This window comes from Jaculus jaculus, chromosome 8 (assembly GCF_020740685.1).
Source record: "Jaculus jaculus isolate mJacJac1 chromosome 8, mJacJac1.mat.Y.cur, whole genome shotgun sequence".
NCBI lineage: Eukaryota > Metazoa > Chordata > Mammalia > Rodentia > Dipodidae > Jaculus > Jaculus jaculus.
This window is the reverse complement of record NC_059109.1, coordinates 98,217,166-98,288,900: the sequence shown is the minus strand read 5'-3', so window position 1 is coordinate 98,288,900 and position 71,735 is coordinate 98,217,166. Positions and strand designations below refer to the sequence as shown.

General features: G+C 42.7%; 2 protein-coding genes across 4 annotated transcripts; both read right to left on the bottom strand.

Annotated features, from left to right (window-relative positions):
* Positions 1-42,769: 42,769 nt before the first annotated feature.
* Otor (otoraplin) lies at positions 42,770-46,789 on the bottom strand. Its single transcript, XM_004661534.2, has 4 exons — positions 46,653-46,789; positions 46,149-46,288; positions 45,143-45,250; positions 42,770-43,117 (listed from the first exon to the last, which is right to left on the bottom strand). Exons 1-4 carry the CDS (start codon positions 46,765-46,767, stop codon positions 43,094-43,096), a joined length of 387 nt encoding a protein of 128 aa, XP_004661591.2. The 5' UTR covers positions 46,768-46,789; the 3' UTR covers positions 42,770-43,093.
* An 8,450-nt stretch (positions 46,790-55,239) lies between these two features.
* Positions 55,240-68,480, bottom strand: Snrpb2 (small nuclear ribonucleoprotein polypeptide B2). 3 transcript variants are annotated; one of them, XM_004661533.2, is made up of 7 exons: positions 68,374-68,480; positions 65,435-65,523; positions 63,307-63,479; positions 59,553-59,693; positions 57,959-58,009; positions 56,045-56,133; positions 55,240-55,610 (listed from the first exon to the last, which is right to left on the bottom strand). In XM_004661533.2, the coding sequence occupies exons 2-7, from the start codon at positions 65,496-65,498 to the stop codon at positions 55,451-55,453; spliced, it is 678 nt and encodes a 225-aa protein (XP_004661590.1). In that variant the 5' UTR covers positions 65,499-65,523; positions 68,374-68,480; the 3' UTR covers positions 55,240-55,450. The 3 variants fall into 3 exon arrangements, with proteins under 3 accessions (XP_004661590.1, XP_045012791.1, XP_045012790.1); XM_045156856.1 differs by lacking the exon at positions 68,374-68,480 and adding an exon at positions 68,183-68,239; XM_045156855.1 differs by lacking the exon at positions 68,374-68,480 and adding an exon at positions 68,005-68,155.
* Between the last annotated feature and the right edge of the window lie 3,255 nt (positions 68,481-71,735).

The following is a 71,735-nucleotide window of genomic DNA, read 5'->3' as shown; positions in this document are numbered from 1 at the left end:
CAATCCTCTTGAAAATCAGCACCAAAAGGCCAAAGCCACACAGTGAGGTGTCTATCAGTAAGCCCACTCCTAGTACCAACTTTATTGTTGCAGCCAGGTTCGCATTGCTGTCAGAACTCACCCAACCAAGAGCAGCTCTTGGGGGAGAAGAAGGTTTATTTTGGCTTATAGGCTTGAAGGGAAGATTCATGATGATAGATTATAGCCAACATAAGGTGGACAATAGCAACAAGAGAGTGTGCCAAATACTGGCAAGGGGAAATTGGCTATAATACCCATAAGCCTGTCCCCAACAATACACTGTCTCCAAGGGGCATTAGTTCACAAATCTCTACCAGCTGAAACTCAATGAGGCAAGGCTGTACTGGCACTTAGTAAATACTCTGCAATTGGTAGTTATTATCAAGCAGTACTGGCACTTAGTATTATCAAAGTAGTACTGGCAGTTAGTAAGTACTCTGTTATTCATAGTTACTATCAAAAACATTAAAAAATAAATCCATGTTGGTTTTATCAACCTTAGTGGTGATTTTTCCCGATCCTTTTGAAAAGGAACTGTTCTGTGATGTACATTTCTCAGTGGATCAAACTAGGAATATGGAATGAATATCAGTTTTTGCTACAAAGTCTTGACTAGTCTCCTATATAGCCTTGTCTGCAACACTTATAAAACGTCTAAATTTTAAACATTTTTTCCCTTTCCAATCCTATTTCTGTGATGTCTTGTGACCATTTCATGTTTAAAAGATCCTAAGATGAGATTCTGGATGAATTTTACACATAAGGTAAGTTTCTTTGATGTCTTGCCAACTAGATGTGTCTACTTGTGGACAGGCACGATGGAAAACATATTTCTTTTCTGGGAGGTTGGGGTCATCTCTGCTCACTGTTGCAAGCTATACAGATGTGCACAGCAAACAGAGCCAAGTGAGAGGCTACTAGTTACATGACTGATTCAGCAATTGATGATGGCCCCATCAGCCTATCTTTCCTCTTCTTAACTTTGAGCATCTTTCTGTGTCCACTTCTCCAGAAACTTTATGACACTAACGTCTTCAGAAGTAACTGCACCAGCAGTGTACTATCCATTTGTTTCACCAACTTCATCACTATAACTGTCATTAAGGAGTATGATTGCATTCCAAGCCAGACATCTTCCTCTTGATCATCAAAATATCCACATTTTGCTGCATTCAGGGGCAGGAATGGGAATCAGTCATTCACTATTCACCACTGACGGGTCAGATACTTTGTTAAGAATATATGTAACTGGGCTGGGGACATGTCTTAGAGGTTAAGGCAAAGCCAAAGGACCCAGGTTCAATTCCCCGGGACCCACGTAAGCCAGGTGCACAAGGCAACACATGCATTTGGAGTTCATTTTCAGTAGGAGGAGGTCCATCTTCACCCATTCTCCCTCTCTTTCTCTCTCTCTCTGTATATTTATATATATATATATATATATATATATATATATATATATATATATATATATATTTATAAATATATATATTTATATTACAAAAGCATGTACCCATGTTCTATTCTCCAGATCCCTCATTAGCCAGACGCACAAAGGTGAGGCAAGGGCAAGGTTACACATGCCCACTAGGTGGTGCAAGCATCTGGAATTGATTGCAGTGGCTGAGGTCCTGACACACTAATTCTCTCTCTCTCTCTCCTTCTCTCCCTCTCTCTAAAATAATTTTTTGAAAAATTACAGAAGAATACATGTAACTGCATTTTTGTAATTTAACATTGTCCACCAGGTACTTTTCTAACAATTTACATGTATTTCCTCATTTTATACCCACAATAAGACTTTTATCACCACCACCACTACCATCATCATCATCAGATTTTTCTTACAGATAAGGAAACAGAGGTATGGAAAGGTTACTTAACCCAAGATTATATAGTTGATAAGTGGGGAGACCAGGATTTCAACTCTGGGGTCTGACTCTAGGATTCAAGAGTTCATTATCTTAATTGCTGTGCTATGAAATTTCTGACAACAGGCCAAACTCTAGCACTGTTGATTAAGGAAAACAAAAGGGAAATCATAATCTATGGAAAAGGCACAGGGAGGGCTGAGAAGTTTATGGCCACACCTGGATATGGGAAAGCTGGGAAATATAAATTGTGTTATTATGTGTTTATTCAAAAGTAGACCCTTATGTAAGAATTGGGCATAAGTACTTTGGGAAGCAATCTTAACATATAAATGTAGATGAGTAGGAACGGTGAACCAGCCACAGTGTTACTGAGCTATGTGTTGTTTTGCAAAATGTGTTCGAATTCCCAGGCAATCTCTGATGGATCTGATAGAACACAGCTCAGTTTTACTCCATCTAAGGGAGGGGAAGTTGTGGCATTCATCTGCCAACATCCTTCTCACATTGGTGGAGTGCTATCACCAAGGCAGTTACCCGTGCATGTCTAGATTGTTTTCCTACAACTTCAAAGAGAACAGAAGAGAGCAACTCTGTGCACTTGCACACGAACCTGCCCTTCTCGGTGGTAGAGAGCTTGGATGGACTGCAGGGCAGTTACATGAAGCAGTGCAAAGATTTGCAGCTGTAGTCTTTACTCTGAGTGGCCAATGAACTGCTAAAATAAAGAAATTTTCTACCAAAGTGAAATGAAGAAAACAGGTGTGGAATCCATTGTACCAAATACTTCTTCCTTTATCTCCAATTTATCTCAGTAAAGTTGCCAAAAGGGAGTCAAAAGACAACGTCATTTAAAGGCCGGGACCAGAGGTAGATTCACTATTTCTGCTAATTCCATAATTCTGTCTGCATATAAAAGACATACCAGATAGAAGCTTTCTAAGTCAGCTTTGCCTTCACGTGGCCACGTGGAGCACTGATGGACTTTGTAGTCCAAATGTCCCTTCCAGTACCTTCTCTGTAATGAATAATATTTGAGAAAATCTTGAAAACATTGCTCAGAGGTCGGGGAGGGAAGTTATTGCTGTGAGGACTATGAATCTTTGTTCCATGAAGCACCCATGGGAACAAGGACTGAGAACAGAAATCTTTTGGCACCTCCCTTGCTCACAGAGCTGCTGCTAAAGATATTAATGATGCTGAGCAAAGGTTACAGTAGACCAAGACTTTAGTGAGTTCTGAGGACAGAAAAAAATTAGTCATTCTGTGTCTAGGGGAAGAATTCCAAGGTCCGTGATCTCAAGGGAACTGGTGAAAATTGTGTCACCCTTTTTGATTTATCTCTGGAAGTCACATATCCATCATAGCTAAAGGTCTACACAGATACAAAGGAAGGAAGGAGACCCTAGCCTCTTAATGGAGGAGAGTCTATGGACTAGGTGTGCACCTCAGATTGTATAGTTGGTAGAGTGTTTGCTTAGCATGCATGAAACTCTGCATTCAATACTTAGCACTGCATAAAACAGAGCATAGTAGTGTATGCTTGTAATTCTACTGCACGGTAGGTAGAGGCAAGAGAACAGAAGTTTATGATGATCCATGTAGATTTTGAGGCCAGACTGGGCTATATGAGACCCTGTATCTAAAGAAAAATTAAAGATCATGTAGTTTGATGGGACTATGAAGAAAGATAGCCTTCATAGAAAACATGAAATTTAGATAGGTTATTCTCTCTGTGTGTCTCTCGTTTTTTTCTCTTTTTCTCTCATTTCACATTTTGCCTACTCAAATCCATGTCTGACCTTGGAAAAGACCCCTTACCTCTTCATATGCCAGGCTATGAGATACCCTGGGAAGTGTCAGGATTTACTTAGTACTTTTTAATGATGCCAGGGAAGAGAGGCAGTTGGCAGGAAGGTGAAGCAGAGAAGGAACACTTGAGATGGAGGTTTCAGGACAGTGACTATTTTAATAAATAAAAACAGTATTTTCAAAGTTTTACAGCTGGTACCAATGAAATCTTGTGGAAGTTTACCATCTACCATAAATTTCATAACAGAACAACTTCCATCAAATTCATCTGTCATGGTGTTATTTCAGTGCCAGGTAACAAGTTTCGGACAAATTTCTGAGAGAGTTTAATTAAATCAGGTGGGAATGAATAAAGATGCTGGAATTTAAAGGACATTGCCAAAGCCTTGGGGAAAACCCAATAGCACCCTCACTTCATTATTTGTTTCATCTTAGAACAAGGAAGTATTGTCTACACCTACTTTAGGCTTGAATAATACAGAGAGGCTTCTCAAACCTGGGTACTCCCAAATTTCCCCACTAGGTTCTACAATTCCTTCCTTTGGCTGGAAGGCACTGTGCAACTTACCCCTGTGAAATGAAGTTGCTAAGCCTAGAATAGGTTCAAGAGTCACTGATCTATTCCCCATCCACCTGTCTTCTTGGGCAATCAGATCCCAACAGAATGCATGAATAAAATACTTAATCTGGGAGGCTGGAGAGATAGCTCAGCAGTTAAGGCACTTGACTGCAAAGCCTAAGGACTCTCCCAGTACCCATTTAAAGCCATATGCACTAAGTGGTGCATGTGTCTGGAGTTCCTTTGCAGAGGCTAGAGACCCATGTGTACCCATCCCACACCCACCCATCCTCTATCAAATAAATGAAATTTTTTTTTTTAAGGAATTCAACCTGAAACATGGAGCTGCTTAGAGAAAGCTAGTGCCGCAAAGAAGCAGGACACTTGGTTGAGTTTGGCTAAGGAGGGAGTTCTGTCACCACTAAATACTACATAACTATTGACATCAGGAAGTAGTCTGCTTTAAGTTACTCATAACAGTAGCTTTAAGTTACATGGTGGAGCTTTTAACTCCATTTTGAGGGTGGAGGACAATTTTGCACCTGGGTAGACACATGAATGCCACGGTGCCACCATGTCAAACAATCCCTGCATGTGGAAGCTGAGACTACTCCTCTCACTTGCTCACTTACTGCTCCTTTCACCACATGTTCAATGAGTCCAGAAACACTCATGATACATTGAGTGATAAATGACTTCCTGAGAGCAGAAAGTGTCCACCATATAATTTATGGGGATGGATTGGGACTATAAGAGCATAAGAATTATTAAAGTCCTACCAGGAGACTTCCAGGTAAGATGGCAGCATATGAGTCATGCCAAATCAGCCTAGGGAAGTATTTAAGCAAGACCACAGCAAAATACACACTTCTGAAAAGTGAAGGTATATAGCCTATTATCAGCCACATCAGAGAAGCAGGAGAGATCAAGGTCTACCAGAAAGGAGGAAACCAGCCAGAATCCCACTGAGGCACTTGAAGCCCCTTCCATGAGGATTCTCCTGCCTGCTTGGCCCAGTTCCAAGATGCAAGAGCAGAGACCAAACAAGGTGATTTTCCAACCTCATCAGCTTCCTTGCAAAGTCAAGAAACGTGAATGGGAAGATAGCATGGGCTACCTGGGGAGCTGCTGAGGGAGATCCAGGCAGGACCATATGAGCAGTTCCAGTACAACTCCAGGCTTCCTGAACTCTCCCACCCCCCAACCATAAGAACAGTAAACCTCTGGAGAATGCATTCAACCCACAGTGGCAGGGCATCCAGCACAGCTGATCAAAACACCAGATCTACAGCACCACATGGAGGGATCGAAGTGGGCACCCAGAATTAGTAAGATTGGAAGCCACCATAAAAAGCAACGAGTCCAACTGACAAAAAAGCAGGTACATAGAGACTTAGGGCCAAGATGGCGACCACCTAGCTTCACTGCAGATCCCAGGGAAAGAAAGGCAAGACATTAAGGGGTAACTGGGTCTTTTAGGGGAGAGCAATCTCCAATAGATTGCCAGTGGGAGGGTACAGAGGGGGTAAAACAGGGAAAAGCTGATTCCCTTGAGGGTGGGTAGCCCACCCCTCCCCCCAAGTAGCCCGTATCCACAGCACCACTGCGTGCTGATCAATCCCTTCTTGTGGAAGCTTAGACTGCTCCACCCACTTGCCCACTTACTGCTCTGGCAGCCACAGGTTCAGTGAGTACAGACAAAAACAGGGAATCGCTGATTCCCTCACAGCCAGGTAGCTCACCCCAGCCCCCAAGTAGCCACTGTATCCACGGTGCCACCATGCCAACCAATCCCTGCATGTGGAAGCTGAGACTACTCCTCTCACTTGCTCACTTACTGTTCTTGCCACCACACGTTGAATGAGTCCAGACCCACAGCAACTGCCACGCAAGCTCAGACTCTGTCTGTCTCTTGTGCCAGCTCAGGTGACATGCCCTACCTGTATGTGGTGCCAGCCATCTACCATTGTCCTGTGGCAGAGGAGCGCAGAGTGCTAGTGGGTCCCAGTGTTCCCATGCCAGAGTCTGGCTGCTTTAGTGCTTGGTGCCTCAGTGTCCCTCTTAGCTTAAATGCAGTCAGCTTTGGCACATTAACCACTTGAGAGCTCAGGCAACTTTGGTGTCCTGGCCAGGCAGTAGATCAGGCAGCTTTGGCAAGTGAGAGCCAAAGCCCAGGACACTTCGAAACTGCCTCAGACTGCCTCAGATTCCCATTGTGCTGGAGCCCAGGCTGATCCACCCACCTACGTGCCCATACACTGTGATGGGCAGACCACAGCACAAAAGAAATAACATGAAAAATCAAATACAAGAAAATCCAGTTAGATCACCCAGTCCTACAGTCAATATCTCTAATCAAAACATAAAAGAGTCATTAGGATCAGAACACCAAAATGAAGCTATGAGCAATGCAACCCTGACCAGAAAACCAACAAAGGACCGATAATCATGTGGATACTGCCATCACTAAACTAGACCTAGTCGACAAGAAAATGGAAGGAGTTAAAGACAGTTAAGAGATTTGAGGGAGAGTAAACAAAAAAAAAAGAAGAAGAAGAAGAAGACCTAAAAATTAGCTGGCCAGGCTAAATGAAGACATAAAGAAATGCAAGGATGAATTCCAAGAATCATCAAGAAAATCAGAAAATTATGTGAAAAGGGAGCTTGACAGAGGGATAGAAATTATACATAGAAAAGTAGGAGAAAATGCAAACCTAATTGAACAAGTCCAAAACTCTCTAGAAGCTCTCAAGAATAGAGTCAGCCATGTGGAGGATAGAAACTATGATCTGGAAAACAAGATGGAAGAAACAGTTCATGAGTCCAAAAATTTCAGTAAGTTCAAAAGATCCTGTAAACAGAACATGAGGGAACTGTGGGATACATTTAAACATCCTAATATCGGTATCATTGGAATACCAGAAGGAGAAGAAATTCAGACCAAAGGCATGGAGAACTTATTTAACAAAAATAATTGAAGAAAACTTCCCCAGTCTCTTAAAATAAAGGCCCATCAAGATAAAAGAAGCCAACAAACTCCAAACAGACTGGACCAAAGGAAAAACTCTCCAAGACATATTATCATTAAGACTCTAAACATTGACATCAAAGAGAAAATCCTAAAAGCAGCTAGGGAAAAACAACACACCACTTTCAATGGTAACCCCATCAGAATTACTCCAGACTTCTCAATGGAAACCCTGAAAGCTAGAAGGGCCTGGAATGAAACTCTCCAAACTCTAAGAAACTATGGCTTCCAACCCAAACTACTCTACCCAGCAAAAGTATCCCTCATAATAGATGGTGAAAGAAAAACTTTCCATGACAAAACTCAGCATTACAATTATATGAACACAAAACCAAATCTACAGAGAGTATTTCAGGAAATTCTCCACAGAGAACTAACAAATAATCAAACTCAAATGCCTACAAGAAGCAGATCACAATAACCAAACTCAGAGTTGGCACAAAAAACTTCAAAGTCCTTGAAAACACCAACCCACATATACCATCACAATATGGCAGGGATCAAATCAAATCTCACAGTCATTACCCTAAATATCAATGACCTTAATTCACCCATCAAGAGACACAAGCTAACAAGATGGATCAAACAATTAGAACCCCAATCTGTTATCTTCAAGAAACCCACCTCACCACTAAAGACAGACACTTCCTCAGGGTGAAAGGGTGGAAAACAATATTCCAAGCAAGCAGGAATAAGAAACAAGCAGGCGTAGCTATATTAATATTGGATAAAATAGACTTAAAACCAAAAATAATCAAAAAAGACAAAGAAAGCCACTTCCTACTTATCAAGGGAATGATCCATCAAGAGGATATTACAATCATAAATCTGTATGCACCAAACACAGGGGCACCACAGTTCATTAAACAAAACCTACTTGACAATGAAACAGAAATAACCACCAACACCATCATAGCTGGGGATGTCAATATACTATTATCAGTAATAGGCAGATCATCCAAACAGAAACTCAACAGGGAAGTAAGAGAGTTCAACAAAACCATAGATCACTTAGACCTAACAGACATCAATAAAACTTTCCATCCCAAATCCACAGACTACACATTCTTCTCAGCAGCCCATGGAACATTCTCTAAAATAGACTATACATTATTCTTTAAAATAGACCATATACTGGGTCACAAAGACTGCCTCCATGTATTTAGGAAGATTGACACAATTCCCTGCATGATATCAGATCACAATGCTATATTATTAGAAATTAACAACAAAAGACCCAGCAAGAATCCTAATGGCACCTGGAAACTGAACAGCATACTTTTAAACAATAAGTGGGTAGTGGATGAAATAAAAAATGAAATTGCAAAATTTCTAGAATTGAATGACAATGAGAACACATCATACCAAAACTTATGGGACACAATGAAGGCAGTCCTCAGGGGAAAATTCATAGCACTCAATGCCTTCATAAAAAAAGACAGAAAGATCCCAAATCAATAACCTAACCATCTACCTAAAGGCACTGGAAAAACAAGAAAAATCCAACCCAAAGAGTTCCAGAAGGAAAGAAATAATTAAAATCAGAGCAGAACTTAATGAATTGGAAACCAAGGAAACAAATCAAACATTTGACAAAACAAAGAGCTGGTTCTTTGAAAAAATATACAAGATTGACAAACCCCTGGCCAATTTGATCAAGCAAAAAAAAAAAAAAAAAGAGAGAAGCTTCAAAGTAGCAAACTTCAAAATGAAAAAGGAGAGATCACAACAGATATAATTGAAATTGGCAGATTCATCAGGACTTATCAAAAACCTCTACTCCACAAAACTGGATAATGTGGAAGAGATGGATAAATTCCTGTATGCATACCATATATCAAAGCTAAACTCAGAGCAGATTAATCTCCTCAATGAACACATCACTCTCATGGATATTATTGAAAAAGTAATTTTTTAAAAAAAAAAAACCTCTCCAAAAAGAAGAGTCCAGGACCAGATGGCTTTTCAGCTGAATTCTATCAAACCTTCATGGAAGAACTCAAATCAATCTTCCTCAAACTGTGCCACACAATTGGAGAACAGGGAAAGTTACTCAACTCCTTTTATGAAGCTGGTATCACCCTAATTCCAAAACCAGGCAGAGATGCCACAAGAAAAGAAAACTACCGGCCTATTTCCCTGATGAACTTAGATGGAAAGATCCTGAACAAAATCCTCACAAACCGAATCCAACAATACATCAAAAGCATTATCCACCTTGACCAAGTGGGATTCATCCCAGGAACACAGGGATGGTTCAACATATGTAAATCTGTCAATGTAATACACGCCATAAACAAGGTCAAACATAAAAACCATGTTATCATTTCGATAGATGCAGAAAAGGCCTTTGACAAGATATAACATCACTTCATGATCAAAACATTGGAGAGAATTGGCATGGTTGGTTCATATCTTAACATAATAAAGGCAATATACAAAACTCCTAAGGCCCAAATAATACTTAATGGAGAAAGACTGGAGGAATTCCCATTAAGATGAGGAATAAGTCAGGGTTGTCCACTCTCACCTCTGCTTTTCAGTATAGTACTGGAAGTCCTAGCTTAAGCAATAAGACAGGAGAAGGAAATAAAAGGGATACAATTTGGAAAGGAAGAAGTTAAGTTAGCTCTATTCACTGATGACATGATAGTATATGTAAGAGACCCGAGAGACTCCATCCCAAAACTCCTGAAGGTGATTAACTTCTATAGCAAAGTAGCAGGGTAAAAAATCAATGCACAAAAATCAGTAGCCTTTCTATATACAAATGACAAAGATACAGAGAAAGAAATAAGGGATATGGTCCCATTTTCAGTAGCAGCAAAAAAAAAATAATATACCTTGGAATAACATTAACCAAGGAAGTGGAAGATCTATACAACGAAAACATAAAAACACTCAGAAAAGAAATTGAGGAGGACGTGAGAACATTGAAAGACCTTGCATGCTCCTAGATAGGCAGAATTAATATTGTGAAGATGGCAATCCTAGCAAAGGCAATATACAGATTTAATGCAATTCCAATTAAAATCCCTACAGTGTTCTTCACAGAGATAGAAAAAATGATCTCAAATTTCATATGGAAAGGCAGAAGGCCTCGCATATCCAAACATATCCTCAGCAAAAGAAATACGTCTGGAGGCATCACCATAACTGATCTAAAGCTATATTACAAAGCCATAGTAATAAAAACAGCATGGTACTGGCATAAAAACAGGAGTATAGACCAATGGAATAGACTTGAGGACCTGGACTTTGGGTCAAGCAACTATAGCTACTTGATATTCGACAAAGGCCCTAACAGTTTAGGCTGGAATAAAGGCAGCATCTTCAACAAATGGTGCTGGACAAACTGGATAACCATATGCAGGAAACTGAAACTTGATCCACACATTTTGCCGTGCACTACACTCAGGTCCAAATGGATCAAACACCTCAATATAAGACCAGAAACTCGACTAGTACTGGAAGAAAATTTAGAAAGTACCTTCCATGATATAGGAATGGGAAAAGTCTTCCTGAACAAAACCCCAGTAACTCACAATCTTAAACTGTCACTCAACCATTGGGATCTCATGAAGCTGAAGAGTTTCTTTACAGACAAGCATACAATAAGCAAAGCCAATAGATTACCTTCAGAATGGGAGAAAATATTTGTGGGTTATCCAACTGACAGAGGCCTAATCTCTAGAATCTACAAAGAACTCAAAAATCTAAACCATAAAAACTCAAGCACCCCACTCACAAAATGGGGCAAAGAGCTGAACAGGCAGTTCACAGAGGAAGAAATACAAATGGCAAACACACCTGTAAGAAAATGTTCATCATCCCTAATCATCAGGGAAAGGCACATTAAAACAACTATGAGATTCCACCTTACACCAAAAAGGATAGCAAACATCAAAAACTCAAGTGAAAATAAATGCTGGCAAGGATGTGGAGAAGTAGGAAAATTCATCCACTGTTGGTGGGAATGTACGATGGTTCAACCACTTTGGAAAGCAATATGGAGACTCCTGAAAAAGCTGACTATAGAGTTACCAACAGACCCAGTTATTCCCTTACTGGGCATCTACCCTAAAACCTTCAAACCACAGGCCAGAACAATATAGGCTGGAAAAAGACAGCATCCTCAACAAATGGTGCTGGAAAAACTGGATAACCACATACAGGAAACTGAAACTTGATCCACACATTTCACCATGCACTACACTCAAATCCAAATGGGTCAAAGACCTCAATATAAGACCAGAAACTCCAATACTACTGGAAGAAAATTTAGGAAGTACTTTCCATGATATAGGAATGGAAAAAGACTTCCTGAACAAAACCCCAGTAGCTCAAGATCTTAAACAGTCACTCAACCAATGGGATCACATGAAGCTGAAGAGTTTCTTTACAGACAAGCATACAATAAGCAAAGCCAATAGATTACCCACAGAATGGGAGAAAATATTTATGGGTTATTCAACTGATAGAGGCCTAATCTCTAGAATCTACAAAGAACTCAAAAATCTAAACAATAAGAAGTCAAACACCCCACTCACAAAATGGGGCAAAGAGCTGAACAGGAGATCACAGAGGAAGAAACACAAATGGCAAACACACACTTAAGAAAATGTTCATCATCCCTAATACCCAGAGAAATGCAAATTAAAACAACTATGAGATTCTACCTTACCCCAATAAGGATAGCAAACATCAAAAAAATCAAACGAAAATAAATGCTGGCGAGGATGTGGAGGAGTAGGAACACTCATCCACTGTTGGTGGGAATGCAGGATGGTACAACCACTTTGGAAAGCAATATGGAGACTCCTGAAAAAGCTGACTATAGAGTTACCAACAGACCCAGTTATTCCCTTACTGGGCATCTACCCTAAAACCTTCAAACCACAGGCCAGAGAGATTTGCTCAACCATGTTTTTAGCGGCTCAATTTGTAATAGCTAAGAGCTGGAATCAGCCCAGATGTCCATCAGTAGAAGAATGTATATCTAAGATGTGGTATATCTACACAATGGAATTCTATACAGCAGTAAGAAAAAATGACACAATGATATTTGAGGAAAAATGGTTGAACTTGGAACAGATCATTCTCAGTGAACTTACCCAATCACAGAAAAATAAAAAAAAAAATCACCACATAGTCTCACTTATCTACAGCACCTAATCTGAATCTACCCAAGATGCCTTACACACACAGCAAGCATCTCATGGACTAGACAATAGTATGGGTGGGGAGGGAAACAGAGGGGAAGGAAAATGTTCATCATCCCTAATACCCAGAGAAATGCAAATTAAAACAACTATGAGATTCTACCTTACCCCAATAAGGATAGCAAACATCAAAAAAAATCAAACGAAAATAAATGCTGGCGAGGATGTGGAGGAGTAGGAACACTCATCCACTGTTGGTGGGAATGCAGGATGGTACAACCACTTTGGAAAGCAATATGGAGACTCCTGAAAAAGCTGACTATAGAGTTACCAACAGACCCAGTTATTCCCTTACTGGGCATCTACCCTAAAACCTTCAAACCACAGGCCAGAGAGATTTGCTCAACCATGTTTTTAGCGGCTCAATTTGTAATAGCTAAGAGCTGGAATCAGCCCAGATGTCCATCAGTAGAAGAATGTATATCTAAGATGTGGTATATCTACACAATGGAATTCTATACAGCAGTAAGAAAAAATGACACAATGATATTTGAGGAAAAATGGTTGAACTTGGAACAGATCATTCTCAGTGAACTTACCCAATCACAGAAAAATAAAAAAAAAAATCACCACATAGTCTCACTTATCTACAGCACCTAATCTGAATCTACCCAAGATGCCTTACACACACAGCAAGCATCTCATGGACTAGACAATAGTATGGGTGGGGAGGGAAACAGAGGGGAAGGAAACACAAATCTAGACCCAAACGGCAATGGTATCAGAAAATTCTACTCCCTAAAAGGCAGACCAAATGGCTGAACCTTCACCTGGCCCTTATAGGAAACACCTGAACCACAAGACACTGGAGAGGGTAGGATCAAGTCTAACCTAAATCTTCTACATCTTTCCTCCCTCTCTCTACCCCCTCCCCTTTCTTTCTCTCTCTCTTCTCTGTAACTCTTGTATATTAGTTATCTTTTTCTTCCTTTTCTTAGTGGGCACTGACCTGTAACTCTTAGTACCAACATGTGGCTATCATCCACAATGAGCTTTTGATCAGAGAGACCTACAAGGTTTCCTAAAACAAGCACAGATTTCTGTCTGAGTATTTGATGAGCCACCAAACGTTAGTGGTAAGACCCTACTGTTGAAGACACTGTATGAGGTCGACATGTAAAATGGAATGGCATGGCTGGGAGCTGGAAGAGAGTCAGTCCCCAGACAGTCAGCACATCTAGTGCCAGAAGGTGCTACATGGGCAACTGGGGGAAAATGACCAATATCTGTTCAAGCATCTAACCTACTTAGCAGCAAATAATCTGTTGTGATGCCCACACAAGTGCAATGGTGGCACACAGTCATGATGGGGAACCATCTGCTCTTGATTTGGCTAACTGATCCCCTCAGTGGTATGAGACACATAGCTGGAGCTGGGAAACAAGTCATAACCATATCCAAACATAAGCCCATTCTCCATTATCAAGCTACAAGAGGGCCTACACGTATTAAATTCTCTATAAAAAAAAAATAAGGGTTATCTCATTTGTCCTGGTGCTAACTTACTCTCCGTTGGAGAATCTTCTTCTCTTTTTCAGATAGATGTAGATCCTAAGGGAGAGATACCCCATCATACCTCAAAAGGGCCTCAGCTCAAACTAAGAACAATTGGCAAAACAAGCAAGGGTGCTGTTTTCCTGGTGAACCAGATACCAGAACAAGGGTCAAGGAGATCAACACAGAGAAAAATCAACTCCTCCTAAATCAGAGATCCAGAGCCTCAGAGGCCCCCAACACCTCATCACTGAAGCAGACCAAAAATGAACCCAACATGGCTCAGGGAAATTTTGTGGAAAAGGGGCTGGAAAGAATGTCAGAGCCACATGTTGGGTCATGATATGCAGAGACATTTATCCTACCCATAACTGAGGGCTAACTCCACAATGCATGACCCATATACCTCAACAAGGAGGGGCCAAGGGGAGGGGGTAAGTCACGGATGAGCCTAATAATGGTACTGCACTGACTTTATTTGCTGAATACAAACTAATTAAAAATAAATAAATAAGTAAAAATCATTCATTACAATAGTACCTTCCATGTGTGAAAATAGAGTGGGGTAGTTTAATTTTACAAACACAAATTACATCAAAGCCAAATGCATTTTGATTTATTTTATTAAGCTCATTAACATAATTATTTTCATTATCAAATTATATTTATTATTCCTTCATTCATTCAGCATTGGAAATTGAACCTACAGGATTGAACCTCACGAGTGTTAGGTAAACCTAAAACTCAGTTACCTGCTTGACTCTGTTTTAATTTTTATCTATCTATTTATTTATTTGAGAGTGAAAGACACAGAGAGAAAGGCAGAGAGAGAGGGAGAGAGAGAGAGAGAGAATGGATGTGCCAGGGCCTCTAGTGCAAACAAACTCCAGACGTGCGCGCCCCCTTGTGCATCTGGCTAACATGGATCCTGGGGAATCGAGCCTCGAACTGGGATCTTTAGGTTTCACAGGCAAGTGCTTAACTGCTAAGCCATCTCTCCATCCCGACTCTGTTTTAATTTTTATTTTGAGACAAGATGTGGCTAAAGTTGCAAGCAAATCTTGAACTTATGCTGCATCCTGGCAGGCATTGAGGTAATCCTTTTGTCTCAGCCTCCCAAATAGCTAGGATTACAGGCCTGTTCCACTAGCTTGGCTATATGATTCTTTTAAATATTAAGCTTCCTGGAAAAAATAAATTTAAAAATATTAAAAACAGGGCTCTAGGAATGGCTTAGCGGTTATGGCACTTGATTCCAAAGACAAGGACCCAGGTTCAATTCCCTAGTACCCACATAAGCCAGATGCACAAAGTGGCACACACATCTGGAGTTTGTTTGCAATGGCTGGAGGCCCTAGCACACCCATTTTTCTCTCTCTCTCAAATAAGTAAATGAATAAAAATATTTTTAAAATATTAAATATTAAGTTTACTGGACACATAGTGATATAGTACACTAAAGTTCAACATGCATATGTCTTAAAGATATTGAAAAATGAAAATCTACAGAAAGTTCTATTAAAAATTTTGAAAAAGAAAAATCAGAAATATTTCAAAGAAAAAAAAAGCAGATACATAGGCCTATACTGGAAGTGCTAATCTCTCTTTCCATGTCAGGGAAGGTCATGAGTTACATATTCTTGGTTGGCTTTACCATTCTCAATTAAGCTATATTTGGGGGTTGACTATTTGTTGCTTTTGATGCTTTCAGATTCATAAGGCCTTTGTCTTTTTCTTCTGTCATTATTGGGGTCAAGATCTGTTTTAGACCCAGCTTACCTGGAACCTACTTCAAAACAGAAATCACAACCTTCCAGCATTAAGGGTGTAGCGCAACACATATCCTTAGGGATTTTGGCTTTATAAGGTTGTCTATTTGTTTTAAGCCCCACATTTACATATTCTGTGCTGGTTTTTATTGAATGTGTATACTGCTCAGTTGAATCTTAAAATTTTCCAGTAAATAGCTCTACTCAACCCACTAGAATACTTGAATATCAGGTAAACTCAACACCTAGGATTACTTCTATGGTTGGATTGGAAAGGATTATACTAAATTAACTAACCCAGGCCTAGAAAGCCAAACATTGCATGTTTTCTCTCATATGCAGATCATAGTTACAAATGTTCAGACTTGTGTGTGACTTGGAGTAAAAATTGGTAGCAGTGGGCAGTAAGCTAGAAAAGGGCTATAAGGGAGGGAGGAGAGGGCTGGATTTAAGGGGATGGTATTGTATATATGTAAGTACATACACATATTACTGTGGGTGGAATTGCCAAAGTAACATCAGGGGAAGAGACTGAGTAAAAGGAGAATGTGGGAGGAGAAATCAAAATTTATGATATTGTAAATAAGCCACATGATAACCTACTTTTCTTGGATAAGGGCACACACAGAAGCCATAGACTGTTACTAGAAAAATTTCAGTGCCAGAGATGGGATACCTTTCAGTGAGTTGTTGGCAAGGGAAGTCCATGGTGCCCCCAAAACATTACAGGATATTGCCAAGGCTTGGTTTCCCACCAGGAATAGATGATAAGACCTTATTGCTTAAGACTCCACATGCCTGGGCTGCAAGATTACCAAGAAATCAAACTTGGGCTGAGTTGAAAACTCCCTCCCAGTAGACCAGCTGACAGAAAGCTGGAAAAAACTGCACTGCATTCAATCTTATGGGAGACAGAAGCCATCAGTGGTGAAAGCAGTGGGCACTGCAAGCCTCAAGTTTTGCCAGCCAGGCCAAATGAGCCAACGGGTGTAATACTGGCATGTCTGTTATGGAGGAAACCAACTGCTCTCTAATTGGACTGGAGACCCACTCTATGTGATGGAATACATACCTAGTACTGAAAATCTAATCAAAAACCTATAGTGAAGGAGGTCATGAGCATTAGGAGTGTAATGCCTGCTCTTGTCTGGCTAAATGCATATATTATGCTTACCAAACTGCCCTGTAAGCACTTTACTTTATGTTCATACCCATATATTAATACTACTCTCACTGTTGGTTAGAGAAGCTTCCTTTTCAGATGATAGTGACCAACTGGGATGACCCAAAAAGCAACATAGTGCTGAGAAGATGTGATGGAGGAGTGTTCAGCACTGAAACATCCCTGTCACAGGTTCAAGGTCCACTGTGGAAGAGGTGGCAGAAAGAGTGTAAAAGCCAAGGGAAGGGCATGGCTGCTTACAGTGCAATCAACCAGACAGAAATTGGCCTTGCTATCCATGACCTCGCAGTGCCTAGCATTATCTTCACAAGACCCTCATAACAGGAGGAAAAGATGATGACATCAAAATAAAAGAGAGACTAATGGAAAGAGGATGGGAATATGATGGAGTGTAGACTTGGGAAGGAGAAAGTGGGGGAGGGGAGGGAATTATGGTTTACTGTCCATAAGTATGGATGCTGTCACTAAAAAGGGGAAAAAAAATTTAAGTCCTATCAGGAAAGCCAAGACCAAGAATTTACTGAAAACACACACACACACACACACACACACACACACACACACACACCAGACTAAAGAATGGATATCACTCCCTCACCTGGACCCCATAAAGAAGTGGACAACTTGCAATGGGTTGGTATGATCCCCACCAACCTGTCATCTGACCACTCACAACTGTCCCAGGGGCTCCAGTTTGGCTCTGTCCCAGCTGTTAAGACTGCCTGCCATCTCCCTGCTCACTCATCTGGGTGTGTCATCAATCATCCATCCATTCGTGTGAACCTGGCCCTGCCTTCCCTTTGCCTGGCTCTGACCCTGCAACCTGATTATGGCCAGCAGCAGAAGTCCTTCCAGCTCCTCAGGCCACAGGTTATCTTACTACTACAGACATTTTTGCATTTCTTTTTATTTAATTTATGTTTGCACACATAGACCCTCTCTCCCCCACCCCAATTCTGCTTAGGGTCTTCTTCAGTGGAGTTACTGGTATTTATTGTGGGGACCAAGAGACTACAGTCAGTCTCTGCTGGGATGGGTGAAACACTATTTTCAAGGACACATCAGCCGACAGTCTAACATGATATGGGTCACCTCCACCTCTTCTGCTATGGCCCAAAAGTCATTACAGGGGAATCAGTGACATCAATACTGACATCGATAGCTTGAAGACCAGTTCCAGGGAAATGGCAACCAACACTGTGGTCACTCAGAACTCATCAAAACGGTGATCCAAAGGCTGCAGAGAAAGCCACATGAAGTCAGATCTCTATCATGCCAGCCAAGGCTCAGGGGACATCTCGGAGGACTCTGGCATCTCTATCAGTTTCCCAGCTCTGGCCCTTCAGGCCATTTTGAAACTTCCACTTTTAACCCTTTGTAGTCATTCTGTAGCCTACAACATGCATATATAGGAATATAGTTACTGTGTGATGTGTAATGTGTGACTTCAGAGTTAACATTGGGATAAAAGAACCTGCATTTGTCTTAGCCCAGGGATATCAAGGAATGAGGGACTATCTGGGAAGTTGCTTCCACTAAAACCATCATACTCTATAAATTTATTGTTATTCAATAAATTTTGACAATGTGTAAAGATAGTGTGCTTGTCTATGTGTCTGATTTAGTTGCTCATGGCAATAACTTCCCATCCATTTAAATTAAAGGCTGTGGGCTGGGGAAATGGTTCAGTGAACCAAGCACTAACAACTAAAACCTGAGTAGCGAGACCCCATGTGAAAAGCTGGAAGCCAGAAACCAGGAGGTCACGGTAATCCTAGCACCACTGATTAGGACATGGGAGACAGGCACAAAGAGAATTTCCTAGAAGCTCACCACAAGCACAATAGCAGAGTGAGATCCCAAGAGGGAAACCCTGTATCACATCAAACAGAAGGGTGAGGAACAACGTGAACGCTGTCCTCTCACCAAAATACATGAGCCATGATATGCATACCCCACACTCATCCTCATAGAAACACACACACACACACGCACACACACACACACACAATTAAAGGAGGCCTCTAGGATCAATTTAATGGCCCTCCTTAAATTATACATTTTTATTTGAGAATAATTGTCTCAAAACTGATGCATGAATTTTTTTTTTTTTTTTTTTTTTGTCTTGTTTGGAAAGAAAGCCTTGCTGAATAGGGCAATTTGTCCTCAAATTTGTGATCTTCCTTCCTTGACCTTTGGAATGCTGGGTATGCAACAGCACAGCTGGCTTTTAAATGTTTAACAAAAAAGCAAATATCTTAGAACCAGTCTTCTTTTAAAAAAAATAAGTAAATAAACCCTATTTCAAGTCTGTTTTATCTTTTCCATTATATTTTAGCCTGACCTTTAAGTAAAAACCTTTTTAACCTGGCAGCCATTTTCTACAGCTTCCTGACTTGAGAAAAATGTTCTCTTTCTGTTGAGTTCTAAGGCATTAAGCAAATGTTTGCCTAACCTTTGCTTCAAGCATAATCTCACCTTTTAATAAAGTACACCCAAAAGGCTGCAGTACAAGTCTTTCAGAGCTCTGAGTCGTGTTCCTACCAGAGAGTAAAGGAATTAAAGAAGTGTCTTGTTTGAACAGTAAGCCCTATGTGATGAATCTCAAGGCGATAGAAGGCTGAGAATGGTAAAAGGCTTTGAATATGAAGCAGAAACAAATCCTGGGCTGTCTTTGTGTGGTTGTGTGGGTTTGCAAGGCTGATGTAGGCAGCTTGAAGCATTTCCACTCTGCTATGGGAATAGCCTGGGTTAAATCTGAACAGTGGGTGAATCTTTTATTTTAAGTATCTTTCTTTTACCTTTATATAGAAAGGACAGGGCAGGATATAGTGGGAACTTTAGGGGAAAATCCTCCCCTTCTGCTGCTCTGTCTTCACTATTTCTTTTCCAGCAGAGAAAGAATTGCAAATCTTACTAGTCAGAATCCAGGATATTCACTGGCAGAGTTCTACATGTGGGTGACAAATTAAAGGGTTTAGAAGACATAGTTATGCTAACATTTAGCACCTTTGGTGCTAAATCTTCTCCCATGCTCTGTTTGATTGTAGCTCCCTGCAAGGGGCTTGCCCCTTCATCTTGGTTTCCCAAAACAGTAGACCTTTAAAAAGAGGGTCAGATGGAGTCATAAGAGATGGCTCGGTTAAAGGCATTTGCTTGCAAAGCCTACTGGATTCAATTCCCTGCCCAGTACCTTATATAAAACCAGACATAAATAGTGACATCTATTTCTAAAGTTTGTTAGGAAGAAGCCCTGGTATGTACACACACACATGCACACCCCACACCACACACAACTACATGCACATGCACACATGCAAATAGATAAATAATAATTTGAAAAAGCATCTGAATTAAAAGAATTCCTTTAGGGGGTAAATCCAAAAGCATTAGTAGGGAAAGTAAGGCAGGAAAGAAGAAGCTATTGTAAAGTGAGCAAAATGTTATATTTCTCTACAGTTCTTTATACCTAGTTTAGAGAAAAATAGAAGTCATTTCCTTGTAGGAGCTTATAAAAAATGGAATGAAACACTTGTTTAAGCAGATGGGGAGGCTCTGCTAATGGCAGGTAAACAGGAGGCTCTGCTAGTCTGAATAGCATTACCTGGGGCCTGCATTGTTGAGCAAACTCCTTAAGGGAAGATAAGAGGGAGACTCCTGGTCACACAGCCACTTCCTGTAACTGACCAACAGACCTGTTTACAAGTTTCTTTTTTTCCTTCCCTATTGCACCAAATTCCCCACTATGTTTAAAAATGCTTTTCTGGCTGTAACCGTAACATGTGATTTATAGTTTAACTCCCATCCTGTTTGTTTTCTATAAACATCATGTGGTTATTTCCAATAAAAGCTGACAGTCTGAACAGTTCGGGGCTGCATCCTGAGATCCCAAACTCTGGGATGCAGACCTGATGTACCAGCTTGCTTCTTTTTCTTTCTTTTTACCCGATAAAACTTTGCCTCACATTCTGTAAGTCGATGGTCTTACTTGTGCAACACAAGACCCCATAACACCATCCCCCTGTAGCGTCCTGTGTTTAGTCTCAGTGAGGGTATCTGGGAGACAATAGCCCCTTCCAGGGGGTGTGTGTGTGTGTGTGTGTGTGTGTGTGTGTGTGTGTGTGTGTGTGTTGACATCTCCAGACTACCTTGAAAGGGTAAACTGAGTTCCTTGAAATGCTACTTGGTAAAGACATAGGTGGTGTGAGCCAGGTATCAACAGCACCATTCTCTTCTTCTCTGTTGTTTGATTGTTTCCATCTGGAGTCAAGAAGGTCAACTACTGGTCTCCATGGCTAGTGGAATGCTGTTCTACAGACCCAGTGATCTAGACTCAAGAAATGGAGACCTGATAAGCCTGCTGTAAGCTTCCCAGCCCCAGCCAAATCCTCCAGAACATTTGTTGCCACAAAAGCCCGTGGACCCAGGAAGTGGAGGTGTTTGTGTGCTTTCTACTGACCAAGGAGACACTTGACAACACACTTGATTCTTTCACCTTGTTGATGTCCCCTTGGTTTGGTCACGTCTCAGGAGAAAAGACATAGGAGTATATAGTTTAAAGAGCCCTAGCCTGACTTCCAACTTCTTAGTTTGCATTTTAACCATGATTCACTTCCTTATCTGTCACATGTCCATTCTAAAAACCACAACACAATGTTACACAGGACAAGATATTCTGCTTTATTTTATTCAACTTTGTATTCAAATAGCTGCTTTAAAAAAATCATGTAAGTTTTATTCAAGCAAAGCAAAATAACCACCTAGACTAGACAAGTCCTGAGGAGGTTTCATGAACCATTGTCATGCATGCATTGAGGAGGAGAAAAAGAACTAATTTCAAAGGATGCATTAGGTCTCTAATTATCTCTCTCTCTCTCTCTCTCTCTCTCTCTCTCTCTCTCTCTCTCTCTCTCTCTCTTCCTTCCCTTCCCTTCCCTTCCCTTCCTTTCTCTCTCACTTTGACAGGATCTTGCTTTATAGTACAAGTTGATGACCAACTTCAAGATCCTCCTGCCTTCGTCTCCCAAGTGTTAGGTTTACAGCTATATACCACCAGATATAACTTAGAAACACAATTCTCACAGGTGAGAACTGACTGATATTTATCTCCCCTTCATAGAATTGAATTGTGTGCTACAAAGTACATTGCACATTTAGTTAATACCGTTAAAGTAAATTCTCCCTCTATGAAATGAGAAGTGTTGACACTGGGCTCCATGTGCAATGTTTAAATTTTAATTGCATCCACAAATGTTCAGGGATCCTATAAATACAATTGTGTGCCCAGGAAGCTCTCCAGAGAAAGGTTAAACAGGATGGCAATAACAAAGGAGGAGAAATAAAGGAAAACAGAGATCCATGCCAGGCAGAGACAGCTGGTGCTATTGAAATCGACAGTACATACATTATGGGGGTGACGACAAGGAAGTGCTATTTTTATTTGAAAACTAAACAAGACATTGTAATCATCTTTAGGAAGAAGTTGTAAAGCGAAAAAGACATGATAGCTGTTTGAAAAGCAATTAAGCAATCTCCTAGAGGAAATGGAAAATGGGCTTTAGAAGAAGTGCAAAGAATCCATTTGGCCCCATCATGTGTCAGCCCTTTGCAAGCCAGAGCCTTCCTGGAGCTGACGCAGGTCGAGGAGGGAGGGCATTTGGAGAAATGTCAAATCATGATCAAGGCAAGAAAATTGTGTTTAAATCATATATAGAAGGGATCATGGGTGCTCTTTTGTAAGAGGCCAATTGCAGGTGACAGTTCTGTCTGTGCCGGGGACTGACTACATGATATGTGTGCTATAATGAGCAGACATGAACCTATTTTTCACATCATCTCTACCTAATGGCTCATTAGAAAACATAGACGCCCCAGACTGGATGGGAAAGGCAACCCCCCAGCCTGGTAATTGCTTCACCTTACCCAGCACTTGTCATTCTTTCAAAACTGACCTATTGATTAATATCACTTCTTAGAGTAGTTCTCAATATTCATATTGTGTTCCAGAGCATTCTTTCTTGGGGTGCCATCAGGAGTGTAGCCTCTGCCAACTCCATGGCAGAAATGCCCCCTCCAGATGGGTCACTTGGTTTTGTTTCTATGCATTTTCAAATACCACTGATGGGAACAGACAGTAGAGTCAAAAGAGCCCCTGGTTAAGAGCATTCAATGAAGTGAAACTCAGGATGGATTTTTCATTAATCATATTCCAACAGTGTCAGGGGTAGCTTATTGCTGGGTCATAAAGCTGTTTCTTTTGTCTTCAGATCCCTGTTCCCACATGTTGCAAAATAAGTGACTTCAGATACTGAGTCTTATGACTCTTAGCCTCCCCATAGTGCCCGTCCAAGGCAGAAGGAGTTGTGTGAATTGTTTTCCACACAAGCTTCCAGTCTGAGCACAAGGTGCTATTGCTGCTTTTCTAGAAATGAATGAAGTCAACTAAAACAAATTATGAACTCTGCAGGATTCCATTATCAAAAGCAAGCATGCGAAATGGGTTTGAAAGGGAAATGTCAGCTTTCTCCCAATTTGTGAATTTTTAAATCCTCTGAATTTATGTTAAGGTCATCAGTAAGGGCATGTTAATACGCTGATGTAGACTTGGTGTTAAGCAGATTTTAAGGTCATGCCCCCGGGGGAGTGGAGAATATGGTGGCCCCAACAGGGACTATTCAGAATGTTGCTAACATACACTGATTCCTTTGGAAATGTCTGTGTGCTGGTCCCCAACTAACCACTGGAGGTCACCCTATTCCCATCGAAGTTTCCCACAGCTAGCTTGCATTTCAGGAAGCTTCAGGGTCCACAGATGCAGATCATGTGGGGAATCTGAGGCTAAAGTAGCCCCGAGAGTCCCGGGACTGGTGCTAGAGAACTGCAAGGGGATGGAACCAAGTGCAATGGAATGGAAAGCACCCTGTACAGAGGCAACCAAAGTGCATAGACAGTGTGATTCTGTAATGTTCGTCGATGCTGTTTCCTGATGCCTTGGGAGTACTGTTTTGTTTTGTTTGTTTTTATGCTTTTTTTTTTTTTTTTTTTTTTAGTCTCGATTTAGCCCAGGCTGACCTGGAGCTCACAAAGTAGTCTCAGGCTAGCTTTGAACTCACAGCGATCCTCCTACTGATGCCTCCCAAGAGCTGGGATTAAAATCGTCCACTATTATGAACACAAGGTATTTTTCTTCCCAATCTCCAGCACCTAAATCCTACTGCTGACCCCTTGGACAAAATGCAGAACTTCCTGGGACTAATTCTCACCTACTACAATCCTTGGTCAATGACTGGCTTTAGTCCATTTCTGTCATCATAACAAAATGCCTGAGACTGGATAACATAAATAATATAGATTACTTAGTTCACAGTTCTGGAGACCAGAAAGTCTAAGATCCTGGTGCAGGCATCTTATGAGACCTTTCTTTCCCAGGGGTTAACATGGTAAAGGGTAGAAGGCAAGACAGAACAAATATGCCAAACAGAGCTTGCTTTACCACAAGGGCACTCCTGACACAACCCATTGACCTTTTAATGAGCACAGTGCTTGTGACTTAGTCCCTTCCCCAAGCCCCACTTCTCAAATACCCATAGCATAAGACTTTGTGGAGTAAGTTTCTAACATGTCAAATCTGGGAAGCTCTTTCTGACCATGGCAATCACTGACAGGCCAGAAGAATGCTTGGCTTTCTTGCCTTGGATCCAGCTGACTCTGAGGCATTAAAATTTACCATATCCCCAGGGTTCCCTATGGGACCAAGCTGGGGCCAGCCACCACAGGTTTGCCTAAGGCAGCTTCCCTGCCCTTCTGGTCTTCTCTCCTTTACTTATCTGCCCCAGGTGTCATTCTTTGGTAAGTCACTGTAAGTCCCCATCCCTAGATCTGCTTCTAGATCACAGACAAGAGTGTGTCACTGATGCTCACAAATGTTTACTGCTTTGCCCTGACCATCTGCCTGATTGCTACAGATAACAGTGAGATTTGGGAACACATTCCACTTAGAGTAGTCCAAAATTCCTGTGGCCTTTTCCTGAAGGACAGACCAGTATAAATGCCTTTCCCTGGACCCCAGAAGGCTCAGATGACCCATCTTAAACTTTCCCAAGATCATGAGAGAAGTTTGTTCGTATTTAGGACCTAAGCAAGGTTTGTCTGGTAATCCATTTGTGGTCACACTAAAAATGTGATTTAAAGTTCAGGGAGAATGGAATAAAGTGGGTGGAAGAAAGCTTACCTAGAATGTATGAGGCCCTGGGCTTGATACTTAGCATAATAATAATATTACCCAGAAAATAATAACACTATCCAAAAAGTATTCTGTGGTTGATTTTATATATATATATATATATATATATAAATGAGAGGCAGAGAAGAAGCAGCCAAAAGAGAATTTGGTAAACCATGAGTGACCAAAGCGAGGTGGACACTCAGGTGTTTTATCTTTGGCTGTTAGAATCTAAAAGCCAGTATTAGCATTTTTCTTCCCTAGATCTACTTAGTTCAAACAAATTAACATTCACATCTTGACTGGTTCATTGGCCAGAACAAATTCACATGCTGGCGCAAACAGGAAGGGAGGGAAGGTAGGGAAGAGGGGGTGGGAGAGGTGGTGGTTAGTGAGGGAAGGGAGGGAAGGGGGGTGGGAGGGGTGCTATGTGGTTAGTGAGGGAAGGGAGGGAAGGGGGTGGGAGGGGTGATAGGTGGTTAGTGAGGGAAGGGAGGGAAGGGGGGTGGGAGAGGTGGTAGGTGGTTAGTGAGTGAAGGGAGGGAAGGGGGTGGGAGGGGTGGTAGGTGGTTAGTGAGTGAAGGGAGGGAAGGGGGTGGGAGGGGTGATAGGTGGTTAGTGAGGGAAGGGAGGGAAGGGGGTCTGGGAGTGGTGGTAGGTGGTTAGTGAGGGAAGGGAGGGAAGGGGGGGTGGGAGGGGTGGTAGGTGGTTAGTGAGGGAAGGGAGGGAAGGGGGGAGGGATGGTAGGTGGTTAGTGAGGGAAGGGAGGGAAGGGGGGGTGGGAGAGGTGGTAGGTGGTTAGTGAGTGAAGGGAGGGAAGGGGGTGGGAGGGGTGGTAGGTGGTTAGTGAGGGAAGGGAGGGAAGGGGGGGTGGGAGAGGTGGTAGGTGGTTAGTGAGGGAAGGGAGGGAAGGGGGGGTGGGAGAGGTGGTAGGTGGTTAGTGAGGGAAGAGAGGGAAGGGGGGAGGGGTGGTAGGTGGTTAGTGAGGGAAGGGAGGGAAGGGGGGAGGGATGGTAGGTGGTTAGTGAGGGAAGGGAGGGAGGGGGAGGGGTGGTAGGTGGTTAGTGAGGGAGGGGAGGGAAGGGGGGGTGGGAGAGGTGGTAGGTGGTTAGTGAGGGAAGGGAGGGGAGGGGGTGGGAGGGGTGGTAGGTGGTTAGTGAGGGAAGGGAGGGAAGGGGGGGTGGGAGAGGTGGTAGGTGGTTAGTGAGGGAAGGGAGGGAAGGGGGGGTGGGAGAGGTGGTAGGTGGTTAGTGAGGGAAGAGAGGGAAGGGGGGAGGGGTGGTAGGTGGTTAGTGAGGGAAGAGAGGGAAGGGGGGAGGGATGGTAGGTGGTTAGTGAGGGAAGGGAGGGAGGGGGAGGGGTGGTAGGTGGTTAGTGAGGGAAGGGAGGGAGGGGGAGGGGTGGTAGGTGGTTAGTGAGGGAAGGGAGGGAAGGGGGGTGGGAGGGGTGGTAGGTGGTTAGTGAGGGAAGGGAGGGAAGGGGGGGAGAGGTGGTAGGTGGTTAGTGAGGGAGGGGAGGGAAGGGGGGGTGGGAGAGGTGGTAGGTGGTTAGTGAGGGAAGGGAGGGGAGGGGGTGGGAGGGGTGGTAGGTGGTTAGTGAGGGAAGAGAGGGAAGGGGGTGGGAGAGGTGGTAAGTGGTTAGTGAGGGAAGGGAGGGAAGGGGGGGTGGGAGGGTGGTAGGTGGTTAGTGAGGGAAGGGAGGGAAGGGGGGGTGGGAGGGTGGTAGGTGGTTAGTGAGGGAAGGGAGGGAAGGGGGGTGGGAGAGGTGGTAGGTGGTTAGTGAGGGAAGGGAGGGAAGTGGGGGAGAGGTGGTAGGTGGTTAGTGAGGGAGGGGAGGGAAGGGGGGGTGGGAGAGGTGGTAGGTGGTTAGTGAGGGAAGGGAGGGGAGGGGGGGTGGGAGGGTGGTAGGTGGTTAGTGAGGGAAGGGAGGGAAGGGGGGTGGGAGAGGTGGTAGGTGGTTAGTGAGGGAAGGGAGGGAAGGGGGGAGGGATGGTAGGTGGTTAGTGAGGGAAGGGAGGGAGGGGGAGGGGTGGTAGGTGGTTAGTGAGGGAGGGGAGGGAAGGGGGGGTGGGAGAGGTGGTAGGTGGTTAGTGAGGGAAGGGAGGGGAGGGGGTGGGAGGGGTGGTAGGTGGTTAGTGAGGGAAGGGAGGGAAGGGGGGGTGGGAGAGGTGGTAGGTGGTTAGTGAGGGAAGGGAGGGAAGGGGGGGTGGGAGAGGTGGTAGGTGGTTAGTGAGGGAAGAGAGGGAAGGGGGGAGGGGTGGTAGGTGGTTAGTGAGGGAAGAGAGGGAAGGGGGGAGGGATGGTAGGTGGTTAGTGAGGGAAGGGAGGGAGGGGGAGGGGTGGTAGGTGGTTAGTGAGGGAAGGGAGGGAGGGGGAGGGGTGGTAGGTGGTTAGTGAGGGAAGGGAGGGAAGGGGGGTGGGAGGGGTGGTAGTTGGTTAGTGAGGGAAGGGAGGGAAGGGGGGGAGAGGTGGTAGGTGGTTAGTGAGGGAGGGGAGGGAAGGGGGGGTGGGAGAGGTGGTAGGTGGTTAGTGAGGGAAGGGAGGGGAGGGGGTGGGAGGGGTGGTAGGTGGTTAGTGAGGGAAGAGAGGGAAGGGGGTGGGAGAGGTGGTAAGTGGTTAGTGAGGGAAGGGAGGGAAGGGGGGGTGGGAGGGTGGTAGGTGGTTAGTGAGGGAAGGGAGGGAAGGGGGGGTGGGAGGGTGGTAGGTGGTTAGTGAGGGAAGGGAGGGAAGGGGGGTGGGAGAGGTGGTAGGTGGTTAGTGAGGGAAGGGAGGGAAGTGGGGGAGAGGTGGTAGGTGGTTAGTGAGGGAGGGGAGGGAAGGGGGGGTGGGAGAGGTGGTAGGTGGTTAGTGAGGGAAGGGAGGGGAGGGGGGGTGGGAGGGTGGTAGGTGGTTAGTGAGGGAAGGGAGGGAAGGGGGGTGGGAGGGGTGGTAGGTGGTTAGTGAGGGAAGGGAGGGAAGGGGGAGGTGTGGTAGGTGGTTAGTGAGGGAAGGGAGGGAAGGGGGGGAGGGGTGGTAGGTGGTTAGTGAGGGAAGGGAGGGAGGGGGGAGGGGTGGTAGGTGGTTAGTGAGGGAAGGGAGGGAAGGGGGGAGGGATGGTAGGTGGTTAGTGAGGGAAGAGAGCGAGGGGGGAGGGGTGGTAGGTGGTTAGTGAGGGAAGGGAGGGAAGGGGGTGGGAGAGGTGGTAGGTGGTTAGTGAGGGAAGGGAGGGAAGGGGGGGAGGGGTGGTAGGTGGTTAGTGAGGGAAGGGAGGGAAGGGGGGAGGGGTGGTAGGTGGTTAATGAGGGAAGGGAGGGAAGGGGGTGGGAGAGGTGGTAGGTGGTTAGTGAGGGAAGGGAGGGAAGGGGGGGAGGGGTGGTAGATGGTTAGTGAGGGAAGGGAGGGTGGGGGGGTGGGAGAGGTGGTAGGTGGTTAGGGAGGGAAGGGAGGGAAGGGGGTGGGAGGGGTGGTAGGTGGTTAGTGAGGGAAGGGAGGGAAGGGGGTGGGAGGGGTGGTAGGTGGTTAGGGAGGGAAGGGGAGGTGGGAGGGGTGGTAGGTGGTTAGTGAGGGAAGGGAGGGAAGGGGGTGGGAGGGGTGGTAGGTGGTTAGGGAGGGAAGGGGAGGTGGGAGGGGTGGTAGGTGCTTAGTGAGTGAAGGGAGGGGAGGGGGTGGGAGGGGTGGTAGGTGGTTAGGGAGGGAAGGGAGGGAAGGGGGGGTGGGAGGGGTGGTAGGTGGTTAGTGAGGGAAGGGAGGGAAGTGGGGGAGAGGTGGTAGGTGGTTAGTGAGGGAAGGGAGGGAAGGGGGGTGGGAGGGGTGGTAGTTGGTTAGTGAGGGAAGGGAGGGAAGGGGGGGAGAGGTGGTAGGTGGTTAGTGAGGGAGGGGAGGGAAGGGGGGGTGGGAGAGGTGGTAGGTGGTTAGTGAGGGAAGGGAGGGGAGGGGGTGGGAGGGGTGGTAGGTGGTTAGTGAGGGAAGAGAGGGAAGGGGGTGGGAGAGGTGGTAAGTGGTTAGTGAGGGAAGGGAGGGAAGGGGGGGTGGGAGGGTGGTAGGTGGTTAGTGAGGGAAGGGAGGGAAGGGGGGGTGGGAGGGTGGTAGGTGGTTAGTGAGGGAAGGGAGGGAAGGGGGGTGGGAGAGGTGGTAGGTGGTTAGTGAGGGAAGGGAGGGAAGTGGGGGAGAGGTGGTAGGTGGTTAGTGAGGGAGGGGAGGGAAGGGGGGGTGGGAGAGGTGGTAGGTGGTTAGTGAGGGAAGGGAGGGAGGGGGGAAGGCTGGTAGGTGGTTAGTGAGGGAAGGGAGGGAAGGGGGGTGGGAGAGGTGGTAGGTGGTTAGTGAGGGAAGGGAGGGGAGGGAGTGGGAGAGGTGGTAAGTGGTTAGTGAGGGAAGGGAGGGAAGGGGGGTGGGAGGGGTGGTAGGTGGTTAGTGAGGGAAGGGAGGGAAGGGGGAGGTGTGGTAGGTGGTTAGTGAGGGAAGGGAGGGAAGGGGGGGTGGGAGGGGTGGTAGGTGGTTAGTGAGGGAAGGGAGGGAGGGGGGAGGGGTGGTAGGTGGTTAGTGAGGGAAGGGAGGGAAGGGGGGAGGGATGGTAGGTGGTTAGTGAGGGAAGAGAGCGAGGGGGGAGGGGTGGTAGGTGGTTAGTGAGGGAAGGGAGGGAAGGGGGTGGGAGAGGTGGTAGGTGGTTAGTGAGGGAAGGGAGGGAAGGGGGGGAGGGGTGGTAGGTGGTTAGTGAGGGAAGGGAGGGAAGGGGGGAGGGGTGGTAGATGGTTAGTGAGGGAAGGGAGGGTGGGGGGGTGGGAGAGGTGGTAGGTGGTTAGGGAGGGAAGGGAGGGAAGGGGGTGGGAGGGGTGGTAGGTGGTTAGTGAGGGAAGGGAGGGAAGGGGGTGGGAGGGGTGGTAGGTGGTTAGGGAGGGAAGGGGAGGTGGGAGGGGTGGTAGGTGGTTAGTGAGGGAAGGGAGGGAAGGGGGTGGGAGGGGTGGTAGGTGGTTAGGGAGGGAAGGGGAGGTGGGAGGGGTGGTAGGTGCTTAGTGAGTGAAGGGAGGGGAGGGGGTGGGAGGGGTGGTAGGTGGTTAGGGAGGGAAGGGAGGGAAGGGGGGGTGGGAGGGGTGGTAGGTGGTTAGTGAGAGAAGGGAGGGAAGGGGGGTGGGAGGGGTGGTAGGTGGTTAGTGAGGGAAGGGAGGGAAGGGGGGTGGGAGGGGTGGTAGGTGCTTAGTGAGGGAAGGGAGGGAAGGGGGGGTGGGAGGGGTTTTAGGTGGTTAGTGAGGGAAGGGAGGGAAGGGGGGTGGGAGGGGTGGTAGGTGGTTAATTAGGGAAGGGAGGGAAGGGGGTGGGAGGGGTGGTAGGTGGTTAGTGAGGGAAGGGAGGGAAGGGGGGAGGGGTGGTAGGTGGTTAGTGAGGGAAGGGAGGGAAGGGGGGTGGGAGGGGTGGTAGGTGGTTAATTAGGGAAGGGAGGGAAGGGGGTGGGAGGGGTGGTAGGTGGTTAGGGAGGGAAGGGAGGGAAGGGGGGGTGGGAGGGGTGGTAGGTGGTTAGTGAGAGAAGGGAGGGAAGGGGGGTGGGAGGGGTGGTAGGTGGTTAGTGAGGGAAGGGAGGGAAGGGGGGTGGGAGGGGTGGTAGGTGCTTAGTGAGGGAAGGGAGGGAAGGGGGGGTGGGAGGGGTTTTAGGTGGTTAGTGAGGGAAGGGAGGGAAGGGGGGGTGGGAGAGGTGGTAGGTGGTTAGTGAGTGAAGGGAGGGAAGGGGGTGGGAGGGGTGGTAGGTGGTTAGTGAGGGAAGGGAGGGAAGGGGGGGTGGGAGAGGTGGTAGGTGGTTAGTGAGGGAAGAGAGGGAAGGGGAGAGGGGTGGTAGTTGGTTAGTGAGGGAAGGGAGGGAAGGAGGTGGGAGAGGTGGTAGGTGGCTAGTGAGGGAAGGGTGGGAAGGGGGAGAGGGGTGGTAGGTGGTTAGTTAGGGAAGGGAGGGAATGGGGGGAGGGGTGGTAGGTGGTTAGTGAGGGAAGGGAGTGAAGGGGGGGATGGGTTGTAGGTGGTTAGTGGCACATCTCATCTTTCACCCCTCAGATGTGCTGACTTCAGCACGGTGTACACTTGAGAGAAAATGATTAAAACAATTGCTCACATGTGACAGAAAAGTAATTTCCATTTAGAAAAAACATTCAAATCAGGAGCTGGGAGCATTCTTTGTCTTAGTTAATAATGGGCTGGATTACATACAGGGTAGCTTATAGAAAGCCTGTGGATCAATAAACCATTTTCCTGATTAGGTTGCTGGTGTACTGTGGCATGCGGGGGGGGGGGGGGGGGGGTGGATTCCAGCTGAGAAGATGACATGAGATCTGAAACAGTGATTCAAGGGTAAATGAGGAGTAGTGTAAGCTAGGGTAAATTTTTTTATCGTATTTTTTTCCACCAATTTTTGATGGATGAAGGTGATTGTTGAAGAAATGAGCTTGCCTCTGTTTCTTCTCTCCTCTCAGGGTGGAAATGCTCCCTCCTCCAGAGCTGCTTCAATGCTGCATGGGCACACTCACTGTCTGCCTGTGTGGAGTTTGATCCATGAGGGCAAATTCGGTAAACACTAGGCACAATGATGGACCACATCTATTTAAGGTTAGGCAGGTGATGTTTACAGGTATCCTTCTTCTAAACTTGCAGAAGCTGCTGGGGTTTTCTAAACATTTTCCCCAAAAAACACTGCTGCTGGATTTTGTCACATTGTTCATTGCCAACAGTGAACTTATTCACAAAGGGTGTCTTGAAAGAAGCAGCTTTGGAGAGGGAGGTAGGGTACAGGGACTGGCAATCACCCTGATGCTCTGGTAAGAAGTGAGTTATTTTATTTTATTTGGTTGAGACAGAGACTCATACTATAGTTCAAGCTGGCCTGAAGCTTGCTATGTAGACAAGGCTAGCCTTGAACTCACAGCAATCCTTCTGCCTCTGTCTCCCTTTTAAGTGCTGGAGTTACAAATGTGAGCCACTATGCCCAGCCAACAGTTGACTTTTAAAAAATTAATTGTTAACTTTATTGTATGAACACATGAAATATTGGTCATATTCCCATCAAGTTATATACTCTTATTTCCCCTCTCCCCTGCCCCATGCCCCTGAGGGCCCTTCTCAGTAAGTTAATCAGTATTCACTGGGGAGTAATGAATGTACCATTCTTTGAGAATTTGGGGGTACAATGCCTCAGAACACACCTTCCCACCCTGTGGCTCTTATCATCTTTCTGCCTTCTCTTTTACAATGTTCTCTGTGCATTAGTGGGTGTGTTACAAGTCTCCTTTAGTGTTAAGCTCTCTGCATACTCAGAGATTCTGCTCTGCTGAGTTATGAGTGTCCAGTAGACAGTGAGGAGATTAAAATTCACTTACAAAAAAATGAATTTTAGGGGTTGGAGAGATTGTTCAGTGGTTAAGGCGCTTGCCTGCAAAGCCTACTGACTGGGGTTCAATTCTCCAGTATCCACGTAAAGCTAGATGCACAAAATGGTATATGCATCTGGAGTTCGTTTGCAGTGTCACTATGCCCTAGCTCATCCATTCTCTCTTTCTTTCTCTCCTTTCCAAAAGGAAAAAAAATGACTTTTAAATTGTCAATTCTTACAATCCAGGGGCTCATTTCACTTTGCCATCTTATACAGCAAGTCAGGAAAACCCTTGCTAGGCCAGATTTGGAAAAGATCTTATAAATCCATGGTCAGAAACTTGAATGGTAAGTCTATAATCTTAATATGTAAGAAAAATTCTAATCTCTGATTTACCTCAGACAACTTGCAGAAATCAAAGCAGCTTGAACAAGAGGCATGACATCTGTGGTGGTTTGATTCAGGTGTCTCCCATAAACTTAGGTGTTCTGAATGCTAGGTTCCCAGCGATGGAGATTTTGGAATTAACACCTCCAGGAGGCAGCATATTGCTGGGGGCGGGCTTATGGGTGTTATAGCCAGGTTTCCCTTGCCAGTGTTTGGCATACTCTCCTGTTCCTGTGGTTTACTTTATGTTGGCCAGGGGGTGAGGTCCACCCTCTGCTCATGCCATTGTTTTCCCCTGCCACTGTGGAGTTTCCCCTCAAGTCTATAAGCCAAAACAAACCTCTTTTCCCACAAACTGCTCTTGTTTGGGTGATTTCTACCAGCAAAGCGAACCTGACTGCAACAGTAAAGTGGTATCGAGGAGTGGGATTGCTGCTAGACACCTGTGTGTCTTTGGCCTTTTGGAGATGATTTTCAAGAGGAATGTGGAAGGATTTGAAACCTTGTCCTAAGAGATGCCTTGCAGTGCTGTAAGTACAGCTTGATGGACTATTCTGGTCAGAGTCGAAAGACCTGAATGTGGTAAGAGCTATGGACTATGAGGTTTGGCTTATGAGGGTGAGAAAGAACTTTGTCTGGACAGGGCTACAAACAGTTTGTGTGAGAGCTTTGCTGTTATAGCCAGGTCCTGAGAAGTTGTGCAGGGTTGCATTGCATAGAAATGAACTGGTATGAGCAGAGGGATATGGCACAGAAAAAAAAATGAAATCTTTGGGTGAACTGCTGCCCGTTCACCTGCAATTGAGTGATTACAACCTTTGAGATTGGGCCAGTGGACCTGCACTGAGGCAAAAGAAAGAATGCCGAGTCTTTTGAAGAGGACTGAGTGCTCAAGGAGTGTCCCTGTTCTTCAAAGTCTGCTTTACCACCGCCCCCCCCCCCCGCCCACCCAGATTAACAAATTGGCACTGTACCTGGAATTGTGGAGTATAAGAAATGCAGTTAAGAGAGGGTCATTGAGTTTGCAACAGGGTCTTGTGTTTTGGAAATGGCCACAGGCAGTGTGAAGCAGGTTTGCTGGATGCCTGCATAGAGACCTGATGGAGCTGTGAGGATGAACCATGGATTACAGTGGAGACCCAGTGGAGATGCAGGGAGCATGAGATGGCTGCCAAGGAAAGCTGCCAGCCCTGGATAAAGTTTTCCAGGACTGTGAGTAGCCTAGTTGGAGGGATGTAATTGGAACTCCAGAGACTTGTTACTGGTTAGAATTATTGGACTTAGAGATTTGTCACTGACTAGAGTTGTTGGACTTGAAGCTACAGAGTTTGGTGTTTGCTCTGTTTAACTCATGTATTGCTTGAGTATTTCTTTGCTATGCCCAATGCCATATTATGCAGTGTGAATGTTTATTCTGCACCATTATGGGTTTTTTGAGGTTATTTTTGGTATTATGGCTCAGTTAAAAGATCTTGGACTATGGGGATGTATGAACATCATTGGAATTGATAGAAATTATGGGCACTTTTAAAGTTGATTAGATGCATTGCATTTTACATCATGTATGTTTATCAGTTTAAGGGGGCCAGGGGCAGAATGTGGTGCTTTGATTCAGGTGTCAGAACACTTAGGTGTTCTGAATGCTAGGTTCCCAGCTGATGGAGATTTGGAGATTAACACCTCCAGGAGGCAGTGTGTTGTTGGGGGCAGGTTTATGGGTGTTATAGCCCGCTCCTCCTTTACTAGTGTTTGGCACACTCTCCTCTTCCTGTTGTTCACCTTATGTGGGCCAGGGGATGATGTCCACCCTCTGTTCATGCCTTTATTTGGTTGGGTGATTTCTACCAGTAATGTGAACCTGACTGCAACAACATCTTTACTACTCTCTCACTCTCTTTATTTCTTATGTGTAGTGTTAGTAGCAAACTCAAGGACTTACAGATACTAAACATGAACACCACTGAGCTCTGAGCTCCACTCTCTAGCCCAAGAAGCATAACTTTTAGCAAAAAGGCATACTATTGTAGCAGAATTATGCTACCTAATCCTTGGGAATGAGCCCAGGGTACTTTTAGCAGATTACCAAAGCTCCACCTTAAATTACCCTTTCCAGACATTTGCTGAATGCTTTTCCCTGGAAGTAGTCAAGGACGGAACTTCCAAAGCCAGTGCCTGAAAATAAGAGATTTGAAAATCTGTATTCTCTTTAATTAGGTCAAATTAATAGTTTCTGCAGGATAATAAAGCTGTTATTAGGTCAACACTGATAGTTTCTTCAAGATCATGATGGTGTTATTAGAAGGACTCCTAGCCACTCATTTATTAGTCACCCCAAGGACAGGTACTCAAGCCAAGTTAATAGTGGCTGAACAAAAAGATGAGCCTGGGTGGATTTTTCCCATTTGCAACATTATTTGAGAACCCAATAGGGTAAAAATGGGGGAGGAATAACATAGGAATGCACTGTATAGTCACACAAGTATGAGTGCATATGTGTGTGTGTCTCTCTCTCTCTGGAAACAGTATCTCTGGTTTGTTTCCTTCCGCATACACGTGCACGCACGCACACACACACACACACACACACACACACACACACACACTTCCCTGATAATGAAAGCAAGACTGATGTACCACCCTAGACTTTACAAATAACATTTGTTAAACTCGATTGTGTGTTTCTATTGCACTATATATCTGCAGCATGCCTTACAGACAAGTTCAGACCAATCTGGGCAAAAAAAAAAAAAAAAAAAAGATAAATAAAGAGTGTTCTAGACAGAAAAGATGATCATGATATATTTTTAAATTCAGTCTAAAATGCTTGTAATACATCAGAGGCTTAAAAATGTATTCAAGCCTTTTAATTTTTAATGTAATTTCATTATCACTTATTACATATATACTATGCACTGTACTGAGTGAATATGTACACAATGTCTAATTTAACTTAATCCTTATAATAATGGCCAAAGTTGGTTATTGTTGCACTCCAAAACTTTATTATTTCTATTGCAAATGAATGAACTAGGAAGCAAGAGGATGGTCACACTGATAAGGGAAGCCCTGTATTGTGGAATAACATTAAGCAGTCTGATACCAATGACAGTCAACATTACATATATTTGACTAATATTGCCTAACATAAAAGAACCAATTAGATCAGCCTATTCAAATTATTGAGTAGTTAGCATAAGAAAGAGCTAGCCAAATTAAAATCAGGTACTCTAATCTCTGGACAAAATCAATTTCTCATTAACGTATATCCCTCTTTGGCGGTGTAGAAACCACCTTGCTTCAACCTGAAGACAGCCACTTGCTGTGTCCTGTGGAGATGTCCTCTCTTTCTGGTGGCCACTTAAGTTTGGCACTGTACTTTGGTACTCATGCAAGGCTCTTATTCAAAAGTTTTAGGAATGCCTGGCCAGCAACTTGGACTTCCAGCATGAAAAGAGCCGAGAGCCAGTATCCAATGTTTTAGTCCCAGCTGTGGAGACCCACGGTGCCTGCACTCTGGTCAGATACTCCCTGAAATGAAGTTGCTGTCCCCAGAAATGATGTTGCTTGTACTTTTGCTCACGTGGGTATGTGCACATGTGGTAGCCCATTGTTATAAAGCTGAGATATCGTTACTTTACATGCTGACATCCATCCAGCTGGAGATGGCACAGAGAAGGAAATTTTATATAGGACCTAGTAAATTGTCCTTATAATGTGGTGGGATGGAGGTAGCTCATAAATCGACGTTAGAGAAGGGCAACAGTGAGATCTGGGACTTGTAATCAAAATTATAATCATTATTGCACACCAAACTACTGCTATTGGGCAGAAGGTTTCATATCATTTTTTGAAATTTTTGAAAGAAAACAAAATAAATATTTATGCAGTCCTGAAAGTGTTACAAAGATGCTTGATTTAGACATTCGGGATAATCTGACTCAGTAACTGGTTTCTGATCTGTGGAATATCTAATAGGTTATAGCAGTAACTACTTAAGGGAAGACTATTTTCACTATTTTCAATTCAGTGCTTGCAGGTCAGGTCACACTGGCTGACCCTTAAAGGCCCCACAATGTCCAGATCATGTGCATGCATTACAGTTCATCCTCACAGACATCCAGCCTTGGAGATATTAAGTGTAAATAATGTTAAGAAAACTGGGGGCTGGGGAGATAGATGGCTTAGCAGTTAAGCATTTGCCTGTGAAGCCTAAGGACCCTGGTTCGGGGCTCGATACCCCAGGACCCACGTTAGCCAGATGCACAAGGGGGCGCACACGTCTGGAGTTCGTTTGCAGTGGCTGGAGGCCCTGGTGTGCCCATTCTCTGTCTATCTATCTGCCTCTTTTCTCTCTCTGTCTGTCACTCTCAAATAAAGGAAAGTAACAAAAAAAAAATTTTTTTTTAAAGAAAAGAAAACTGGAACACAGGGAGTACAGCCTCATCCGCCCAGGCACAGCCAAGAAACAGCAGTCCACATCATTTCAAAGTTCCATGATGCTCTGGGCTCTTTCTTATCACCTACTTCTTGAACCCAACAAAACCACCTGATGGATTTCTTTTAAGAAAATCCATGTTACCACCCACCAGCATGAGCAATGCGCTATCTCCTTTTGCCAGTTTCTGCACTTGCCTCATCCTGTGCTGTAACTGGCCACATCTTGTTTTTGTTGGCTTTTTTTTTTTCACTAGCAACCCATTTGAGTCAGAGAAGTTTTTAACATAGTCTCAGATATATAAGTATATGAAATAGGTATACAATTAAAACATTTATTAATGATAAATAATAAATTAGTTTTGAATCAATTCCTTGGTACACTTAGATTTTTACCACCAACAAAAGACAAATGCAAACCTGCACACTAATGGGGTAGAGTTCCTATGTACATGCACAAAATGAAATCTTGTCTGAGCAGTTGGTATTGCAGGACACAGAACATCATCATTTTTCAGAGCTGATTGATATTTGGATTTCATAATTATCAATGCTGAGAATGCTACTTTACATAAAGACATAATATGAAATGACAGAAGCATGTATTGGGCTATTTCAGAAATTGTTGGAAATGCTTTTCTGATCTCAAGCTAAAATTCACTTAATGGTTTCTTTTATGAAACATGAGTCAGCAACTAGAATAGCAATGTTAAAAACCAAACATTCATACACAGTGAAATTCAAAGATACACCAATTTGATGTGTATATTCTGAGGAATGAGGGTGGGAAGATATTGAAAGTCTGTTTTTCTATGGTTAAACCATTACTTTTCTATAATAGCCCAGAACTTTTCATGTAGATTAAAAACGTTAATTCATAACACTCAATAGTCTCAAATCTGAGAGAAATTATGTCGGGCTATCACTCAGCAGCATGTGTGATGTGCTGTCTCCTTTTGCCAGTGTCTGCACTTACCTCATCCCGCGCTATAGCTGGCCCCATCTTGCTTTTTTTATTTTTTTTATTTTTGTTTTGTTTTTGGTTTTTTTGGTTTTTTGGTTTTTTGAGGTAGGGTCTCACTCTGGTCCAGGCTGACCTGGAATTAACTCTGTAGTCTCAGGGTGGCCTTGAACTCACGGCGATCCTCCTACCTCTGCCTCCCAGGTGCTGGGATTAAAGGCGTGCACCACCACGCCCGGCTCCCATCTTGCTTTTTCATCACCAGCAACCTTTTTGAGTCAGAAAAAATTTTACATGCTCTCAGATATATAAATATATAAATAGGTATAAAATTAAAATATATTTATTAATGATAACTTATAAATTAATTTTAAACTAATTCACTGGTATGCATAAACTTTTACCAAGCAGCATTCATTGGCATTACATGCTGTGATGGAGGATGCATGCTGCAAAGTCTATAATTTCGTGTGTTGACAACCAAGGCTCCGCTGAAGTCTCGCAGTGCAGCAGTGGTGAATGCTGCCAGCACACTGCCACCTTGAACTCATCGTATGTGGTCTTGAGTTGATTTTTGTTCATTACATGTTCACAAACTTTTGACTGCTGCCACTTTTTTCATAATCCCAATTGTGATGGTTTTATTCAGGTGTCCCCCGTAAACTTAGGTGTTCTGAATGCTAGGTTCCCGAAGCTGATGGATATTTGGGAATTAATGCCTCCTGGAGGGAGTGTACTGGTGGGGGCGAGCTTATGGGTGTTATAGCCAGTTCCCCCATGCCAGTGTTTAGCACACTCTCCTGTTGCTATTGTCCACTTTATGCTGGCCAGGGGGTGATGTCCACCCTCTGCTCATGCCATCCTGCCGTCGTGGGGAGACTGTAAGCCAAAACAAACCTCTTTTTCCCACAAGCTGCTCTTGGTTGGTGATTTCTACCAGCAATGCGAACCTGACTGCAACATCAACTTTAGGAAGTGATGCTCCAAGTACAGTACCCCTTATCTGATGGTGGGCCAAGGAGTCTGCTCACTTTGCATCTGCACATTCATGTATTGTCCTGCTGAGCTTCCACGGGGAGAAGTCTTACTCCCCATACTCTATGAAGTCAACAATGGAAGATGGGATGACATTTTTCTATCCCATGGGAAGACAATACATGCTGCATAGCAAAGCCTCAAAACTTCCTAAACTGAATTAACTGTCTCATAGACCAAAAGTCCCTCAAGGAACACAGACTTAATTTTTATTTTATTATTTTATTTGGTTATTATTTTGGTAGTAGCAGGGATTGAGTTCAGGGTCTTGTCATGCTTAGAAGGCAAACTCCCTGCCACTGAGCTTTTTAAATTTTTTATTTGCATGTGTATGTGTGGTGTGTGTGTGTGTGCATGTTCATGTGTGTGGGCACATGTGTATGCAGGTACACATACACATGGATGTCTGCATATGGGGTCCAGAGGTTGACATTGAGTGTCTTCCTCTGTAGCTTTCCACCTCATTCTGTGAGGCAGGGTCTCTCACTGAACCTAGAGCTCACTGTTTTAACCAGTGAGCCCCAAGGATTCCCTGTGTCTATCTCCCCAGCACTGAAATTACAGATGTGCAGCACTATGCTCTGCATTTTACATGGGAACCAGGGATCCAAACGTCTTTCCTCATGCCTGCACAGCCACCTCTCCAGGTCTCTATTTTTAAGCTAGGGTCTAAGTTGCTCAGGCTAGCCTTGAACTCTCTATGTAGTCTAGTAAGTTCTTGAACTTGCAATCCTCTTGCCTGAGCCTCTGGAATAGCTGGAATTGCAGGTCTGTGTCACCCAGTCTCACTCAATTTTTTCTTCTTAATGTCAACAGTTGACAACTTCTTAGAGATGCTAAAATGGCCCTGGCTCTTAGTAAGGAGAGAAGGATTGATTCCTCAACCATAAAGAAACAAAGTGACCTTGATGCCAAACTCATCACCATTTACCTTCCTTTTCTCTGGATAAAGGTCAACAGATTATCAAGACAGAGTCTGGAGACAGTGGCTAAGGTCATTTCAGGAATGTTGAAATTCCTTGAACCTTGGGAAGGTTGACTCACCTCTCAGATTCTCTAGCTTTTTGCAAATTCTTTACCTGTAAGGTGAGGAAAGCAGGCCCTGGGGGTCTGCTAACGTAGATCTTGCTGATTCAGGTCTTCCTGGGCCACCAGGAGGTTCTGCATTCTCAATGACTACCAGGGATGCACTTTGCATCAGAAGCTGGATAAACTGTGAAGCCCTGCATGAGCTGCCATTCTTTGCTTGTGAGCGCCCTCCAAGAGATTTAAACCAGTGACTTCCCTATTCCTTAATGAGGTATGTTCTGGTGGGTGGGAGCTTACTGGAGCAAAGTGGAAATTCTGCTATAGAACCCTAAGCATGGAAGTGAGGCTGGAATACTAAGGCCAGATCAATGGTGTAATGTGGATGCTAAGTGTTTCCATGAGAGATGAGGTATCTGGAATGAGAAAGCTTGGAACTGAGAGACAGGTAGAAAATAGATAAATGGATAAATACTTTCACTTTAAAAATGCCCTCAGTATTCCCTGGAACCTTAGGACACAGAGTGAGCTAGAATCATGTAAACTGTGGTGTTCATTAGGTTTCATTTGGATTTTGGTACTGTTTTATGTAATTAATCTCTATTAAAATTTAGTAAAGCTGGGCTGGAGAGATGGCTTAGCGGTTAAGCGCTTGCCTGTGAAGCCTAAGGACCCCGGTTCGAGGCTCGGTTCTCCAGGTCCCCCGTTAGCCAGATGCACAAGGGGGCGCATGCGTCTGGAGTTCGTTTGCAGAGGCTGGAAGCCCTGGCGCGCCCATTCTCTCTCTCTCCCTCTATCTGTCTTTCTCTCTGTGTCTGTCGCTCTCAAATAAATAAATAAATAAATAAATTTTTAAAAAAATTTAGTAAAGCAATATTTACCCTTAAGTCACAGTGGGCATAAGTGGAAAATGACCCTGGCCCAAGTCTCTGACTTGTCCCAAGTATTCTTTGAACTGTTTCCTTCTTCACACTTAAGGAAGAACCATACCACTGACAGGAAGGCAAGCCTCGTGCCAAAACTCACACACAATGTACTTACTCAAAAGTCAAACATGCTGACTTAAAAGAAGAACTTATGAGAGTTGTTTTAGCACAGTACAGGAATTTTAATTGCATGTAAACAAACAAAATCTCGTGAGTACATCAAGAGAATAACATGAGTAATACACAGTCTATGTAGAGTTCCAGTTAAATACAAAGAACCTCAAGGACTCATCAGGGCCACAGAACTTCATCTTCCAGTTAGGCAGCTTGACAGACATTAGAAGACTTGAAGATCTTTGCTGGACCTCCCCCTTACTATAAGCTTTAACCCCCCCCTCCTATTTTTCCTATCAGCACCTTACTTTTAATAAAGGGGAAATATCACAGTTACCTTCCTCACAATTAGAAATACCATGCGGAGGAGGGAGGAAGATCACAGCCTGCCTGCCCCATTGCTTTTTCCCCCCAAATCCCAATAAAATTATTGGGGTTTATTAGTCCATTTTAAAATTATTTTACCTATAAGACCAGGAACCTGCAAAAGTGGTAGGGACCCATGGGCACATTTTTATTGTATTTGATAAGAATGCATTTATACTTTACACTGTAGAACAGAAACTGCATAGACGCATCGTAATAGCCCAGTACTCACTGATGTCTGTTCTGCATTAACAGTCAACCTACACGTAACCTAGATACCACCTCAGAAGGGATGCAGGCTCAGCAGCCATGGGCGATGTGAACCCCGGCTGCAGAAAGAGCATGGTGAGAGGGAAGTGCAAGGTGGGGGGTGAATATGTGGAGAATCATCAACACCATGGCATTCAGAGACAGAGTCGCCCACCTGACCAGAGGGACATGAATAAACCCTGGAATGATAAATCATTTGTTTTTCAGATTCCCTATAAAGTATGCTGGCTTCAAGATGGAAGAGGATAAGCAGATTTGGGGAGGGAGTGTTGATCTTATGTCTCCCCAGATTGCTAGACTTCTGAATAAAATGCAGCTTATACATGCAGTGCCTGTCTCTGTTCATCGGCATGTGCGGTAACTGGCATTATGGACTCTGGTTCTGTGGGTACAAAACTGGGCCCCAACTCCCCTTATCACTCCCACCAAACTGCTAAAGGCCACCACCTATTATTTGAGGAGTTTGTGTGAAAGAAGAAATTTGAAGCTGAAAATAAAGTAGAGAAAAGAAACCACAGGCTTTGTTTTGTATTTGTTTGGCAATGTTTTGATGATTTAAAGCTTGAGAAAGTTTCAGTGAGGCCATATCTTAAAAGAAAATTATTCTATTAAGTGTTTTCAAGCCGGTGACTTTGGGGCCAGTCTGTCTACAGAGTATCAGGTTAGCCTGAGCCAGAATGAGAGCTTATCGCAAAAAAAAAAAGAAAAGAAAAGAAAAAATATTAAAAAAAAAAAAGTGTTTCCATAAGTCTCCCTCCTCACTATATATACACAGACTACAAATAAAACACTGTCTATATGCATTCCAATGTAAATAAAGATTCTTCAGGATGAAATATAAATCTTAGGTTTCAAATCACATATATGAGACAAACATTGCTGTGTGGCCGCTTGTGGAAAAACCAGGGCAGGTAAAAATAAGACTGAGTTGACAATCCCTGTTTAATGGCCACCTCCAGCTCCAAGCTTCTGCCTCTAAACAAAGCTAGAAGATACAGATATGCATTTTTGGTTCTCTTCACTTTTTTTTTTCATTTTTAGTGTTCCTTTTTATTTGCAGGTTTAACTAATTTCTTATTCACAGTAGAAGTCAATATCCTGAAAAACAAAACAAAAAAAATTGAACTTCTAGGCTGGTCCTCTCTTTCCAAAAAAAAAAAAAAAGAAAAGAAAAAACTAGTTGTAAATTCTGTATTTAAAAGTATATTTAATCAAAGAGAAACTGGATTTAAGATAAGCTGAGGTTGAATCCCACAGACTTTGAAATAATCACTTTTGGTAAAAAAAAAAAAAAAAAAAACTACTTAAAATGAAGGTCCTCAAATAAACTTTCAGTTTATGTTTATTTGACAGATCAAACTCAGTGATAAGAAGCAATTGTGAGCACATTTTGTCTGTGCAGGGTTGGATAATATTTGAAGCCCAGCAATTAACTTTGGGAGGAACACTTCAAAACAACCACCTGGCAGGGCTAGAAAGATGGCTCAGCAGTTTAGGTGCTTGCTTGCAAATTCTAAAGGCCCAGGTTTGATTTCCCAGTACCCACGTACAGCTTATGTATAAAGTAGCACTGCATCTGGAGTTCATTTGCAGTGGCAGAGGGCCCTGGTGCTATGCCCCTTCTCTCTCTCCTTAAAAAATATTTTTTAAAATCACCTTATAAAGCAGATCATAAAGGATCCTTTATTTCTTACAGAGCCTCGAGCATCATGTTTTATTTCATGCCTAAGTAGAATATGTCTGCCACATAAATAGGGCACCCAGAGATTTTTTTTTTGAATATTTTTGCTCTTATCAAAAATAAGTGCTGGGGGCTGGAGAGATGGCGTAGCGGTTAAGCGCTTGCCTGTGAAGCCTAAGGACCCCGGTTCGAGGCTCGGTTCCCCAGGTCCCACGTTAGCCAGATGCACAAAGGGGCGCATGCATCTGGAGTTCGTTTGCAGAGGCTGGAAGCCCTGGCACGCCCATTCTCTCTCTCTCCCTTTATCTGTCTTTCTCTCTGTGTCTGTCTCTCTCAAATAAATAAATAAAATTTAAAAAAAAAATAAATAAGTGCTGGGGGCTGGAGAGATGGCTTAGTGGTTAAGTGCTTGCCTGTGAAGCCTAAGACCCCGGTTCAAGGCACGATTCCCCAGAACCCATGTTAGCCAGATGCACAAGGGGGCACACACGTCTGGAGTTCGTTTGCAGTGGCTGGAAGCCCTGGTGTGCAACCATTTTCTCTCTCTATCTGCCACTTTCTCTCTCTCTCTCTCTCTGTCATTCTCAAATAAATAAAAATAAAGAAAAAATATTTAAAAATAAATAAATAAATAAAATAAGTGCTGGGCTGGAGAGATGGCTTAGCAGTTAAGGTACTCCCCTACAAAGCCTAAGGACTCAGGTTCAACTCCCCAGAACCCATGTAAGCCAGATGCACAAGGTGGCACATACATTTGGAGTTCATTTGCAGTGTCTAGAGGCCCTGGTGTACCCATTCTCTATCTGCAATTCAATCTCTCTGTCTTACAAATATATAATAAATAAATAAAATATTTTTTAAATAAGAGTTAATTTCCCCCAATGTACCTTTTGTAAATAAATGTAAACCATCTGTAAGAGCTATTTAATAATATTTTAGTTTCTTTCTTTATGCTATGGATCTAGAAGGATCTAAACTAACTTGGATCTTTAACAAAACGATTACTGTATTGTATACTTGAAATTTGCTAAGAAAGTAGGTCTCAAGTGTTTTACAAACACACCCAGGTGCACTTAAAGGTAACCAAATTAAAACATCAAGTTGTACATCTTCAACACAATTTCTGCTAGTCAATTATATCCCCCATAAAGTTCAAATACAATAATGATAAAAGTTGAACCATTACAAAAAGAAACTCAACTAACAAATAATAAGAGATATATGAAGAAATTGCACTAATCTCTCAAGGTTGATAGTCAATATATTAATAGATATCATCTTGTTCATTGACAACATTCCTCAAAACCTCAGTATCTCAGAAAAGCCACCACTAGAAGTTGGGGACTTTGTTGAGTATGTACTGTGAGTGGCATGGTGCATCTCTAGATGCCTCTACATAACCTCAAGATTTGAAACCTCCTCAAAATATCTGAGATACTTACTGTGGTTGGGACTTCCTTAGTGGCTTCCTGGTACACTCTTTGCTCCTTGACCAAATTGCTGGGGAAATAACCCACGATTCCCATTTCGTCCTGGTTTTCGCCATAAACCTTAATGTCCAAGAGAACAGCAGTCAGTGCCAAGCTGATGCAAGGGTTTGGAGGGAAACCTCCTTGGCTATACTGAGAATTGCAAAAGCACCTCCACTTCCTTTTCACAGAGCATTCCAGGGTGCTCTACTCCAGATGCCACACTCACTTGCAGCAATTAACCCACACGAATAGTATGCCTGTTCTTTCCTGGCCCAATCTAACTCGTCTTACTACTTACACATTACTTCATTTTCTGCAATCTTATGATTGGCCCAAAATCTTCTGGATTTCCTAAAAACTAAAGTCAGTAAAAATTTTAAAAGTAAAAAGACCCTTATTTTAAGGTATGCATACTTCCTAGCTTCTAATAATTCAAAGGAACAGATATTTGAATACATTCCAATTTAATTCTTCATTACTTTAGAATTTTCCTTTGGGGTACAAAGACAATAAATCAATCTTGCCTTACCTTTCCAAGGTCTGCTTAGTATGTGGATGTATTTTAGCTCAAGGGAGCAGATTGCTCAGAGCCACAGAGGGTGCTAATGTTTCCTAAAGGGATATGGTCATTTAGAGTGACTGCCACACATATCTCTTCCACTTGGCAAATCCTCTGAGACATTTTTGAATGACATTGAAACTCTGGGATATGCAAGCTCTGGTGTGTATGACTTTTTCCTAGTCAAAACATCCTTTTAACCTACCTTTGGTTTTGTTATGAAATCATCCTTATTTCTTTAAAATGTAATAGCAGCAAGCACACCCACACTTTTGTGTTGGCTTGTGCACTTTCCACATTGTTCTTAATAGCTATCTTTAGCACTAAAATGGGTTGAAGATGGGTAATTCAGGAAAAGTTAAGAGCGAGAGCAACATGAGCAAGGTCTGTGTATATTTTTAAAAACTCTCATCTTACACTGCCAGCCCAAAATTCTCCAGCTTCATTTTCTTGTACCAGCTTTGAGTAGACATAGATCTGCTGCCCTTTTTTAACATTAATAAATCTACAGTCTGGGGCATTGTAATCTTCTTGAGCTCTAGCCAGAGAAATAGTGTCTGGAAGAAAAAAAAAATGAAGGGAGTACATTTTATGACCATGAAAAGGCAATGCATATAATAAAAGTAAGAAATCAGAGTGACTAATTCTCCTAGGGTGCAGCTGGGGTCCAACTAGAGTAAAGAGAGAAAACTCAACATGTTAAAGTTATAACAACATCTTAGCCAAGTGATTCTCCATACTCAGATGCCAAATACACAGACCTAGACAGACAGACAGACACACACACACACACACACACACACACACACACACACACACAGAAGAAGATTTACTTCAAAGCCCAAATCAATTTATGCTGTCCATAGATATATTTTCAATCATATGTGAGAAAGATAAAGGAAAGCATTAAAAACTCCTTACAGACACACTCCTCATCTGCACATAGTTTCTTGGAAGCAAGTCTATCCATAAATACTCCATGGCCAGCACATACAGCCCCAAGACCCCAGAGGAAATGTATCCATATTCTTGCCATCTTCCTGTTTTATTGTTGTGACTAGTGCTCTTTGCCTGGACGTGGGGGACTGACTTCAGGGATTCTTTTATTCAAAAGCCAAACCTCTGGGTAAATACCCCAGCCAATAGGGAGGGACCACCCCCCCCCTTGCTTTCATAACAGACTCCTGGCTCCAGGGGCTACTTAGCATCTCATTTTCCAGACAGTGCCAAACTCCACATCTTTGTTGCACACAAATGGTACATCATGATTAAAGCCACATGGAATCAGGATAGAAAGACAGAAAATTATGGCAACATGGGAAGGAAAAGAAGCCCCTCCTCACCTGGAAGTCTGCTTGAAACCTCTAACAGCTAAGAATCAAGAATCCCAGCACAATTAGCCTTTGCTGTGATGGCTGCCAACATAGAGACTATATTTCTTTTATATAGAGATATTTCAAATAAGAATGTCAAAATAGCCTAAAGTATAAATGGCCTTTCTTCCTTTTCAGCTCTAAATCTACAATATTTCTGGGAATCTCACCAGAAATCCCATTTAGAGTAAAATGATATGTCTCAACACCCCATGCAACCCTAGTGGCTCTTGGTTTTATCTTATCAGATTGTAATCCCACCCAAGGCACTTCTGGAGCTGCTCTATATTGTAACATCAAAGAGAGGTGGAAAGAAAATGGTTTCTTAGCAAACTTTTGAGATGTAACTTGAGAGCTACCCAAATGGTGTACACGGTTACTGGGAAGACACTAAGTGCAGTGCTCCTTTGAGAAGGTCGCACCTATGCTCTCAGGTGTGCCTTGCTCTTTCCACAGCACCTTTTTTCCCTCATACACAAATCCTTTCTTATAATAAAGCCAAGGATCTTGTGGCAACTAAGTGGAAGTTTCTAAAACATTAAGGAAACTGCTCAGGCTGCAGACAGCCCTTCTGGGCCAGGTCTCTAGCCTGACCACTGCAACATTAGCCATGGCTTGTGGCATCCATCCACAGGACAGTGTTGAAAAAACTATGAAAATTTCAAGTATGTATTTTTATGTGCCACCTTCCTACTCTTTTAATTTGAGAGCTAAGATATTCTATAAAAAGTCTGTTAAAAGCAGAAAATATCCATAGTAAAAATTTGATTTAGGACTGGAGAGATGGCTTAGCAGTTAAGGTGCTTGCCTGTGAAACCAAGGACCCAGGCTTGACTTTCCAGCACCCATGTAAACCATATGTGCATGGTGGTGCATGCTTCTAGAGCTCATTTGCAGTGGCTAACGGCCCTGGCAGGCTCATTCTCTCTCTCTCTCTCTCTTTCTCTCTCCCTCCCTGTCTCTAATAAATAAAAAAAATTAAAAACACTTTAAAATTTGATTTAAACAAATCACTTAATAAAATATTACATAATGAATTAAAAAGCCATGTTTAGAAATACTGTGCTATAATAGTGTTAAAAGGCATATTTGTCCTGAGCCACTGGTAAATTATAATGCACTAATTAATATCATATCATGTCCAGCCAGTGGTAAAGGGAAGAGATAGATTAATATGCTGGGGAAATGGAATAATTCCTTCTTTATCTCTGTCTAGGTTATCTTTCCCTCACTATAACAAATGTTCTGAGATATTCAAATTATGAATAAAAAGCTTTATTTGGCTAATAGTTCTGGAGGTTTAAAGTCCACAATCATTGGGCCCATGGCTTCAGGCTTGTGGTGAGACACCATATAATGGCAGAAACAAGTAGCAGAGAAAACCACTACCACATGTATAGCAAGCAAAGGAAGAAAAGAGTGAAGCTCCACAGTTTTCTTTGACAGAAAACCCCCCAAATCTAAGGGCCCCACTTCTCAAAGTCTCCACCGTCTCCCAGTAGTGCCACCTTGGGGACCACACTTTTAACCCATGGGCCTTTGAGGAACATTTCAGATCAAAATTGGAAAAACTTTCTATAAGGCATTATAATATTTAGTTCAAAATGTCATGGACCATTGATCATAGAGGAGGGTAGTGTTAGAGGTTTGTTATCCCACTTTACTGCTCTGTCCACCTTTACCAGAGAAAGAGGGTCATTGCAGGAGTTGCCAACACAACTCCATCTACTCAAATACTTCCTGAGTACAGTCTATGTGCCAAGTTATGTTTTAGGCATGAGAGATAGAGCCATGAATTTTAAAAAGGCCCTGGCCCCAGTAGTCTGCTATCAACTAGGAGGGACAAACAATGTGTTGCTGTTATTTTACAGGGTGCTTGATAAGGTGAAAGCCTATCCCCCAGCCACTGTTTCTTGAACAGAACTAGCTCCCTCCCTGTCAGGACACCAGCTCCTACTTGAAGATCATGTGACTTCATAGAGACACAAAATGAGGGAAAAGAACTCATATTACTAGATAATCTTGTGCAACATTACTTTTCAAGGGATAAATTTGTAAAGCAAAATGTACATGTGATATAATAAAAAGGTTCATTTTTCATTTGGAGTAGATGTTTGAATATGTGTATGTATATATGAGTTGTACTATTTTATTTGTATAAAAAAGGTTTTGGTGTGTGTGTATGTGTGCGTGTGTAGAATTCTTTTGGAAAAGCATCTTTTCTACAGTTGGTCCTGACTTAAAAGCTTGTTTTCTTTGATACCTTCATTATAGATGAGGAAAATAAAGCCCGCAATGGAAAACTGTCCTTTGCTGACCACCCTGTCTAACAGTTGCCCTGAGAGGTTATGGTCCAATGCTATTGTTTCTCATAGCTGTCAAATTAGAACTGAGATTTGAAATCCTATTTTCTGCTTCACATAAAGGAAAGGATAATTGGAAATCACTTTTGAAAGCAGAATATAGAGTACTTTTTTTTTCTCTCTTTAATGTAGGGTCTAAAAGTATCTGTGGGAAAACTAAAGCACTGATTAAATCTTTTAAACTCTGGTCAGACAGCTGTTTTACAGACTGCTATAGTCTCAAACCAGTCTCTAACATGGAAGCTAAAAGGCAATTGCCAAGGCTGGAGATATGGCTTAGTGGCACTTGCCAACAAAGCCAAAAGATTCAGGTTCAATTCCCCAGTACCCACATAAATCCAGATGCAAAAGGTGGCATATGCATCTGAGTTTGTCTGCAGTGGCTAGAAGGTCCTGGTGTACCCATTCCCTCTATATATCTGCCTCTGCCCCTTTCTCTCAAATAAACAAATAAATAAAATATTAAAAACAAACAAAACCCTACTATTCCTATTTAAAAAAAAAAAAAAAGGAAATTGCCACTACTGTAAGGAATGGGGACTGTATAAACTCAGATATCCAGGCCATGTATGGATACCTAAGCTGAGTGAAATAGGAAAGCCTCCTCCAAGCTATCACAACAAACAGACTAAGGCAAATGAAAAGTTTGGGTTGGTCTTTTATAGGTGAAGAAATAAAGAAGAGATACCTAGATGTCTAGGTGTACTGTGGGAAGGAATGGCCTATTTGGACAACTGTAGCAGACAGACAGGACTGAAATGAGAGACCCCTTACTAAACTTTTGCTTGCAAACAGGACTTTAAACTAATAGTGCATCAGTTAGCAATTGTGCCTAGTACTATGCACAAGGCACTGTGGCCACTGGGGCTCCAGTCACGGATCTGACCAGAGCTCACTCACCTTCTGTCTACATTTTCAGATGTGTTCCCTAATCCTTTAATCCTGCCTCTGCGTTCAATATTTAAATTCTAGGTAGTTCTTAAGAGTCTGTGGTTCCTTTAAGGTCTGAGGATAGTCTCTGAAACCAGATTGGCAGGGAGTCAGGAGTGAGAAAAGCAAGAAAGCTTCAGTTGTATGTTGGCAGCTGTCTCCCAATGCTCAGAATGCTCCTTTGTGGTTGCATGTCTTCAGAACCACAGTTTGACTCTTTCTTTAGTTCAGAAACTGAGGCACCAGGAGCCAGTCTCACTATGCTTCACAATGCTAAATACAGTTCTGCTTCCAGTGTCTGTCTTTCCCTGGGAAAGCCATGGTCAAGGGGAACTCCAGTCTAGTGACATCTTCCCGGTTCTCTGACTCAGATGAGACAGGTCTGAGCAGATGGAAGACCCCTACTCTCTGTGAATGCATCAGGCTTAAATCTGAAGTGGTATCATTTGTCCTGAGATTGTTTTTTTGCTGCACTTCAAGGTCCCGGCTTCATCTGAATAAAACAGTCAAGGCGGAACTCCCTGGGTTATGGAAGCAGCAGGGTTGGTCTACGGTTCACATGTGGGGTGCTGCTGACTCACTCTTCATTGTCTGGCTCATACTGCTTTGATTTCCTTACTCTTTTTTTTTTTTTTTCTGGCCATAGACCCTCCTAGTTTACTGATGCCTCCTCACATGCTGTAGGTAAGGAACACTGTGCAGATTTCCAGCCCCTGATCCTGGGTTTATATGAAATCATAAGGGAGGACATCACCATAAGTGGACAGTCATCTTGATGTCCTAAACTAATCTCTTTCTTCCAATAAAGGCAGAAGAAATATCTGAGACCATGCTGAGAAGGGCTGACTCTGGGGTGACACCCACAGTAGCTAATTGTCACATCTTTGAATCTGAAGCACATATTAACATGCCCAGTGTCTGTCTCCAACCACTTTAAGCCATCTGTTTACAATCTCTGCTCCCCATTCCCCCACACTTAGAAGCCCTTCTTACCCAGCTTTCACTGGTGTCAGGATCTGAGATCTGAAACATATGTAGCCATTTTACCAAAGCCTCATAAAAATGTTGTTTTTAGGGACCAGAGGAGAGGCATGCATGCTTCTGGGTCTGGACCCATAAAGTTGAATGGTCAGAGCTTCCTCTTCACATCGCATCATTGTCACGCAGTAATTACCACCCACACCAAAGGGGACTTCTGCAGCTTAGGTCAGCCCAGATACTGTAAATTTGAAGATAGTAAGAGCTTTCTTGAGTCCTGGCTCACTCACTCTGGTCTCCTCTGGCTTCCCACCATCAAGCCCTGCTTCATTCCACAGACCACTTATCTTAGTGACAACTGAGAAAAGAAAGGGGGATAGAGAGCTGGACCTGGTATTGTAGGTCTGTATTTTCAGCTGCTTGGGAGGATAAGACAGGAGGATCACAAGTTTAAGACCTATCTGGCTCCATAGCTAGTTCACAGGCAGCCTGAGCAACTTACTGAGACCCTGTCTCAAAAGAAAAATTTATAGCTCAGTAGTATGGCACTTGGCTAGTGCAGTCCTGTTCAATCCCTAGTACTGCAAATTAGCAAACAAATAAGCAAATAAGGATGATGAAATAGAGCTGAAAGGATGCCCAATCCCAGGGATGGCATCCAGCTATGGTCCTTATCACAGGGAGGAACAAATGGTAAGGGTCCACTAAATTTGCAGCTCCTCTGGGAGAGGGACACTCCACCCAAAGACATGACTAGGGATGACTCAAGACAGTTTATCTCCTTGCATCATTCCTGACTTTCTCTTCCAAATGAGAAGTCCCCATTCACCACTCCCTTGGGACTCACTCTGACTACACATTCTAAATAAAAAGCTCTAGTTACTTCAGAAAAATAGTTAAATGGCTGATCTCTTGTAATATGGCTGGGCTACAACCTTACCTGGATGTTGGGGAGTTCTCACTCAAAAATGAGAAATGGGGGAGTACTCAAAGGTGGCTGGGTGCTGGGTGTCACATGCCTTTAATCCCAGAACTCAGGAGGCAGAGGTAGGATTGCTGTGAGTTTGAGGCCACCCTGAGGCTACATAGTGAATTCCAAGTCAGCCTGGGCTACAATGAGACCCTATCTCAAAAAACTAAAAACCAAACAACAACAACAACAAAAGAAAGAAAGAAAGAGAGAGAGAAAGAAAAAACAAAAACAGAAGATAGTTAACTGAGTGATAACAGGTTCCTCTTTTCAAAGTCTGATGGCCTGGAGTCCAACTACCATGCCACTCATGTAAGCTGGACACAAAAAATTTGCACAAGTGTTTGGTGTACATTTGTAGTGGCAAGAGGCCCAGGCATGTACCCTTTTCCCATGCAAATTACATTTTTAAATTTAATGAATTTATTTATTTATTTGAGAGCGTGAGAAAGAGGGAGAGAGAGAGAGAGAAAGAGTGCACCAGGGCCTCCAGCCACTTCAAACGAACTCCAGACACATGTGCCACCTTGTGCATCTGGCTTACATGAGTCCTGGCGAAATGAACAGAGGTTTGCTTTGCAGGCAAATGCCTTAACTGTTAAGCCATTTCTCCAGACCACAAATAATTTTTTAAAATAAGTAATGGGAGGTAAAAGTCACTTATGTTCAGACCTTTATGACCTCAAGGGCCAGCCCTGGCCTCTGTAAAAGCTAATTCATGTATGATTTATTCCTGTAGGCAAGTCTGCTTTACCACTCATATATTTTGCCATTAGGTCAAAATTCAATGAGGAAAGAAATTATGTACACCTTGGTCTTATAAATCAGGATCACTAGGCAATTTGAAAAATATTCAAGCTGGTCTTGTCTCTTATCCACACCTTTTTCTAATTTCTAGCTGGGAGGAGGAATTACCTTCAAGGGTGGCCATATCCAGGAACAAAGGGACCCCTTAAAAAGGGCCTTAGAATTCTGATATCTTCTGTCCTCTTGATTAAAGAGGTCACAGGGACCCCATAAGTTGCACTCTACCAGTAAACGTTCTACGTTAGTCACTGAAGGGAGGAAAATGTCCCTGTGCTTCCAAAGGGTTGTGTAGGAATTTCCTCTGTATTGAAAGATTGAACAGAAACACTTCCTCCAGGGCAGAGGCTCACGGGTAAGCAAGTCTGGCAAAACTGAGTCTTCAAAGGCCCCAAAGTTCCTTCCCCAAGGTTATAGAAGCAGAACACAACTACAGCATTCCCCTATGGTGCAGGTTCCCTGAGTGGTCACCTATGCTGTGGTGGCCTTTTTGGTAATACAGCTGCTTTCTGAGTCACCCGTGCTCCTGTAAGTAACCCTAATAAACTCACCTGTTTTGATACAATTTTGCTTTGGTCTATCATCTGTGCCCTGAGGTGAATAAACATGTGTCTGCTCTCCTCTAGAAAATTTCACGCAACATGAAGGAAGAGGTGTGGCCAGTTCCAGCAGATGGTGCAACCAGTAGAAGAAAAACCAGTACACGGGGGATCCTCACAAGTTGTCGAGGGTAACTTCTTGACTGACCTGAAGGTTAATTTTTGGCTAATTACATGGTCTTAAAAACCCAGCAGGGAAGTAGAATCAAAACTTAAGATAATTAGTAATATTATGAAATTCCACCTGTCTGCAAACAGAATTCCCACCCTGACTTAGCCACAAGCTGAGTCTCTAGGTGACCAGCGTCAGCCAATTTAAAAGGGGTCCTACCCTTATTGAGTACTCCAAGGGATCACTAGCTGTGTTCACCTGTCCATAATAAAACCCTGTTCTCCAGAATTTGCTCAGTTGAGATTCAAGTGTCCCCCAGTTGGAGCAGCTGTCAATCAAGGACTTACACTTTTTCTTTAGAAGGAACCCCAAGGGCCAGCTGAAGCTGAAGCTTAGTAAATTTGTGGGCCCACAATGTACATTGCTCCTGCTATTGAGATGAACTTCATGGCAGGCGTAACTCACTTGTTCTCATTACGGTGGCCAGAGAAACACTTGGTATGAAACAAGTAGGTATTTGTTGAATAAAGGTATGATCCATCTGAAGTTGTACAGTTGGGTGTGTGTGCATATTACATTTGCATTCCCCACCACAGAAAGTTACTAGCTTTTGTTTGATCTAAAGAGATTAACACCCCAATGTTACAACTCAAAATTTTAGAAGACTCTTGCCACCAAAATGTGGTCCCTAAACCGTTATCATCCATTACAGAATGAATCTCAAACTTCACCCTAGACACGCTGAACCTGCAATGACTCACAGCCACACTGGACTTGGACAACTACTTCAAGGCAAGCCAAATACAGCAAAAAACGTGCCAGGTCTTGTTTTTCTGGCCTTGACCTTACAATATACCCCTAAACTGGACTTGAACCTACAGCAATCCTACCTCTCCCTTCATAGTGCTGGGCTTACAGGCATACACCATTTAGCCAGTATCTCCTCAGTCTCTCAATACTGAGGTTATATGTTAGGTCATTTTAAGAGGAAAGAAAATAAAATGCTAAGTTTAAAACAGCCATACTTTCCCTATTTTATTTATTTCTAGATAACAGCAGTTACTCCCAAATGGTTGTTATTCAATGCCTGTTGGCACGATAACGAATCCTCTACTTCCAACATGCTATGCTCATTTCTGTGAAGGATGCAGTTTTGGACCCTGCTTCACTTTTTTCTACTATCAGGATGATCATCTTCACTAATACAAGTTTTCACTAGTTACTCTAACTTGTTAAATGGTTCAATGTTGCTGCATTACTAGCTGCTCCAAAATTACCACAGAAACCCCATTACAGAGTTTAGTAGAACTTACAATGCTTTCTGTACCTGAACAAGCATTTGATGGCAGTGGAATAGGCCAATAAACACAGCATCAAGGTTTTAGAATACAAATAAAGGTTTATTGTACAAAATTAAGGCATTCATATTTCATAGTTCACTAAAGCTAACAGATACTAGATGACTTGAGTCATTCCCAAACATTTCACTTTCTCTTCTCTACCATTTTCAGCGACTAAAATGGCCTGACCAAATGTTACCCAAACAAACATTATAAATAGCAAGGTCCTTTAAAAACGGCATTCCAAATGTTATTTCTTGGCATAAGTGATTTTCATGGCATGAGATGGTGTGATCTTAAACCCTTGCAAAGCATCTCTAGCTGCTCCAGCTTGCCCATCATTTTCAAATTCAACAAAAGCAATGTCATGCCTCCCAGGTACCAAACGTACTTCCTTGAAACCAGGGAACCTAGGAAAAATAATAATAATAAAGACAATTCACACATGCAAATGACTAAATATCTGCCTTATATGTAAATGTGCTAAACAGCTTCTGGATATTGGCCTAGTCATCTTATTCCACCACCAATCTTGAGTAGGGTGGGAGAGCCTGGGATTAACTAACACCATGAACGAACTGGAAGAGCCTATGCTAATTCCACTTTTGTCATTACATCAAAGGTTTGTTTCCTGTTCCACTCGTCAATTACAACAGTTAAAACAGAGGAATCCTACTTTCTATTGGCTAAGTCTGCAGAAAGGCTTCAATTCATGATTAATCCTAGACCAAATCAATGTCTTACAGGAACTACTGTTAGAAGGGACAAATGGATTCAACCCATGGAAATCTTGTTTATCCTGTCAGAAGGCTCCCATTAACAAATTTGTTTAGGCAAAACTTACTGATTAAACAGCATGGACAACATCATCTCATTAGTCTCTTCTGGTAAGTTATTAAGGAATAAAATGTAGTTTGGAGGGTAATCAGGAACCTATTAAAAAAAAGAACAGACAAGGTTAGCTTGTAAGTATAAACAGTGCTGTGAGCCATCTGGTTCCCACATTAAAACTCAAACTTCAGAAAGCTACACTTCAGTTATACTGGTGACACCTTAACACATCAAAATAAAGCTGAAAAACAATCACACCAGAGAAATAGACAGAAACTGGCATTCAAGTCAAGACACCCTAAATTTGGAAGAGTACAGTCTTATAAAAACAGTATTTATAATTTAAGCATCTGTAGGTGAGTCATAGTTGCAGAATTCTGGCCCCTGAAATACATTATTGAAAGATCCTAATAATAGCTGGTTAGTATACCCAGACGGTATGTGATTACTCCCTTTCTCATCATTATTGTCTAATAGCAACCAGCATGCAAGAAATTTGTAAAATAAATGTTACCTTTGAGAACCATTACTTGCTGACTTAATTTAGTTTTGGAGGCAGTGGTAAGTAAATGAGGTATGTATATGAGAACAAGTGGAAATAAATGCCACGGATTAGATATTATTTATTTAGCATTCCATCCTGAGTACAGGGTGGTATCAGGAAGGGTCTTATACATAAGGAAACTATTTTCATGCTAGTTTCAAAGCAACAAGAGACCAAGTATAAACAACAATAAACAAACCAAAGATCAGAGAAGTGACGGCTTTTGTGAACTGAACTATAAATGTTAGAAGAGTTCAAGAATGGAAAGTTAATACAAGGCAAATAAGGGGCCAAGGTCAAATGCCTATCATCCCAGCACTTGGGAGGTTGAGGCAGGAGGATTAAAAGCGTGAGGCTAGCCTGAGCAACACAACAAGAATCTGTCTTAACAAGAGGAGATAGGCTACGTTGAATATAGCAGAACACTTTTCTAGCAGATGCAAGGTCCTGAGTTCAATCCCTAGCACCAAAACCAAACAGACAAGAAAAGCAAGCAACTGAAAATCAGAAAAACTTAATCATCTGGATAAGGTCATGTGAGATTCTGGCATCCCAGGAAATCATTAGCACATAGTTGAGATTTTCTTTTGAAGCATTTAATTCTTAAAACTTATTTACATAGGCAGTTTTAGAAAGTCAAGCTGAAATCTACTATGCTGACAATGTGAGCAACGCTGACTTTGGCACTGCTGCCTAGAGGGACCCATGAGAAAGATGGGCAGGGCTTCAGTCACCCATCGGGCACACTGGGTACTGCTGCCTTGAGGGACTCGCAAGAAAGACAGGCAGGGCTCCAGTCACCCACCAGTAAGGGAAAGTGACTCCTCCCCTTACCAGTTACCTTGAAGCCCTGGCAAAGAAAACAAAAACACTTCCTACAGCCCTCAAGAGAATTGAAATTTGTCATATGGATTCTGACACTGATTCATTATGGGAAGAAAAGAAAAACTTCAAGTGTTTTTTTTATTCCCCTCAGAATGTTCAGAGTGGTGAATTTCTTTATTTTTTTTTAATTTTTTATTTATTTATTTGAGAGCGACAGACACAGAGAGAAAGACAGATAGAGGGAGAGAGAGAGAATGGGCGCGCCAGGGCTTCCAGCCTCTGCAAACGAACTCCAGATGCGTGTGCCCCCTTGTGCATCTGGCTAACGTGGGACCTGGGGAACTGAGCCTCGAACTGGGGTCCTTAGGCTTCACAGGCAAGCGCTTAACCGCTAAGCCATCTCTCCAGCCCTGGAGTGGTGAGTTTCTTAAGTGGTATGCAATTTAATGTGTTTTGAGGATGTAATTATGTTGCTGGTGGAGACAGGATCTTGCTTTATATTTTTGTTACTTTTTCGTGATTATATAGTAAAGGAAGAATCAGAAGAAAAAAAATTACCTGAGGGTTTGGTGTTGAATTCCCTTGGGCATTAGCTGCATTTGGTGCTCCCTAAGCAAAAGAAATAGGGACATGGTTAAATTTTTTTATTCTTGCTAAGGAGGCAACAGTTATTTATAATTATAGCATAGAAATAACATTAATTGTTAAAGATTCTTATTCCATTTATTCTTACTTGCAAAATCTACATCTTGGGAGTGGGGAAAGTTCAGGCTGGAAAGTGCTTGCTTTCACACATGAAGAATTGTTTCATCTCTAGAACCTGCATATCCCAGGCATAGTGCTGCACACTTATTACCCCAGCACTGGGCAGGCAGAAACAGCAGGATCCTTAGAGCATGGGTGGCTAGCCATTCTAACTGATGAGCTCAAGGTCAGTGAGAGACCTTCAAAAAAGATGGAAGGTTTTCCTGAGGAACATTTGAGGTTGTCCTCTGACCTCCACACAAATGCACAAACATATGCATGCATACCTACACACACACATTAAGACACACATATACATCATACTTTTGCCTCAAATGTTCATGCATTGCTTTACCTTGTCAGTAATTTACAAAAGCCTATCCCTAACTTCTGAAGATTATACCACAGAATTTAAACTTCAGAGTGATAGAAAAGCTGGGTATGATATGTAGTGGCTTATATCTTTCATACCAGTGTAGAGAGTCAGAGGAAAGAGAATCAATCATAAGTTCGAGGACAGCCTGGTCTACACAGTGAGACCCTACCTCAAAAGTAAAAGAAGGTACTGAGGAGATGGCTCAGCAGTTGAATGTGCTTGCTTGCAAAGTCTGCCAGCTGGGGTTCAGTTCCCCAGCTATGAACATAAAGCAAGACAGGTATTCTTTATCAGTGGCAAAAGACAAAGGTGTATACACACACAAACACACACAAATTAATCAATATTTTTAAAAGATGGAGAAAAGTAAAGATCAGTTTTGTTTTGGTTAAACAATTTCATATAAGCATTATATGTAATAAAACTGATTTCTAATCACTTTTAGTCCAGAAGTAACTATTTTTTTGGATAATTTCACTTTTATTTGGTATTTCAAATTTGATTTTGTTTTCCTAAGTTGTTCAAAGAAAGTTTGAGTAGAATACTCATGATTAAAGCTATATATACAATATTATTTACAGGCAGCAAAACATGAAAAATATGTAAATATTTTAGATAAAAACAGAATTAAATGTCAGACAAATTATAATAAAACTTTTATAAATTCCTATATATGTAAAAATGTATATTTTGTTGAATAATACAAATTTTAAGATTTCAAAGTTCAGTCATTTCAACTTCTTAAAAAATTTATTGCCTGGCATGGTGGTACAAGCTTTTAATCCCAGCACTCAGGAGGCAGAGGTAGGAGGATCGCTGTGAATTCAAGGCCACCCTGAGGCTACATAGTAAATTCCTGGTTAGCCTGGGCTAGACTGAGACCATGGGGGGGGGGGGGGGCACAAAAGAACGATCTTTAACAGCAAATACACCTTTAGTGGCAAATATACTTCTCAAGACTCATCCCCCATGTAAGACAGGCACCCATCAGATTTCTAGCACCAAAACCCCATGGCATTCAATCTGTCTTACCTGCCCCGGCTTTTTGTTGGCTGCTGCCGCAGTCTGTTCCACAGCTTTGGCTTTTTTCTTTTCCTTTTTCTTTTCCTTGTCAGCAAAAGTGCCACGCATTTTAGATATTATATCAGAATCTGTCTTTGCATACTGGATTCGCTGTGTTATATGAAAGCACATCACTTCAATACATTAATATTTCAGATTCCAGTACATAAATACTATAATTCAAAACGCATCTCTAAGGAAATCATCAAGATAGGTTAAGTGCCAAATAGAAATACATTGTGGACTATGATTCACAACTAAAAGTATATTTAACTGTGTTTATTAAAAGAAAAAACAGGCTAGGTGTGGTGGTAAAGATCTGTAAACCCACCTATGCAGGAGGATGATGCAGGAGGATCATAAGTTCATGGCCTACCTAGCCTATTAAGTAAGTTCAAGGCCAACCTATATGATCTTGTCTCAAAATAAAAAGTAAAGAAATAAAGAAAGGCATTGTGGTACACACCTTTAATCCCAGCACTCGAGAGACAGAGATAGGAGAATCACTGTGAGTTCGAAGCCACCCTAAGACTACAGAGTGAATTTCAGGTCACCCTTAGCAAGAATGAAACCCTACTTTGAAAAAACAAGAAAGAAAAAAAAATAAAATAAAGAAATATGACCGATAGAAAAACTGCTTGTCTATCATGTATGAAGTCCTAGGTTCATTCACACCACACACACACACACACACACACACACACACACACACACACACACACACACAGAAAAACTATACTAGATATTATACTGAAAACTGTATTCCTGTGGGAAAAATAAGACTGAAATTCTATACATCTGTACCACTGCTTCTTCCCACTTAACAAAGAAGATACACTGGAAACTCTTACCAATAGCTCCCCAAAGGGTCAGCATGTTAATCAGCTGTGAGTATGCATGAATCTGTTACTTCCACTGGTTAAAGCGCTGAAGTCCAAGAATGACTTCCATTCTGTCTCTTTCACATAACTTCAATAACTTAAACGTTAAAATGTTTTGAAAGGAGCCAAAACATAGCATCCTAGCTTCTTCTCACTATAGCACAGCCAGCAGGATGGCAGCCACTTGTAACAGCAGAGAAGCATTAAAAACACTGGCCTGGGCTAGCATGTCATCAACCACAGCACACAATGCAACTGCTCAGAGAGCTTATGAGAGTGCAGATTCTGACCCAGAATCCCACCATCTGCCTGACCCAACCCTATAAACCAGGCTAAAGCTCAAACTCTTGACTTGGCATCAAGCATCCTCTCGGCTCTCCTGGGTCTTCACCCTTGTCCCTGACCTGATTTGTCTGTCTCTATGACACAGCCATCCGTGAAAACCTTTCATCTCAGTAGCTCTTAGCTGACTGGTCTAAACCAGTATTTTTCCAATCAGAAGTGATTTTACATGTGAGGGGACTCTTGGCACTACCTAAAGACACTGCTGATGGGCAAACTTCTGGCATCTACTGGGTGGAGACCAGGAATGCTGCTAAACTCTACAATGAACAGTGAAGCCCCATACAATACAATTATTCAGCTGAAAATGTCAAAAGTGACACTGCTGAGAAACCCTGGTCTAGACTAAATATCCATAAAAGATAAAAGAGCACTCACAACTCAAACACAGCCAGGTTAAAGAAACAGATAACATTAAATAAATACAAAAGTGACAGTTACCCTGTCAGAATGTTGGGGACCTAGCCTGCCTTCCTCAAGACAGAAAATGGACCTTCAACACAAAATTAGATCAATGAACTTTTTCCTCATTTTAAACAATCAGTTTGGCAAGGTGAGGCTAGTACCAAATGCAACAAACTTCCTCCTTTCCTGTAACTCAGTAACATGGAAAACTGTCATTTCATTTTAGCCAAATGGCCTAAGCCTATGTTCCTGCAAAATAAGACCTAGATGATGTGATTTCTTCATACTAAGAAATCCCAGCTGGTCAGGAAACACCTATTGTTGAAACTTGGAAAATAGCACAGTTCTCAAACAACTCCTGCAGTCTATACAACCTGCTTTGACTACGCTAGGCTGGCTGGAGCACAGCCACATTCGTTCACTCATGGGCCACCCCAGCTTTCCTGCTTTTCCTGTTATCAAGGCTGAGCTAAGTGACAAGTTGCAACAGAGATTATCTGGATAATCAGGCCTACAACTTTACAACCTAACCCTTTACAGAAAGTCAGTTGATTGCTAGCATAAAAGAAAGTAATAATCCTAGGTGCTAAGAGATTAGTGTTCAAGTTCTGACGCTGTCACTGGTTACACTGATGCAACCCAGATGAACAAGTAATCATGAACAATTCTTTACCTAGGGATAGAGAGATCAGACTAGGGGTTTGTACTCTAGCCTTTGAGTCCAGATCATGACCTGACTTTACATGACCTATTAGTTATGAATTTTAAAAATATTTTTATTGATTTATTTGAGAGAGAGAAAGACACACAGACAGACAAAGAGAAAAAGAATGGGTACTCCAGAGCCTCTAGCTACTGCAAACAAATTTCAGATGCATGTGCCACCTTGTGCATCTGGTTTATGTGGGTACTTGGGAATAGAACCTAGGTCCTTTGGCTTTGCAAGCAAGTGCCTTAAACGCTAAGTCATCTTTCCAGCCCAGATTTTATAATACAATTTTAAAAGACTTAAAACATATCAACAAGAGTTATCCAAAACTCCACATGGCCAGCACACCCTGAGACACCTAGCTCTTTAGAGATTTTGATGATCCCTAAAGTAGACCAAAGATGGAATTTGCTCACACTGGTGGTGGTGAACCTAAGAACAAATGGGCCCAGAGTCAACCACACGAATGAGGACTCAGATTCCTCACCACACCATTAGTTGCCCAGGATTCACACCATAATTCAATCCCAGTAAAAAATCAGTTTGGAACCCAAACTTGAGGTATGGCGCATGCTCTCATACACTTAGGATGTTTGCTCCATAGCATCCACCCTCCAAAATATCCCAAAGACTCCCTACTTGCTCTCTGGTCTTCCCATGTCCTAATCTTCAGCTAGCAGCTGAACATGAACTGCAATGTCACTTCTGAGTTTAAAACATTCTAAATTACCCAGAGTGTTAACTTTGTATTGGCTTACAACTTTTTACAAAGGTGTCGTTTTAAGTCTTCAAGGTTATCCATTTCTTTTCATTGAGGCAGGTACTCAGACAGCTCAGACTGGCCTTAACTTCCCATATAAATGAGGATGACTGAGCTTGAACTCCTGACCTTACTGCTATCTGGTGGGATAACAGTATGAACTACCATGGCCAGCTTACTTTCTAGTGCTTTTAAGATTATGAATCTTGCTTATGCTGCCATCATGTCTCTAAATGATCTATTTCAATGTATTTAGCTTTGCTCATTTCAAATGGCATAAATTAAATAAAATACTGATATAAAATAAACCCAGGGGCTAGAGGGATGGCTCCGTTGTTAAAGTCCTCACCTGCAAAACCTGACTATCCAGGTTTGATTCCCCAGTACCCATGTAAAACCAGATCACAAAGTGATGCATGCATCTGGTGTTGGATTGCAGGAGCTAGAGACCCAGGCATGCTCATTCTCGCTCTCTCTCTTCTGTCCCTACTTGCAAACCAATCAATTAATAAACCCAAGTTTCTCAGAACACAATTAAAAGCAGAAAGCAACAACCATAGCTACAAGAATTACTAGTGTACTATACCATTAACAGTGATTAAAGCAAAAATAATAAAATTAGCTCACCATTGGTTTACCATAAAATGGAAATCCTTGTAACTGTCTCAAAGCATTTGTGGAGGAGCCCAGTTCCTTGAATATTACAAAGGCCTGCCCTCTCATCTTCATGGTCTTCAAAGCCACAATGTCTACCACATGACCAAACTGAGAAAACAGGGCATACAGGGACCTCTTCAATTCTGTTTATATTGAAAAAGAAACAATTTGTGAGTGAAAAAAACTGACTACATTCATAAAATGCCTACCACAATTCATTTATTTGTACCATTTTAATAAAAACTAATCACACTATTATCATTGAGTATCTAATTAAAAAGTTATTTTAACCACGAGTGTGGTGGTTTGATTCAGGTGTCCCCCATAAAGTTAGGTGTTCTCAATGTTTGGTTCCCAGCTGATAGAGATTTGGAAATTAATGGCTCGTGGAGGCTGTGTATTGTTGGGCTTATAAGTAGTATAGCCAGTGTCCCCTTGCCAGTGTTTGGCACACTTTCCTGTTGCTATTGTTCGTATGTTGGCAAGGGGTGATGTTCACCCTCTGCTCATGCCATCGTTTCCCCCTGCCATCATGGAGTTTCCCCTCTAGTCTGTAAGACAAAATAAGCCTCTCCCCACCTCACCCCCCCCTCTAAAAAAAGCTACTCTTGGTATGGTGATTTCTGCCAGCAATGTTTTAAAGTGGGTACCAGAAGTATGAGATTGCTGCTAGACACCTGACTGTGTGGCTTTGGCCTTTTGGAGCTGATTTTTAAGAGGAATGAAGGAAGATTTGAAACCTTGGCCTAAGAGACACCTTGCAGTGCTGTAAGTACAGCTTGATGGACTATTCTGGTCAGAGTTGAAAGATCTGAATGCAGTAAAAACTATGGACTATGTTATCTGGCTTCTGAGGATGAGGAAGAGCTTTGCCTACACTGGGATAGAAATTGACTATGCGAGAGGCTTGCTGTTATTATGCCTGTGTCCTGAGAACTTATACAGGGTTGCTTTGCGTAGAAATGGACTGGTGTGAGCAGAGGGATATGGTATAGAAATGAAATGTTTGGGCTGTAACTTCTGCCTGTTTAGCTGCAATTATATGAGAGATTACAACCTTTGAGATTGGGCCAGCTGACCTGCACTGGGGCAATAGGAAGAATGTATACTCATTTGAAGGGGCCTGAGTGCTCAAGGAATGTCCTGTTCTTCAAAGTCTGCTTTATTTTCCCAGAAGGCCAGAATTGGAACTCCACATACTTATCATTGGTTAGAATTATAGGACTTGGAGATTTGTCACTGACTAGAGTTGTTGGACTTGGAGCTTACAGAGTTAGTTTGTCCTGTTTAAATCTTATATTGGTTGAATATTTCTTTGCTATGCCCAATGCCATATTTTGCAGTGTGACTGTTTATTCTGTGCCATTATTATTATTATTATTATTATTTTGCTTGAAAATTTTCAGTATTGTGGCTCAGTTAAAAGATCTTGGACTATGGGAATGTTTGAACATCATTAGGATTGATAAAAACTATTAAGGGCTTTTAAAGTAGGACTGAGTGCATCATATTTTACATCATGGATGGGTATCAGTTTATGGAGGCCAGGGGTAGAATATGGTGACTTGATTCAGGTGTCCCCCATAAACTAAGGTGTTCTTAATGCTATGTTCCCAGCTGATGGAGATTTGGGAATTACCACCATCTGGAGGCAGCATACAGCTGGGAGCAGGCTTATGCGTATTATGGCCAGTGTCCCCTTGCCAGTGTCTGGCACACTCTCCTGTTGGATTGTTCACCTTATGTTGGCCGGGGGGTGATGTTCACCCTCTGCTCATGCCATTGTTTTCCTCTGCCAGCACAGTGCTTCCCCTCAAGTCTCTAAGCCAAAACAAGTCCCCCTTTCCCCCCAAAGCTTCTCTAGGTCAGGTGATTTCTGCCAGCAATATGAATCTGATTGCAACGAGTGAAAATAGATTCAAGACACTGTTAATCTCTAACTATTCTTACATTTGAAAAGCTTTTGCATCTTTACACAAAATTAAATAAATCACTGTTGGCAGTAAGAAAGAAGACTACATTTGGAGCAATCCAATAAGTAAGACAGTAGTGAATAAACACATTTCAGTTGTGATGACATATTTTAAAGAGCACTTACCTTCTTTTTTAATCTTGTCATTCATATTATTGATATAAATCGTATGATTTGGTCTGATATCCATGTTCAGGTAAAATTCTTCCAATCACCTAAAGAAATAACAATGTTATTAGCAGGGAAAGTTAAACCATACTGAAGTATTGGCTAAAAAAAAGAAAAAGAGGGCTGGAGAAATGGCTTAGTGGTTAAGCGCTTGCCTGTGAAGCCTAAGGACCCTGGTTCGAGGCTCGGTTCCCCACGTCCCACGTTAGCCAAATGCACAAGGGGGCGCATGCGTCTGGAGTTGGTTTGCAGAGGCTGGAAGCCCTGCACGCCCATTCTCTCTCTCTCCCTCTATCTGTCTTTCTCTCTGTGTCTGTCGCTCTCAAATAAATAAATAAATAATTTTTTAAAAAAAGGCCAGGCATGGTGGCACACACCTTTAATCCCAGCACTTGGGAGGCAGAGGTAGAACTGCCATGAGTCCGAGGCCACCCTGAGACTACATAGTGAATTACAGGTCAGACTGAGCTGGAGTGAGACCCTAGCTCGAGAAAAAAAAAAAAAAAAAAGGTTAGTATTTTTCATCCCAGATGCCAGAAAATTTCACCTGGCTGTAGATAATTCCTCCCTAGCCCCTACTAAGTCTTCCTGTTTTACAGAAGCATAAAACAGTTCTGAAGTTCAAAACTCAGTAAAATTCCAGTACACAGGCATGTTTTAGTAACATTTTATTCAAAAGAATACTTTTCTCAGCTGGGCGTGGTGGCACATGTCTTAAATTCCAGCACTCGGGAGGCAGAGGTAGGAGGATCACCATGAATTCAAGGCCACCTAGAGACTACATAATGAATTCCAGGTAAGTCTGAGCTAGAATGAGATCCTACCTTGAGAAACCAAAAAACAAAACAAAAACAAAAAAATCTTTTTCTCCTTACCCTCCACATGACAAATGGTACTGTTTATTCGTCCATGTTTCGTTTTCAATGAAGTCATTTTAAAAATAAAGCAAAAAAAAAAGATATGCCCAATAAAAATCATGATATAACATTGATGATGCTTACAATATATTCATGGGTGGACTTACAAAGCACTTTTGTATCCATTTTTTAATTTATATATGTCATCTTCAAAGAGCTTCTAATATTACTTCTAATGACTTGAAGGAATAACACACTTTGAGAACAATTTTGCATGATGTTTAAGATCAGATTATTGGAAATTAGGAACTGAGAAAATGGCTCAGTGACTAAAGGTGCATGCTTTAACCAACACGCCAGGTGTGGTGGTGCACACTTACAATCCAGCACTCCAGAGGCTGATGTGAGTTAGATGCCAGCCTGGATACAGAGTGTGATCCAGGTCAGCCTAGAGTGAAACCCTACCTCAGACAGACAGACAAACAGTAAAGGTGCTTTCTTGCAAAGCCCGCCAGCCCAGTTTCAATTCCCAAGCCAATGCCAATAGGTGGCACAAGCATCTGGTGTTCCTTTGCTGTGGCAAGAGGCCGTAGTGCATGTATACATGTACACACATACACACAACTGCAAATAAACATATTTTTAAAAAATCTAAATACAAATTTTATCTATACTTCTACCAAGTAGTCCATTGAGTACAAATTCCCTACTCTCTCAAGTCCTCATCTATAAAATGGGAATAGAGACAGCATTTACAAATTAGAAGTTAGAAAACTATGGCTAGAGAGATGGCTCAGCGATTAAGGCGCATACCTGCAAAGCCTAACAACCTGGGTTCAATTCCTCAGTACCCATGTGAACCAAATGCACAGTGGTGCATGCATCTGGAATTCTTTTGCAGTGGCTTGAGGCCCTGGTGCACCCATACTCAACCTCTCTTACCTCTCTGCTTGAAAATAAATAAAATATTAAATAAAAACCTAAATGCAACATAGATTTAACAGCCTTGCATCATAAACAAGCAAGTGTCTGTTATTAATACGTGACTATTACAGGCTACAAGCTAAGGAACACAACCGCCTAAGGTCACACAGTTTAGTAAGTAATATGCCTAAAACTTTAGTCCCTGCCTTTTTTCCTCCTATACTTTTCTTTCACACCACTATAGTACTACATATTCGTATTTATGTTTTACATGTTACACTTTACATAATATTTGCCTCAGATTGCCAACCTGCTTTATTTCCTTGGTGCCCCACATTACTGCCGTATCTCACGAAGACTGATGATGCACCCACAACATGTGAACAACACAGGATGAGTTACAGGAAGAAGTCCAAGTAACAGATGACAAGTCATGCTAATCAAAGCCGCACCCCCGCCCCGCGCCCCACACCCTCATAGAAGAACCTGGAATTGACAGGTCAAACGGAAAGCAGAGACCAGAGCCTAGGCTCTCGCAGTAACTTAAAGGTGGACTGAACGAAGGGACTGGGATGGCGCCCCTTCCCATGCCAAAAGCAGCTGCTGCAAGGCCCCTGAAGGGCACTGGGATGGCGCCCCTTCCCACGCAAAAGGAAGCTGCCTTCGAAAACCCCTGAAGGTGCACAGACAACCACAAACCATGCCAGCCAAGGACCGTTCATTCATTAGCCTGGTCAGAGACGCTACCTTCCCGCCTCTCCAAGCATCTGCCCACGGCCCTGGACAAGGCCTCAGGCACGATTAGGAACAGCAGCCGGTCCCTCTAGAGATGCCAGGTACCAATGGCTGTGCCGGGGCATCCGGACGGATCTCCACCGGTCCCTCGCCCCGGGATCCAAGCCTCCGCCAGAGCTCCGGACCCCACCTTCGCGCCTCGTCCGCTGGGCTTCCCACAACGCGGGCCCAGCCGAGCAGCGGGGAGCCGCGGGACCCACACACGCCACACGACCCGGACGAGCGCCGGGGAGCCGCGGGACACACACCGGCCACACGACCAGGCCGAGCAGCGGGTAGCAGCCGGGAGCCGCGGGAGGCACTCCACAAACCACAACCCACCTGGGGCCCGCGCCGGCTCTCCGGTAAGCAAAAACCGGAAGCGGAGCCGGGCGCCGGAAGAACGCTCCCACGCTCCTCAATCGAGCGCCGACAAAGCGAGAAGCCGAGCTCCGAGTCTATCGATGTCTTCCGGGCCGGAATCGGTCCGCGCTTGCGCAGACCTGCGGGCAGGGAAGAAGTGCTGCGAAAGGGTGTTGGGGAAGTGAAAATACCACCGCGCAGGGATCAAACTGGCATCCTTAGGGCCAAGCTGTGAGCGAAGAGAAGGAAAAGTGTTTCATTTTTCGTACCCTGACCCTAGAAAGCTTACCCCACACAGCGGTACCTTCTAACTTTACAAATCCTGTATGATTTTACGGGAGCGACTGTCTCTCAACCTGACTGAGGGGCGGGGCGCAGATGGTCCTAGCCGACCTTTCATCCTCGCCCTTAGGACAGCCAGTCTCTCCCCAAGTCTCAGACTCCTGGAACTCCGAGGACTCCCCTCCAGCACCCTGCTAGCTGCAGCTTAAAAGCAACCCAGTGGGCATGCCACAGAGCAGAAAACGTGCTGTGTGCTGGGTTAGTTGCCCATGCTTCAGGGGTACCCAGTCACCCCAGACATAATATACCTAAACCTACTCAGCAAAGGTTAATGTCCTACTACCCTTTCTACTGTCTTTTTCTCCCAATTCAGTCTACATTTTTCTAGAGTAACTCAAGGAGTTAGTGTTTACACAGAAATGAGTGGGAATTCATTCATTCATCTACACACTAAATGTGTGTAAAGTGTCACACATTTAAATACATGAAATATTTTCTAAAGATTTAATTTTTATTTATTTATTAGAGACAGAACGAGAGTGAATGAGAATGGGCACACCAGCTCCTCTAGCCACTGCAAATGAACTCCAGGCTTATGTGCATCTGGCTTATGTGGGACCTAGAGAATCGAACCTGGATCCTTAGGCTTCTCAGGCATGTGTCTTAACCACTAAGCATCTCGCCAGCCTAGGAATGAAATGTTTTTAGAGATCAAGGCAATCTAATTTTGTGACCACCTCTTAACTAGTCTCTCTGACCCTCACTTTTCTCCTCTGTAAAATAGACACCTTACTTATACTCCAGTTTGGAAAATGAAATGATCTACATGTAAAGGGATTAGCACGTTTCCAAACAAAATATATGTGGATTAGGAATATTAATTGTGCATGCTAGCAATGACTTGGAGCTATGGATGAAGCACAGGCACAGAACAAATGAGTTGGTTTTGTCAGCACAGGGTTTTTATTCGAAAGATTGCCTGAAGTTTCAGCTTGGAAATTGTTGTCTTGCTCAAGGAAGTACTCTAAGTAATTTCAAGAGTAACTGAAAGTCTAAATAAATATAGTGAATGAATTAATTGTGTTTCATGGAAAATTAGGCAACACTAAAATGAATGTGATATGAACATGCCTGTAAGTATAGGAAATAATGTAAACAATTATAGAAAAAAAATCTTTTACTATATAAATAAAAATTAAAGGAAATCTAAGTAGTCTGGATCAGTAAAAAAAAAAAAAAAACTTGAATGTATCCTTAACAAATTAAATATATAATGATTTCTAGATAACAAAGAAAAACCTGCCCAACAGTATGTACCTCTGCCCAATTCTGTTTGATGATAATGAGAATGACTAAAATTTTTTTTGTTTTATTTTATTTATTTGAGAGTGACAGAGAGAGAGAGAGGATTGGCTCTCCAAGGCCTCCAGCCACTGCAAACGAACTCCAGATGCGTGTGCCCCCTTGTGCATCTGGCTTATGTGGGTCCTGGGGAATGGAACCTCGAACCAGGGTCCTTAGTCTTCACAGGCAAGCGCTTAACCGCTAGAGAATGACTAAAATATTTTTCTGGAACTAAACTATAATCTATGTTGTATAAAATGACCAGGCCAAAAGTTAATCACTATTAAAAAAAGGATGAGCTATACCTATGGGAATAAATTCTACTGGGAAGAAAAAAAATGTAACCAGAGAATAAACATAGACTGCACATCATTAAATACTAAGTCACAGCCTAGCATGGTGGTGCATGCCTTTAATTCCAGCGCTTGGGAGGCAGAGATAGGAAGATCGCCATGAGTTGGAGGCTGACCTGAGACTATACAGTAAATTCCAGGTCAGTCCGGCTAGAGAGAAACTCTACCTCTGAAAAAAAAAAAAAAGAAAGGAAGGAAGAAAAAGAAAAGAGAGAGAAAGAAAAGAGAAGAAAAAGAGAAAAAAAATTAAGTCACAGATACTATACTGTGAGAAGGAATTGTTCAATTCCAACTAAGTGGCAATGGTCTTTTCCAAGTTCTTCAAAACAGCTAATTGAAAATAGGACTGGTAAAGAGTTAAAGAGAAAAAGGAGCTTTACTGTTTTCTTTTGAGAAGCCTTTTTGTCACCTGACTACACACACACACGTTATTGTAAAATAACTTGAATTCCTCTATATGTTTTTAAGATTTGATAGTCAAACTAGGAAGATGATGTCCAACACACACATTTTTTTTAAATAAAAAAGGGCAAATACGTTTCCTTGGAGTTCTGCTCAGTCTAGATTCCTGTTTAAGTTAGGCAACAAGATTTACTTTCCCATAAAGCAAGTTTTTTTTTTTTTTTAAATCAAACTAAACCCAGAGACAGCACTATAACCACTATATACAAGCTTCACGTATCTACTGATGATAAAATGTGCTTATTTCAGGGTACAAGAAAAATTACTACAACCAGTTGGGAATAAAATTGTGTCAAGATGCTTAAATTATAAGGATGGTGACGGAGCTGTGGCTGAGTGACTCTGAGTAAACATATATTGCCCCACCTTATCTGCACATGCTTTATGCATTTCATTAAATGTTTCCAGTATCTACCAGCCGTGGCTTTAAGAAGAGATCATGTTGAAAGGAAAATGCATCATAAAGCTATGTAGTATATATTTTTTCTTATTTATGTTACGGCTACAAAATGTATGGCATTTTGTGTTTTCTTTTTCTCCCCGGGTAGTGATTATATTTATGTAGAATGAATTATTTTCAAAACAAGCATTAAACAATTTTAAGTGCTGTTGTTGATCACCAAATTTTCCCAGCAGGTTCAAAATATATTGGCTACAATTTCCTAAAAAGCAACTTGTTCTCCTGTTCAGGATGGATATAATGTTATGCAATTATTTTTCTTTCAGTCACTTTAGTCTTAGTACTTATTCTTTAAAGGCACACTCTCAATTTTAGAGACAACAAATAAATATTAGAAATGGTTATCACTAATCCATATTTCCCTGTCCATATTAATAATAGGTTGCCATTTGGGAACAGCAAAATACCCTTTCCCCAGGATAGGTGGAAAACGAAATGGG

Excerpts from the sequence above, each read along its gene's own strand:
- Otor (XM_004661534.2), bottom strand. The coding sequence starts at position 46,767 with ATGGCAAGAATATGGATACATTTCCTCTGGGGTCTTGGGGCTGTATGT. Across the intron at positions 46,289-46,652 it reads TGCAGATGAGGAGTGTGTCT|ACACTATTTCTCTGGCTAGA; the intron begins GTAAGGAGTTTT and ends TTTTTCTTCCAG. Across the intron at positions 43,118-45,142 it reads CTAAGGAAGTCCCAACCACA|GATATTGACTTCTACTGTGA; the intron begins GTAAGTATCTCA and ends TTTGTTTTTCAG.
- Snrpb2 (XM_004661533.2), bottom strand. The coding sequence starts at position 65,498 with ATGGATATCAGACCAAATCATACGATTTATATCAATAATATGAATGAC. Across the intron at positions 59,694-63,306 it reads CATTTTATGGTAAACCAATG|CGAATCCAGTATGCAAAGAC; the intron begins GTGAGCTAATTT and ends CATATAACACAG. Across the intron at positions 55,611-56,044 it reads TTGTCCATGCTGTTTAATCA|GTTCCCTGGTTTCAAGGAAG; the intron begins GTAAGTTTTGCC and ends TATTTTTCCTAG.